We start from the raw sequence: 57,013 nt of genomic DNA on the forward strand, positions 1-57,013 counted from the left end.
TGTTTGTTCTAGGTATTGGCTTTTATGGTTGAGAACTTCAAAGAAGATGAAGAAGGTTAAAGAAGAATGGAAGAATTTTGAATATTTCAATATTTAGAGGGATGAAAAAAATATTTTATCCATTATTTAAAGATAATTATTTTTATTTGAAGGTAGCAAAAAGATCAGTTTTTACATAAAATTTCAAAATTCATATATATATATATATATATATATATATATATATATATATATATATATATATATATATATATATATATATATTTCCTATCTGTACGGTTGATCCACTCTGATGATCTCTGGTATTAGAGCCTGATGGGGAGTAGGAATATAATCGGTAAGGAAATATGTATACTGATTTCATGGATATAGAAGTATGAACAGTAAATGTTTTGTACAGTATCTTTAATCTAAATAGTATGTGTTTGAACAGTATTCTTGGAAGTACAACAGTCTGATATTTTAGTTGAATGATACTATAACATTAAGTCCTGTGCATGAGGAAGGGTAGTAAGGCTAAGGTGTATTGTTGAAATAAAATATTAAGACATAATATATTGGTGGCTATGGGAGTAAGGTTCAAACTATATCGAAAAAAACAATTAATTTTTTTTATTTTTTCTAGATCCAGGAAATTTGGTAGCATACACCCTTATGGAAATCTTCCTATGAAACCAAATGAAGGAAAAGATACTGGAGGATGAATTTTATCATGTCTCGTCTCTTGCGTTCATTTTCCCGAATCTCTTTTCGTTCTAGTTCTTCATCTTCATCCTCAACTTCAGACCCAAGAAACTTAAATTTTCTTACTGAGCAAGACAATCAGACCCACAAGGTCACCCTTAAACATAATCTCTTCGATGAAGAAGTACGCTTCGAAGAGATAAACCAAAATATGGATGACTGGAGTATTCCAGAAATCCCTCAAGATACATTATATGTTCATGAGACAATTAAAAACAAACACAATTTTGATTACATAATAAAGACTGTAGAAAATAATATTCCTCTAGGACAAGACATAGGGGAAGAATTCCATTTTTTTTTATCAAAAAACTCAATCATTGAACATAGCAGAAAATACAAATACCTACACATAGGATGTGTCTAGGTGGCAATCAAACCATTAATTGACATGGGCATAGACATCACAGTCTTGATGTGCCTTAGACATTAGGAACAACAAATTTTAAGATTCTTTAATAGGAACAATAGAAACTAGCCTAGGACAAGGACAAGTCTATTTCAACTGTTATCCATACAAAACAGTGAGTTTGATGGATCGAAACATCCTTGACAATCCGTGAAGTTCCGAGACATGCCGGAAGCCAAAAGAAAGCATTGTAGCACAATCCGTGAAGTTCTGTGACATGCCGGAAATTAAAAGGAAGTGTTAGTGCGCAATCCGTAAAGTTCCGTAACGTTCCAGAAGGCAAAAAAGGGATGATTACGTAATCCGTAAGGTTCCATAACATTACGGAAAGAAAACAAGTATCGTTATGAAATTCGTAAGTTTCCTAATATCCTTTAGTAAAAATAGGGGTTCAAATAGCAACCAGACCCACTTGGGCCTTCCAGGATGTTCCTCCAGAAGGCAGTTGCTTCTGAAGGAAGCGACCTAGCTCGCCTGGGCGAGCTGGGTGGCAAGCATCTCCTTCCTTTTTCCTATAAATAGGGGAAGGAGGGAAGAACAAAAATGTTCAACCCTCCTGGTATCTGAGATTCACTTAAAATTAGTGACAAAAATTGTTTCCGTGAAGAAAATCCAATGCCGAGGCGTTTCCGTAACGTTTCCGTGGGTGATTTCGCGAAGATTTTCAACCGTTCTTCGTCGTTCGTCATTCGTTCTTCGTCGTTCTTCGGTCTTCAACTAGTAAGTTCCCGAAATCGAACTTTTCAATTCATTCTATGTACCCTTAGTGGTCCTCATTTGTTTTGCATGCTTTTATTTTTATTTTATTTACTTTCTGTACCCCCTTTTGACGTGCTTCAGTCATTTATTTAAGTCATTTTCTCGCCTAATCAAAAATAAAATAGATTTCCACCGATCATTCATATTGTAACATCCTTTAATTTCTGTTAAAATGAATTCCGACCGTTCGGTCATGCCGTAACCACGTTTAAAACCAAAAAGAGGCAAAATAATAATATAATAATAAAAAAATATCTTTTAGTAAAATAAATCAAAAAAATAATCGGACGTTTTTCTTTGGATTTTCCTTTCTTAATCGAATTGAATAATAACCAAAGTGAAACTAAGGCTAAAATCAATTCATAAACCAAACTTTTTGTCATCGCCTAAAAAAGCCATTTTTAAAGGTCCAACGCCTTGAAATGGTCTTTTCCACCTTTATTGTTTAAACATAGATTTCTAAAAAAGCCTAAAATCAACACGTAACTTTATTACCTCTTTCAAAATAAAGAGATCATTAATGGTCCAATACCTTAATATTTTCGATTCTTTTCAAAAGAATCGAAAGATTGTTTAATGGTCCAACGCCTTAAATGACCTTCCATTCAATAAAAACACATTTTGCAAAAAAGGGGATAAAAACAACTTAACCAAACACTTTGTTCTCAAAGAACTACGTAGGTCTGATTTCCTTATCACAATTAAGGAATACGTAGGAGCAAGGGAAACACCCTCATCGACCGCAAAAAGATAAAAATATAAAAAGTACAAAAAGAAATAAAGACGTAAAAGGGAACATAAAAATTGAAGTCATGTTTGCACATTTAATTAAAGGTTGTCGTCCCTTGTGACGGACGTGTGGGGTGCTAATACCTTCCCCGTGCGTAAATACAACTCCCGAACCTTTCACTTAAAGTTCGTAGGCCACGTCTTTTCCGGTTTTTCTGACGTTTTCCTCAAATAAACGTTGGTGGAGACTCCACGCGTATTCCTTTCTTGGAAGACGCACCCGTGAATCACACGTCACCCTCTCGCCGAAGGGTAGGTTGCGACAGTTGGCGACTCCACTGGGGACTGTTTTTAGAGAGTTAGGCCATTTAATCTTGTGCAATGTTTTATCATGACTTCCTCCTTTGTTGGTTTCCCTTTATTTTTCTTATGCTCTTGTGTATATAACTCTTTGATGCTTTTAGTGTGTTTTAAAATGTATGCATGAGGTAAATATTTATTCATTTGATGCACACAAACACCGACACTATTTGCACACACGGTGATTTGAAAAAGGGCCCTATACCCGGGTTCATGGGAACATAAGGAGTGGAGGTGAATCTGTGATCATGCTAGGTCTCTGACTTGCTTGATTACAGTGAACCCTCATCTAGAGTTTTTCTCTTTGATAACATATTGTTGTTAGTAGTCCCTACTGCTGCAATATGTTCTTCGAAGGGGATGATACCTCTAGAGACCATCAAGAGAGATATGACCACCTTGGGGATTATCACTAAAAGCCCTTTTAGCTCTCTCCCATATAGGTCCCTTGAATAGGGGCACGGAGCGGACACGCTGCGTGCCATTTTTCACACTACCATGCATAAGTGTCATGTACCCTTTGGCTTATATTTTGTGAATATTGTCATACTATGTACATTCCCGTGTTGCGTCTTTCGCATATGCATCACGCATAGGTTCTGTCTTGATCCCCTCTCTTTGGCAAACCAACGGAGGGTCTGTGCCACCTTCTTAAATACATACGTCGGACACTTTGCTACCCCAAGACGTTGTATCTAAGAAGGAGACAATTTCCTGGGCTCCCGTATTCATAAATTGCATCTGCTTCATATGCATTTCTTCATGCATTCATCCGTTCCACCCATGATAGATGTCGGAATTTTGATTCGCACCGATTTTTGTTCACTTTAGTAAAACATGGGATCAAGTCAAATGCCTTCACTTAAAAAGAGGTTCTATCAAGTCAAGGTCAAGAGCCTGGAGACCACCAGTCTAAAAGAGTTAGGGCAGTTAATGGGTCAGCTCTAGCGGCAAGCTTTTCGCAAAGCTTACAGTAAAATCTGGGACCTAGCCATGGTAGAAGTCTCCATAGAGGCCATTGCCTCCCTCGCCCAGTATTATGATCAGCCGTTGAGGTGCTTCACCTTTGGGGACTTCTAGCTATCACCTATGGTAGAAGAATTTGAAGAGATCCTAGGATGCCCTCTAGGGGGAAGGAAACCATACCTCTTCTTAGGGTTCTATCCCTCATTAGCTAGAATTTCCAAGATAGTCCAAATCTCGGCGCAGGAATTAGACCACAAAAAGCAAGTCGAAAATGGGGTGGTTGGAATACCGAGAAAATATTTGGAGGCAAAAGCAAGAATCTTGGTAGGTAAAGGCGAGTGGGCCCCGTTCATAGATATTCTCGCACTGTTGATCTTCGGAGGAGTCCTCTTTCCAAATGTGGATGAGTTGGTGGACCTAGCAGCGATCGACGCTTTTCTCGCCTATCATAACCACAAGGAAAGCCCGGTTGTCGCTATGCTAGCCGACCTATATGACACCTTCGACCGAAGATGTGAGAAGAGCAGTACGAGGATTGTTTGCTGTACTCCAGCTCTTTATGTATGGCTGGTTTCGCACCTTTTTTGCCAAGAGGTAAGGCATGCTTGCCCGCTAGAAAGTCACCGCTCTTGCACAGAGAAAGGAGGGACAAATTGGGGCCAACTCTTAGCAAGCAAAGAAGGAGCGTCTGTCAACTGGTTCCCTCGATGGAAAGAAGGAAGAACCGGAGTTCTTATTTTGTGCAGAGGATTTCCAAATGTTCCCTTGATGGGGACGAGGGGTTGCATCAGTTACAATCCCGTTCTTGCTATAAGACAACTTGGCTACCCTATGAGAAGGGCGCCACTAGAGGATGAGCTCGCGTCTGTTATTTCGCGAGGTTTCAATAGGACCAACATGGAGACACTTCAGAAAGTCCGCAAGGCATGGGAGGTGTTGCAAAAGAAGGACAAGGAACTCAGGGGCAGTAACAATGGGCCCATCGGTGGCTACCGTAAGTGGTTAAAAGCCCACGTGCAAGGTTTGGTTTGGCTTCCAAGTTTGAGAACCGCTAAAAGAGAGGAAGTTGAGGCACCGAAGGAAGACAAAGAGGTGCAGGCCCTTAGGGCGGAACTCGAGCAAGCCCAAACAGCCAAAGAAAGGTTCAAATTAGTAGCTTTGAAAATCCGAAAGGAGAATGCCAAACTGAGAGATATAAATGTGGCTACCACCAAAGCCTTGGAACGAGAAACCAAGAGGCCTCGTAGGGAAGAACATGGCCGGAACAAGTTCCGAGGGGCTCTGTGGGGCAGTAACAGCGAGCTTAAGCTCTGGAGAGAGGAAAGGGACCAATCACGAGTAGACAGTTTGATCTTGAAAGAAAAGTTGAAGGCTTGCTCGAGGTCCAAGAGAAGTTTGTCTCAGCGGTTATGCGAGACAGAGACCAACATGTTAGCTATCATTACCAAGTACCAAGAAGAACTAAATCTAGCCACGGCCCACGAGCATAGAGTGGCGGACGATTATGCCCAAGTGTTCATCGACTCGCTAGATCAAGAGGCAACGATATGGATGGACCGATTTGCTCTTACCTTGAACGGGAGTCAAGAGCTTCCCTGATTGCTAGCCAAGGCCAAGGCAATGGCGGACACCTACTCCGTCCCCGAGGAGATCCACGGACTTCTCGGCTATTCTCAACATATGATAGAATTAATGGCCCATATAATTAGAAACCGCTAGGAAACTTCTTTTGTCACTCAGATCTTGACTAGTTATAACCTTTTGAATAAAATGAGTTTATCCCATGTTTTTGCTCCCAAGTCAGTACGAACCAAATTACTCCTGCATTTTATCTCTAGCATGCATTCATTATTTTTTACCTACTCCTCACGTTTGGTTTTTTTTAGGAAAAAACACCATAACTAAACGCGCCCCAAGGCATCCCTATCGCACCAGATCCAAATCTAGAACGATGGGTGATCAAGAGGAGACACAGGAACAGATGAAAGCCGACGTGTCGGCTCTAAAAGAACAAATGGCTTCCATGATGGAGGCCATGTTAGGAATGAGGCAACTCATGGAGAAAAACATGGCCACCACTGCCGCTGTTAGTTCGGCTACCGAAGCAGACCCAACTCTCCTAGCTACCGCGCACCATCCTCTCCCAAATGCGGTAGGACGAGGAAGGAGCACACTTAGGCACAACAGCAACCCCCATTTGGGATACAACCGGGTGGCTTACCCTTATGGATTGCCACCTAATTACACGCCGCCAGTCATGCAGGATGACGCGGGTCATGTCTCTCCCCCCATCCTTGAAGGGGAGCCTCCTCGACAGCCTGACGAGGTCCAAGAAGATCATCAGGAGTATGCCCAAGGGGATGTCGAGTTCTACCCCCCGATCCCCGTCGAGGGGCCGGCACCCAACACTTTGCTTCAGCCCAACCTCACAGCACAGCCAATATTCTTGTCCACAGAAGGACCACCCCCGACGGCCGAAGAAAGAAGGAAACTCGATCTCCTCGAAGAGAGATTGAGGGTCGTTGAAGGCATTGGTGACTATCCGTTCGCGGACATGACGGATCTTTGCTTGGTACCGGATGTCGTCATCCCCCCAAAATTCAAAGTGCCTGATTTTGACAAGTATAAAGGGACGACTTGTCCTAAGGGGGAGAGAAAATGGGTATTTTAGAAATCAAGATATTATATTTTCAAAACTTTAAAATTAAGCATAAATTCAAAAAGAAAGGGGGAGAAAGAATGAGTGAATGAAAGAACAAAACTTGTATGTATTCTCTTGATTTCAAGATTGTCATCATCATAAAGGGGGAGATTGTAGAAGCAATGCCTTACAAGATTATTTTGATGATGCAAAAGAATCAAGAGTTAAGCAAGATCCAAAGAATCAGGAGTCAAAAAGCTTCAACAATCAAGTTTCATGATTCAAGATTCAAGAACAATCAAGTTTCAAGAATCAAGATTCAAGAACAATCAAGATCAAGATTCACGACTCAAGATTCAAGAATCAAGAGAAGACTTAATCATGATAAGTACTAAAAAACGTTTTTCAAAACATTAAGTAGCACAAGAATTTTTCACAAAATCTTTTGCCAAAGAGTTTTACTCTCTTGTAATCGATTACCAGAAGGTAGTAATCAATTACCAGTAGCCAACATTATTTTCAAAACTGATTTACAAAGTTGTAATCAATTACCATAATCATGTAATCGATTACCAATGTTTTAAAACGTTAGATTTCAAATTTCAAGAGTCACAACTAGTGATAAAACATTTTCAAATCATTTTAAACTTCTGTAATCGATTACACAATACTTGTAATTGATTACCCGAGTTTCTAAACGTTTTGATTTTCAAATTTAAACATGAAGAGTCACATCTGTTGATGTGTAATCGATTACACCTTGATGGTAATCGATTACCAGTGACTGATTTCGAAAAATAAATTTCCATAAGTCACAATTCTTAAAGTGACTTGTTTCTGAAGATTTTTTCAAAAGTCACAACTTTTTAAGTGACTAGTTTTCAAAAGAGTCACAATTTTTAAAAGGTGACTAGTTTTAAAGAAATTGCCAAGAGTCACAAACTTTAACTTGAGTCATCAAATGATTATAAATATGTGACCATGGCAAAATTTTCCATAACGTGTTTTACAGAACTTTTTGATTCATTTCACTTCATCTTTCTAAAAGTTTTTGTTCAATACTTTCTCTTTTAAGAAAAGTTCATTGACCAAAAACTTGTGCTATTCTTCTTCTTCATTCCTTCTCCCTCTTGCCAAAAGAATCGAAGGACTAACCGCCTGAGTTATTTTGTGTCTCCCTTCTCCCTCTTGCAAGAGAATTCAAAGGACTAACCGCCTAAGAATTCTTTTGATTCTTCCCTTCCCCTTAAACAAAAGATTTCAAAGGACTAACCACCTGAGATATCTTTTGTTTTCCCTTACAAAGATTCAAAGGACTAACCGCCTGAGAATTCTTTGTCCTAACACATTGGAGGGTACATCCTTTGTGGCATAAGTAAAGGGTACATCTACTTGAGTTGTTATACTGAGAACAAGAGAGGGTACATCTCTTGTGGATCAGTTCAAGTGGAGCGTACATCCACTTGGTTGTTCAAAGAAAACAAGGGAGGGTACATCCCTTGTGGATCTTTGCTTGTAAAGGATTTTACAAGGTTATTGGAAATATCAAGAACCGGTGGTTGCTTGGGGACTGGATGTAGGCACGGGTTGTGGCCGAACCAGTATAAATCTTGTGTTTGTCTTCTTCTTCCCTACACTCTTTATCTTTCCACTGTGTACTTTTTATTTACACTTTACTTTTGTCTAAGTTATTGTTTCAATTCTTTACTTTCTCATAACTTAGTAGTAAAGCCTAATTGAATCTAGTAACATTAAGAAAGATAAATTTTAATTAGTTAAGGCAGATTAATAATTAATTCAACCCCCCCTTCTTAATTTTTTCGAGGCCACTTGATTCAACGTGTTTGTGTGTGTGTGTGTATGTCTCAGTCACCAACTTGACCATCATAGGTATAACATAGTGAAATGACTTGCATCTGCACTTCTCTATTTGCATCAGGAATGGGATGAACAAGTCATTCACAGGAACATAACCTCTTCAGCAATGACTCTTGAACCTGACATATCCTCAAGACTAGGTAGTTTTGTTGTGGCTGAGTTTTTGTCAAGGAATGAGCATGGTAATCATGTAATCAGCAATAGGAGCAACTTAAGGCTATGGATTTAAGGTTGTGGTGCCCAAGACTAGGTAGTTTTGGTGTAGTGGTGCTTGAGAGTCTAAGTGGACTTAAGGATGTGGATTTTAGGCAACCTGAGGTGCTATTGGTAAACAAGGTTCATCAATTTGAGGTGAGAAAAAGGCCACTTGAGGCATTAGCAGATATGGGACTAAATGGATAGTACAATTTGAAGGAGTTAATGACATTGGTAAGCTTAGGAGCTGCATGCTCTCGTTCTGACCCAAAATTAAGACCAACCACTAGACACATAGTAAGTATTCTTGGTGCGAAGTTATGGACATTTATTGATAATGCAGGTGGGTTTAGTCAAATTGAAGAAAAAAGGGTAGTACTGGGCAGAGTATAATGAAAGATTAGTTTTATATCAATACAACACATTTGAGATTGGGATGGAAAATGCATACATGTGTCTTTCTCAGAATTGTACAACGAAATTATAGTGATTGATTATGGGATGGTAGCACATGCATGGTTAGACCAAAATCAGTATGTGGCAGATTTCAAACTGTTCATATGAAATAAACATGTTTAGGGGTGAGTACTATATATAATAAGTGAGCTTGTTTCCACTTTAGAACTTTTTGGAATCGGGAATTTGAATTTTGGATCATCTATATTAACGGGTGCATGTTGAAAAGATAGATTAAATAATTATAATATAATAATTTATATTAATGATTGATGTTTTTTAATAATTTCATACATGATAGTAAGCATTCTTGATGGCAACGACAAATTAATCAAGGGAGAGAACATGGAAAGTAGGGAAGATGGGAGAGAAACAAATACTTGCTCTTTGTCACTAGTTAAGACAATTCAAGGTCTAGGAATACAATGAAAAGTTGCACAGACACCAATGAAACATGGAGCTAATCAAGTTGCTCTTTCAAGGTTAGGAGTGAAGCAGCACAAAATTTAGACCCTGTATAAAGTACAATCTACAAAATCTCACCACCCCCCGCTAAGCAAATCCCGAATTTAATTTCCCACTGCTATAATACCATTCAAATCTTATCGTTGTTGATGATGAAGGCATGGTAGACACACCACATGATTAATACGCCAACTATAAAAATTGAGTTTTAAGCCTGGGATCCTTGCTTTCAACCAATTCCATGAAGCCAATTTTATTTGATCAATTGAATGGTCCAAGTGAGGCAGCATACTGTTAAAAATTATATCATTCTTGTTCTAGCACACATAGTTGAGTTTTTTTTTTAAACTAAGTTGGCATGATGGTGTAAACTTAGTATTGGGGGGTGGGGGTGTTATATTTATCTTCTTTCAACAATAATTGACAGCAACAATATGCAACAACAAACCATTTTGGAAAAACCAAAAACACAGCATGTAGAATAACCAATCAAGGCAGAACGAAGAAGGCAGAATAAGCAAGCAAAAACACACCAAAAACACTCTAAAGTAAGGGTGTGGTGGCACTAACCTTCTAGAAGTAGTTTGTCTCCGGTAGCAATTTGTTTTCAAATTTGTTTCTTTCCTCCAAGGCACTACCTGCCAAAAGCTGTTAAGAATAGTAGATAAGTAACTTGTAGTTCAAAAATAATAATTGAGTTGCAGACTAAAATTTAGGGGAACAGAAAATGTTCAAAATGGGAATGGAAAGTTCCAATTTGGATCACCTCACCCACTGGGTAAGTTTGTGCTATCACAGTAATGAATATGAGTGACCAAAATTTGGGGTTTTCAAGTGGCTACCGCCAATGAGGTTGTTAAGGTTTGCCACGGGTGAGAGGGTTTTTTTATTTTTTAATTGGAAGCGGAAATTGTGAATGTGAATATAACAATCACAGTTTAGGGTGTCTGACATGCAATAGGAGGGACAGATTCCAGAAAGACCAATGCCAAAACTAAAAAAATTGAAGCTAATCTCTGTAGAATTGCAGTTCTTGTGACATTGATAAGCAGCAAAATTGAAAATGTGATGTATGTCAAAACAGTTCTGACACGCCTTGGAGCACAACATATTTATTCAGGTGAGTGTACACATAAATTTGGATTGTTATCTTATATGAAGTGCTAGTTAACCTTTGTGATCACTCTTCTTTTCTCTAGCAGAAAATCAAATCACAGAAGGCAATAATCAAAAGATGAAGAGGAATATAGGTGATTAAATGTTTCAATGATTGTGCTTCCAAATATGCATATTGTGGTGTGATCCTCTCTTTTGATCATCATTGCTTTTATGTGGAATAAGGTATATGGATTGTGACTGGAGCAATCATAGGGGTTATATTGATAATACTTATCACTGCATGCTTCATGTCTCGAACATACTTCAGATCAGCCCCACCAAAAAAAAAAAAATCCTAACTCCAGAATTATTTTAAACTCATGCTAGATAGTATCATAGACTAAGGTTATTATGCTTATGTATCATGAACTATTTTTTTTTTTACAGTAACATTTGGAGACATGTTAACGAAAATTGCATGTCCCAGAGTTCCTATTACGGAATTGTATGTGGCCACTAACCATCTGAATGAAATGAATATCATTGGGAAAGGAACTTCAGGTGAGATTCTTTTTTCTCACCTTGTTGAAAAGCTGGTGGTGACAAAAAATTATTTAACCTAATCATGAATGAGTCTGAACATAATCGCAAAATACAATAAGACATGATGGCAACAATACAGTAGAAGTAAAAATTGCAACAATAGTCCTAATAGGCACGCACATGTATCCAAAACAATACTATGTCTTGCACTTTTAAAATTTCACTTAATACTGTCCAGGATTACCTCCCCTGAAAGCTCAAGGTCTAAGGAGTTAAAGTGTTAAGCAAGAAAACTACTTGATCATGGAGACGCTTATATGATATTATGATGTTAGGTTGTTAGTTGATATGTTATTATTGCTCTATCTAACACATAACTCTACCTTGTGCCGAAATTCAATAAGGAGGCAACAAGGAAACTACTTGATCATAAAGGCCCTGATATAATACTTGGAATGAACTCTCCTCCTCAGTTAAAGATCTATTAGGGAAAATTGGTGATTGGTTTTATAACTAACAAAACTCTGATTGAAATTATGATCGAAATCCATTGTTAGCACAACTAATGTATTGCCTCCTTTCTATACAAAAGGGTACAAAAATGGCTTACACTATGTTCCTATTTATTTTGAGCAGAACAAATTATGGGGAGAAAAAAAAACTATTTCTATTAAGACAAATTTCACTCTACACCCCTTAAGATTTAGCAATATTACCCTCAATACGCTATTTTTTTTCTTAATCTTACACATATTTTCCTTAATTTATATGATAGCATGTACCCTTCCTATTAATGTAAACCTCTGAATCTCTTATGGTACTACATGAATTAAAAGACATTGGAATAACGTCAAAAAGGGATTCATAAAACTAACACTTAAGGGCATTATTATTATTATTATTATTATTATTATTATTATTATTACTACTATTATTATTTTATTTGAGTAAATTACACTGGCATTCATCGAAATTTCATCAAGTTTTGCTGATATATCTCCTTTTTTTACCTTTATACTAACTCTTAATTTTTTGAAACCTCGCACACCCACATTGTCGTCGGTTGAAGCCACAGAACCCCCTACACTACCGCAAAACCCACATTGTCCTCGCTGGAACCCACAGAACCCCCTACAGTGCCGAAAAACCCATATTGTCATCGCTAGAACCCCACAGAACCCACATTGTCCTGGGTCGAAGAAAACCCTACATACACTGTTGCTACTAGGGTGCTGAAACACTCGTCGCTGCTCAAAGGTCAAATCTTTCTCCGCAAGGTACGTAGGTCAAATTTGTTTATGCTAAGTTTCCTTGTGAGTGGTTTGACCCGAATTGAGAGTGGCATCGGATAATAAACAAAAGGTTTTTGTTTGCGATTCTACAGGCTCCGCTGACGTGCATGTGTTGCTGGGTTCTCTTGATCAAGGTAACACTAACTTGTATACTTCATTTGACCTATTTTATTTTTTCTGGGTAGTAATAAGTAATGTTGCATGATTTTTAGTAACGTGTTATTCTGTTTGCACTATAACAGAGAATGAACCATGATTTCTATAGATGGATCCACAGGGGTCTTGAAATTGTCTGCAATTGCTTTAACATTTTACTGTCCAACAGAGGGGGCTTGACTGTTGTTGTTTGAACATATTTTTTGTTTCTTGAGCAAGTAATGCTTAAGTATAGATAAAGCTCCCTCCAATTCTTAGAAGACACCTCTACCTTGCAAGTATTTTGTTAAATAATGTTATTGAAGTAAATTTTTTATTAGATTTAATTAAATAAATGTTTAGTATTTTGTTCTTTCCTATTAGTCTGTCGATAGGTAACTGGAATAAAAGAAAAGCTAGGTGTCTGTTGATGGTGTTGTTATCTTTGTAGGTACATTCCTTTTGTGAAGCCTTTGTTCTATTAGTTTATGTTTTTGAACATTTGAATTTAATATAAAACTGGATTTATCCTAGGCATTTATTAGGGCATATTTATTTGGCTGCTTAGGGTTACGTTCACCAAGAGTTAGGCATTTTCAGCCATGATAAACTGTTAATCTTAGCAGTTTTTTATTGCCTACAAATCATGATCTTTTACTTTCATCATTCACAAGATCACAACTCATGTTGGATGTAATAGAAGTTTGAGTTATACCGTGATGATTTACTTGTGATTTCTTTATCCTAATTTCTCATTTTCATGTATAGGTTATCTAGGTCAACAGAGAACTAGAGGTGAAGAAGTGGTCAAATTTGGTCGTCCAATAAGTAACTGTTTTTTAATTGAATTTTGATGCTTTGTTTACAGCATGGCCATTTAAGCTACATGCAATTATATTGTTAATGACTCTTGACTCCATCATCAACTAGATTGCATGTTTACCCATTGTGCATTTTCTTGGGTACTATATAGGAGAGAGATATTGGTGGTTAGTTTAAATAACTAGATGAAAGGGTTGTAAAAATAATTTTAATAAAAGGAAAAAAGGAAAGAATCTAGAAAATTGTAGTCCTACTGAAATTAAGGAAACTCAGATGAGCATAAAGAGAATGATAAATTACTAGAATGCATGAGGAAGTGTTGGAGATAGATATATTTTTTAACAGATTGTACCATCTTCCTCTCTACATATTGGTATTAAGGGATTTATTAATTGAAACAAATGGTTTTTTTATTTATTTATACTTTTCAAGCATTTAGAAGAAAAAATGTAAGATTAGGAGATGTCTTTGAGCTGATTTTGGTTCAAAAGAGAGAAGAGAGTGAGTTGGTTATAGAAGAGAGTGAATTGGTTATTCTTCCATGCTTAATTTGTTGGTTTTCTAATAGTAATCTTTCTGGTTCTCTTATTTGGTTTCCATCTAGCTGTGAATCAGTTATCATCTTGGAATATTAAATATTAGTAGTTCTTAAATTTTTAGTGTAAGTTTTTTTTTTTATCAGCAAAGATAAATAATATATATTGAAAGAAGTACCAGAGGTACTTATAATACAAAGAAGATCCATATTAAATGGTTCCACAATCAGACATTGATATTCTAAGGGGGAACCAAGCTATGGATACAAAATGCATATGAATTTACAAGTATAAATCTCATAACTATGCAATCCCCTGCTGATACATAAAACTTTTTGGTAGATTACGTGACCAGTGATTGAAATGCACTGTCAAATCCTTCTCAAAACCCCTAAGCCAAGACCATAGAAGGAATATGGCTTCTTTAAACATGTTATTAGCATCAAAATTCGCATTAGAGAAGACTATACTATTCCTAAGTTTCCAAATGGACCAGGTTAAAGCTAGCCACCAACAATGCCATCTATTATTTCTTACACCAGCAGGTTGAACACCCAAATGATGATGGAAGTGTTGTTGTGGGCTTAATGGAAAAGCACCCTTAACTTGTAGCCATGACATGGTTTCCCACCATATGGGTTGAACTTTGCTGCAGTGAAAGAAAAGATGGGATGCATCCTCTTGTTGGGTTCTGCAGAGAGGACAAAGTGAATCTGTGAGTTGAATCTGTCTTCTCTGCAAGTTTTTTCTTGTCGGCAGCCTATCTCTTAATAATCTCCATGCAAACACCAGAAACCTAGCTGGAACCTTTATCCTCCAAAGCTTCTCAAAACATTCCTCCTGACTGCTATCTGTTGCTTCTTCTCCTATCAAATCATAGGCACTGCGAGTTGAATATTGTCCCTCTGGATCTGCAGACCACTCCCAAGTATCTGAAACCTGTTGCTATATTTTAATTTCTGCAATATCTCTGAGAAAGTTAGCCGCTGAGGTGATCTCATTGTCAAACAAGGCTCTTCTCCAAGCAAAGTTCCACTCCCGCCCCATGTCTTGATACATTCCCATGGATCTAATGAGTTGATGCTGCTGCAATGAGATTGAATAAAGTCTAGGGTACTTCTCTGCTAATGAATCCTCCTCTCCGGTCCATTTATCCTCCCAAAATTTGATGTGGTCACCACTCCCCACCTTCCACTTCAATCCTTTTTGAATAAGTTGTCCACTATTTGTGCTAAAAAGAACCTTCTGTAAATCCCTCCACCAAATACATTTATGACCCACCCTATCCACTTCAGCCAAGCCTCGTCAACCTCCATATTTTGAATCCAACACCTTTGCCCACAACTCTCCTTTATGGTGCATTAAATTCCACTCCCATTTCCCAAGTAATGTCGTATTGAAACTTTTAATGTCCTTCAAACCCAAACCGCCCTTCTCTTTTGGCAAGCACACTGATTTCCAGCTGACCCATGCAATTTTATTTTGATTGGGTCCTCCCCCCCAAAGGAATCTTCGTTGTAAACGCACCAGCTTGTCTTCCACTGATTTAGGCACCCTGAAAAAGGATAACAAATAAATAGGAATCGAAGTTAGCACGGATTGAATGAGTGTCACTCTCCCCCCAAAGGATATATTTCTCTGTTTCCACTTAGCTAGCTTTGTCTCGCATTTGTGGATGATAGGATCCCACATAGTACATCTCCTTGGGTTTGCTCCAATGGGTATTCCCAGGTAATTGAAAAGAAGAACCAGCAACTGGCAATTCAAGTAGGTGGCTGCCTGCTGCTTCCAAAGGTCAGTTTGACCAAAAGCTCCAAAAGTGCTCTTGGCAAAATTAATTTTAAGGCCAGATGCAAGTTCAAAGGACCTTAGGACAACCTTAATTGTTTTGACATTCTCCATGTCCGCTTCCCCCAAAAAGATAGTATCATCTGCAAACTGTAAAAGACTGATTTCCACTTTAATGGATCCCACTTGATATGCCTTGTACATATTCTCCTCCTTAGCTTTTCTCATCAGACCATTCAGCCCTCCTTAGCTTTTAGTGTAAGTAAAATATAATTATGAGATTTTCAATTAAGTTGCCTATTACCATGCTACTTTTTTTTTTGGAAGGAAAAAATATGTATATTATTAATAAACAGAACAGTACCAGAGGTACTGAAAATAACAGATACAAGACACAAAAGTGCCACCTTCCAAAAAGCAAACAAAACCCAACAAAACCCACCACAAGGACCCCAATACATATAACCAGAAATTTAACCAAAGGCCATCATAAGATTGGTAACCAAATTTAACCAGAAATTTAACCACAAGGACTCCATGAATAAACCTTGAAAAGCATTTACCCTCCTTCTATGATTAATCAATCTGTGAAAATAAGCTGAATTTGTATCCCCTTCTCTTATCCACTTCACTCTAGATTTTTGCCTCATCATGGATTCATAAGCTATAGCTGTTGTCCACAGCTGTTCCTGCAAAGATTTCTTAAGCTCCATTTCAGCTTGAGATATGTTTGAACCATTTACTCCAGCCTCCAAAGCATTCAGATCCTTCTTTAAATTCTGGATTTTAGTAGCTGTAATACCACCATTTTGTGTGCTCCCCATAGAACCAAAGAATCATTTCTTGCAGTTCTCACACTGGAATGTGCAAAGAAGCACAGACAAAATATGGGAAGCACTATGGATAGCACTGTCTATGACCATTTGGAAGCACAGAAACAGCATGGTCTTCAATAACCAGCTCTTCATTCCCGAAAAAGTCATGGACGAGACATTATTCCATACTTGGTCTTGGCTAAGGTGTATGGAGAAGGATTTTAATACCCACTTTAATCACTGGTTGTCTAATTTGAGGTAGGAATTTTCTTAGGGGGGGCTAACATATCCTATCATTGTATTCAGTCTTATTTGGACAGTGTTTCTCACTGCCTATGCTATATGTTGTACACTTCAGTACATCTAGTACTGACCCTTAATTATAATATAAACTATCTTTTGCTGTGCAAAAAAAAAAATACCACCATTTTGTAAACTCCACTGCCTTATGTGATTTTTGATGAACTTTAATTTCTGCTTGAGAACAAAACCACCCCAACCACTAAGATGATAGTTACTCCAGTTGTGAACCACCATATTCTGAAAGCTTTTGTCCTTCAGCCACCAATCCATTATCTTGAAAGGTTTAGGTCCCCAACCATTGGTTCTAGACCTCAATGAACTCCCTTTTAGTTTCTTGTATGCAGAGAACAACAATATTATTGGCCATGGTTAGCTTTCTAATTGTTGACCTCTTGACTCCATTGCCCAGCCCTCTAGAATTGAGTGACAAGATATTCATGGGTCATTCTGCTCCGTTCCCATCACTGCTGCTGATTGAGGGAAAATGCTACTGTTAATAACATCATACTTCATCTTGTCCTTACAGGTGTTTTTATCAGCATAAGACACACCCAAATCTCTAGCAATCTCCCTATGAAGATCCTCCTCATTCTCAAAATAACTATTATTGAAGCTATTATTAGTGGCAGGGCTTTGTGAGGGACAGTCTTATACGAAGTAGAAGGAATTCTAGAATCTGCTATCGGGCTTGCAGCTCCTCTGGTCCTTATACGAAGTCACTGAGGTACTTGGGCCTGTGTGTGTTGCGTTTTGGTCTGTTATTGCCTCTACTATTTGTAGTCATGATTTCCTCTTGGTTGGAATTATTGTCTGATGTTGTTATCTGTGTGATATCTAGTACTGCTGTTAGTGTGTAGCTATGATCTGTAAGGTTTTTTTTTTATCGGCAAAAATATATAAATATTTCATTATGTAAATAATGATGAAGTACCTGAGGTACTTTTTTTTATTTTCTTTTTTGCAAAAAACAAAGAGGGGAACGAGCAACAATTTGAAGGTTGTACATTCAGGAACTAAAGAATTCAAAATAGCTAGTAATAAGAGGGATTTGTTTTTGGGATTTTCTGAGCACCAAGAGCAGCTACGCAAGAAGCTTGCACTTGAGGAGGGAAGGATATTTGCAGCTAATGAACAACTTTATTAACTATTTGTCCTTCAAATTTTACTGTTTCTTTTTGCTAATATGTAAATATAAATAGTATAAGGCTATGGCGTAAAAACATGGTCTACATTTACTTCTAAGATTGTTAGGGGTAAAAAAGACCATGTCCATAAGCCATAGCCTTATACTATTTATATTTACATATTAGCAAAAAGAAACAGTAAAATCTAAAGGACAAATAGTTAAGAAAGTTGTTCATTGGCTGCAAATATCCTTCCCTCCTCAAATGCAAGCTTCTTGCGTAGCCGCTCTTGGTGCTCAGAAAATCCCAAAAAGAAATCCCTCTTATTACTAGCTATTTTGAATTTTTTAGTTCCTGAATGTACAACCTTCAAATTGTTGCTCGTTCCCCTCTTTGTTTTCTGCAAAAAAGAAAATCAATATCAAAGAAAACATGGAGAGAATTGTCATGGTTATTATTACTCGAACCAGAAGGAATAACATCTAAATAAGTCATTTTATTCTTAGAATGTGAAAACTCTGCATATTTAGGGAGAACATGGGGTATGGAGGCACGTAAGCATATGAATACCACAAGTCGTTTTCTCCAATTCAAGGGCTTGATTAATTGCTCTAGGAAAAAAGCATACATCTGGTATATTGTTTGGTTTGCAGCTGTTTGGAGCATTTGGCAGAACAAAAATTTTGGTTTACGTTGGGTTGACCATGTTCACTGGTTAACCTATTGTCACTTATACTCTTATTTATGCTTGAAGATAACACCTATCAGTAGATCCTCATATTAGTCCTTGAGATAGTAAGTATTAATAATTGTTTTAGTTTCTGACTTTTTAAATACTCTTTTAGTTTGATACCTAATATTCATTAAGTACTCGAACTCGAAGGCTCAGGTCATTTGAATTCTCAAATTTTCCCCAAGTGATTTGTTTTGAGTTTTGACTTTGAGTTGTTGCATTGCGTGTTGGAGAGTCCCAGTCCCAGTCTCAGGATTATTTTAGAGATGGAAACAAAATGTTAACTGCCACTTTTGGGCAGTCTCAACTACTCAAAGTATTAATTTTGATCTTCTTCTTCAAACTACAATTTTAAAGCGCAAATAGACTGAGCAACAGTTTCCCGAGAGAGAGAGAGAACAAATAATAAGATCACTTGATCGGCTCCATTAAGAAAACAAGACAAAACAGGTCCACTTCTTCGTCCTCTCTGTTAGTGTCAATGATGCCAACACCTTTTAGGTTCCACTGCAGCGGACACTGACAGATGGTGGTCATCTTGCCCAAGGAACACCTAGTTGTCTGGTTTTGTTCATTGCATAGCAGGCCAGACAACTACCTTAAGGGGATTATTAATAGATTAGTGTTCTTTTCAATACATTTGCATAGTAATACCTCAACGTACAACACCAATTTTTAATTGTTACTCATATGGAACAATGCTATCAAGGGTCTTGATGATGCTCCACAACCTAAATCAAAGGCTTCTGCTAGGTGGATTGTCGTCAAGGTACATCATTTACATAAAACTTCCACTTATATATATTTCTTTATGTGTCTGTACACTAGTTGTTTAATTAATATCCAAATTTCATTATGTATTTAGTGTAATAGACAAAAATGAAGTACTGAGTGCGGCTACTATGTGATGCACTGGATGTCCACCATCATTTTAGGAACTTTTAGGAATAATTGGGAAGCGGTAAGTTTATTTCAAACAAAATCGATTTATTTATAATTTGTATTACATTATTAACTTATTATGATTTATTTCATCATGCAGTATTTTAACGATCCTAGACCATTGGAGCCAGAGAGATTAAAAGCATTGCGGATCCAGTGGGCATAGTTTTATCTCCGAGTTAGAGATCAGGCCTAGGATTTAGGGACATTATCTTTAGCTTTAGTTTACTTTGGTTTAACATTTTTTACATTTTCTATGTAACATGAACATTGAATTCATTTGATGATTGTTCTTTATGATAAATCAATTATTTGATGTTTATTATCATTAAAACTGCTTGAAAGCAGAATAAAATGTTTATTTGTTGTGAATTGGGCCTGAAATTGCATTTGACAGGTACAATTTTGGGTTAACTATAAAAACAGAAAGTATATATAAAAAAATACTTGAAAACAACATCGGTTATTAACAAAAACCGATGTTAATATCATAAACAACATCGGTTATTTACAAAAACCGATGTCGATATGAACCTTAAAATCGATTGTAATAGAAAACCGATGTTAACGTTTGTATATTAACATCGGTTTTACTGGAAAACCGATGTCAACGTTCATCATGCGTACACTTTTTTTGTTGTTGTTCATTGTGTTTAACATCGGGTATTTACAGAAACGATGTTGCCATATATATGTTAACATTGATTCTCCAAAACCGATGTTAACATTGATACATTCAACATCGGCACTTTCAACATCAGTTTTAGAACCGATGTAAAATGTTCTAAATAACCGATGTTGAAAGTGTATTTTCTAATAGTGGAAGAAGAAAAAGAAGTTGTACCTAGGTAACGTGGCTATGTTTCACGGCCGCGAAGAAGCTGTACAAAGAAGCTAAAGAACCTATACTCACGGTCGAAAAGAAGAAGAAGCGAAGAAGAAGAAGAAGAAAAAGCAAAGAATAGAGCGCGAGGAAAGTGTAGGACTTGGGTTCTTAAATTTAAAAATATAAGTCCAACATCGGTTTTCAATAAAAAAAACGATGTTAACATCGGTTTTCTGACAAAAACTGATGTTAACATATCATATGTTAACATCGGTTAATTAAAAACTGATGTTAATTAATAGACGTTAGCATCGGTTTTCCAAAAAACCGATGTTATCGTATGATATTTTAACATCGGTTTTCCAAAAAATGATGTTAACGTCTATTAATTAACATCGGTTTTTAGAAAAACCGATGTTAAGGAATATACATTATTTACAAATATGCCACCGCGTTTAGATTAACATCGGTTTTGTCCAAAATCGATGTTAAATCTGCTTTTTTTGGTAGTGATTTTTTTTGTAAAAATATAAAGTGTATTAAAAAAAATTCCTAATAACAATATCGATTATTTAAAAAAACTGGTGTTAATATACACAAACAATATCGATTTTTCTAAAAAATAGATGTTTAAGTATAAGTAAATATTGGTTTTTCAAAAAATCGATGTTGTTTGTGTATATTAAAATCGGTTCTGTTTAAAAACCGATGTTAATATCCAAAATGTTAACATTGGCTTCTGTTAAAAATCGATGTTAACTTATACGTTAACAATAGTTTTTGTTAAACACCGATGTTAACATCGGTTTTCTACCAAAACTGATGTTAACGTATAAGTTAACATCAGTTTTTGACTGAAATCGATGTTAATCTATAAGTTAACATCAGTTTTGTATAAAAACCGATGTGAACTGTCAACTGATGTTAATATATAAGTTAACATTTTTTTTGTGTAATTCTTATTATATAACATTAGTTATTTGAATAACCGATGTTGTCAATTTTACGTTAACATCGGTTTTGAAAAACCGATGCTATGTTAACGATAATACTTTCAACATCGGTTAAAAACCGATGTAGAATATTATAAATAACCGATGTAAAAAGTATATTTTCTAAAAGTGCGCCCATAAAAAAATTACTTTTAACACCTCCCGTAAGCCTGATCCTAAATGGTACCATCACAATGAGCTTGAATTACGTACCAGATGATCCTTTTTTTACACATACTGATCATGAAAAAAATAGTAGCCCAAACTAATCAACAAATCCAACAGCAGCCCAAACCTGTAACTAGGACACATGCACCTCAATTAAACATTCACACGTATACGGACAGGTGAAAAAAAAATAGTGTAGCTAACGTTGCAAGTAGAGCCAAACATTATTTAAGCCTTTCTAACTATACTCTCTTTCATAAGTCTTATCATTCTACTTCTATTCTATTTCTCTTTAACAAAATCACCTTTATTTCTACCATATTTCTTACCTATTTATTTTCTTTTCTCTTCTCACCTATTCTCTTCTCTTCCCTCCTCACAACCAAACAACCCTTCAAAATTTACAAATCATACCCTTAAAATAATTGGGTCTGGAAGTTTCCCACACCCCAATTTGGCAAAGAAAGAAATAAAAAATACATGGAGAAAATTTCAAAAGATAATAATTTTAATAGAACAAAGGGGCCTTGCATTAGTGTTGTTGAACTGCACATGCCCAAGCAATGGTGCCTTTTGTTTTGCTGGTTGAATTGCATAATAAAGATCAAGTTAGATCCAAATTCACGTATTTCTTCAACTACTTCGTGAGAACGACAAGGAACGTGTGAATAGTGCTTCTCCTCCACTTCACTATCATATCTACCCCACCAAATGTTTTGAATCGCACCCCCTCATGAATTGGAACCTCAAGCACAAACAACCCTAAACACACCACCACCACAAGATCCTTGTCCTTTATATGATGTTGCCACCCACAACCACTACGAGGTCAAAATCATGTTGCCGCTACCTCCGATGACTTCTTCTTCGATGTTGTATCTATGTCTCCCGCAGTTCGAGACTGGATGTTGATTTGGTGAGAAGAAAGTGGATTTGGTTTGGATCCGACAGGAAGGAGGCAGTTATATGATGGAGTATGTGGACAGAGAAGGTCTGAGAAATGAACACACCCTCAACCCTAATCTGTCAATGTTGTTTGGCAGGGACAAATTTGGTTTATCATAAAATTATATTTTAGTTATTTTTAAATAACTTAATTGAACTAGGATGTTGTTTGAGACAAGGGGTTAAAAGTAATGTTCTAAAAAAGAGAAGTGTCAGTTGTAATAAGCACAAACTTCAAGGTAGGTCAAGACAATTAACTCTATTTTTTTTATAAGAAAGTTCTTATTTCATATATTTGATGCAATTATTACACATTTACAACTCAAAATAAAAATCATTAATTAATTTTAAATAACTATATACCAATTAATTCATGTGATGGGTGGTAGGCTTCGTATTTATATCAATTTGGAGTTTGCAGGGTCTAATTCCATTTTTGAGGACTCATGATAATGTAAAAAGGTAAACAAAGGAAAATAATTTAAAACACAGGAAAAGCAACCATGCACAGCATCGATTATATCATATGGTACATTGATATTTGATACATGGTACATGGTCCTCGCAATTAGGAGCTGCATAGAACTCACTTGCTTGAACCTTATTACTACCACAAGCATATATTACAACATGCTTCGATAAAATTAACACAGCAGAATACAAGGCCATAGGCATGGCATTTATTGTAATACGTTTTTTTTTTATTAGCTATAGAAATGTCTAAGCTGCTAGGATTCGACCAAAAGGCACTCAAATAGTTTCAATAAATGGTCTTCCTCTTTTCTCCATAGATTTCCTTTTAAGGCGCAGCTCTTTCTCTTCGTACAAAATATTAGCCAGCCTTCACAAATTAAAACACAGTCCTCTTCAAGATCTTGCCTAAAAGATTTATATCCATGCCAGCTTAAAATTAATAATTGAGAGAGGTTGAGTGCAAATACCTGTCAAGAGCCTCGGCATACGTACCATCGTTTGTTTCTTCAAGATCAAAAGTATCCACATTTATCCTTTTAACATTTTCTTGCAACATTTTTTTCCCTGCCTCTTCAAGATTGTCCATGTTTTCTTTTGAAGCATCAGTAGGATCGTCCACGGAAGGATCCAGATCATATTCCTATATCATTACAGAATTCATCAATTATTGTAATTAAAATAAATAATCAAAAACCATTGAATCCTACTAATTAAAGGATAATTATTCAACCTTAATCATGATTTGCTAATTAATTAATTTCTTCAAAATAGTGTCATAGTGTTATCTCTACCAAGCAAGACAATCTTGATTAAAATATGAAAGCATTGTCAGAAAAACTTTAATTCAAGCACTACTATAGCGTGTTTGATTCCACATCTTAAATGTATTTTTTCTTGGCTAATGAGAAACTAATACATACAGTTTCTACACATGATTTCTTATTTTTCAACAGATTTTTACTTCTCAACATGAGTATATGTTGAATGAAGTATTGTTTAGCATAAATATATCCATAAAAAAAATCCTTTCACGTTTAGTTTATTGTGTTGGAAATTAATTCCTCCATAATTAAGGTTGTTTCCCGACATATTGGAATGTGTGCAATGAATTTTAAATGAACAAATTAATTAACAAACACACACTCTACCTGAATTCGAAGATAGCTATTAGCAGGTTGTAGGTCTCAGAATTTTGTGCGTGCCAAGGTAATATGTAGTCATGTCTGTAGAACCACGACCAACAAGTTCCAGTGATGGTTGTATCCTTTGCAAATCTATCCATCCATTAGTCTGGTTAACGGCATACTTCGACTCATTAACTTTTGTTGCTCCGGTCCCGAAAGACAATAGCTGGATTTTGGTATACTTGTTGTGTTGTGTCACTTCACTTACTGCAACTTGCGTCTGATGCATGAAATTAAAAAATTGTTCTGGTCAAACTTCATATATAGATTTTGGTGTACTTGTTGTGTGATTATTAACTTTAATTAATGTTTTATGGAGAATATTAACCAGTATCTTAAAGACACTTTTTAATTAAGAAACTTAATGTAGAGAACTTTCTATTTTGAGACAGAAAATTGAGTTGCCTAAATGTTTTTTTACTCTTCTATAATTTTTATATTAAATATTTTCTTCTTTTAACTCCTTAATTAATGTGATAAAAAATTGATTAGTAAAGCTCATGCATTATTATTATTATTATTATTCTACTTTAATAAAGAGAGACAATTAACGGTGCCTAATACAGTACAACACTAAAAGTCATTTTGAAAATTAATTATCCAACAGTAATTATTTACCGGATTACCAGCGGCCGCTCCACCATCAACCATATTGAACTCAACATCATCATTCTTGAAATAGTAGGCCGGTAGTTGAGGGACTGCAGCTGAAGTCGGTAGGCATATATCTGACATCTTGGCATTTAAGTGGGGAACTTAGCTGCATCACCAAAGTTAATTAATTGCAAAAAACAATGTTTCGTACTCTAAAATATAAAAGTTATATATATATATATATATGTAAGTGTGACTGGGTGTATGCATGTGTGTTGACCTTATAGTTTGAGAATATAACTGGCTTTTGTTTCTTCATGTCGAAAGTTGGGATTACAACATTTGTCATGATCAATGTTTCATTTAGTCGTGTTTCGTTCAATAGTTTACGAATGAGGCCTTGTAAGAACTCCCCATCAAATTTTGGACCAATATAAATTCGAGGAATCGAAATTGGACCAAAATTAAATAGACCGTTTATCAGAAAAGGACCAATCTGAATTTAATTTTATCAATCTCAATTGGACCAGTATTAAAGTTGCATGCTGTTTCATCATGACAGCACAAAAATGTCAATGAGGTATATACAAAAGCAAAATCCAATATATTATTATCATAGATATGTTCTTATATTCATGTTCCCGTACCCAGTAGCATTGAATATACCAGGTCATTTTCCTTGTAGAACTCTACGATTTCTGTGGGAGTAAATCAAGGACGATTAGGGTTATTTGGGCTTGGGCTATAAGTCCACGGGAATTGCTAGGGGCACCCAGCAACATTGCTGGTGCACCCAACAATTTTTTAAAAACTCGAAAATGTCCCTGATATTTATGCTTGTGCTTGTGCTCTGCTTTGGTATGATATTTGTCAACATTGCTGGTTGTGCTTGTGCTCTGCTTTGGTATGATATTTGTCAACTAAGGTACGTAGCTGCTTTTCTGTGGTTGATTGTTTATTTTTGGTAGTAGAATGGTGCAAGCGTTTCAGATTCGACCCAAGAAATTTTCTTTCGGCGAAGACATTACAACTACGGAAGAAAAAAATTTCTTCCGTGGAGTCTCGCGGAAGACGTCTTCCGCGAGATTCCACGGAAGAAGGTTTCTTCCGCAGTTCTTCTTCCGTGGAATCTCGCGGAAGACGTCTTCCACGAGACTCCACGGAAGAAGGTTTCTTCCGTTGTTTAAATTACACCTGCAGAAGAATGCTTCTTCCGTGGAGTCTCGCGGAAGACGTCTTCCGCGAGACTCCCCGAAAGAACTGCGGAAGACTGTTTTTTCCGTGAGTGCTCACGGAACATGTCTTCCGCGAGACTCCACGGAAGAAGCTTTCTTCCGCTGTTGACATTACAACTGCGGAAGACAGCTTCTTCCGTGGAGACTCACGGAAGACATTTTCCGCGAGCACTCACAGAAGAAACTGTCTTCCGCAGTTGTAATTTCAAAAGTGGAAGAAAGCTTCTTCCGTGGAGTAATTCATTTTATGAATTTTATAGTTTTAATATTATTTTGAATGTTATTTTGGTTAATTCTATTTGTAATTTATGTGAAACATAAAAATATATTTGTTGGTTGAAGTGTTGATTTTTTTTGCCTAAGTTGAAGTATTTTTTGATTAAATGAGCTTTGTAGGTTATAATTTTGAAATTATGTAATTAAAAGTTTAATTTGGTTATGTATATGTAGATTAAATATTTGTGTGAGGTTGTCAAATGTTGAATTAGTTTGATATTCATAGTTTGTAAATTTTTTTGGGTTGCTGTATTGTTCAAATTGTTTAGTTGAATGTTGAATTAGGTGATAGTTATAGTTTGAATTAAGATGAATGAAGATCAATGGACATATTACAGTGCGATGTCCACAGAAGTTGATATGGATTTTCGAGATGAAGAAGATTGTGGTGTGAATGAAGCACATGTTGATTGTTCAGATGCTTTTAATACTTCTCAGGTAATCATGTTGATCAGTTTTAATTGTTTGGTCTAATGTATGATTTGTGTAAAAATTAATATGTCGTGGTTGTGTCCTAGGTCTTTGCAACCCGAGAAGATGTTTTGAAGTGGGCTCGAACGGTTGCCCATGAAAATGATTTTGTTGCAGTAATTATGAGGTCTGATACATATACTGGTAGCAGAGGAAGAACTTCATTTGTGTTAATTGGGTGTGAAAGGAGCGGTAAGTACAAGTGTAGGAAGAAAGAATTTGTTAGAAGAGACACAAGCACTAGAAAATGTGGTTGACCCTTTAAGATTCATGGAAAACCAGTGCATGGAGGTGAAGGTTGGGCGGTGAAGCTGATATGTGGGATTCACTACCATGAATTGGCGAAGACCTTAGTTGGACATCCATATGCTGGGAGATTGACAGATGGTGAGAAGAATATCATTGCTGATATGACGAAGTCGAATGTGAAACCAAGAAACATCCTGCTAACATTAAAGGAGCACAACAACAGCAGTTGCACCACAATCAAACAAATCTACATTGCAAGAAGTGCATATCGTTCTTCAATCAAAGAAGATGACATTGAAATGCAACACCTAATGAGGCTCCTTGAACGTGACCAATACATTCATTGACATAGATTGAAGGATGAAGATGTGGTGTGTGATTTGTTTTGGTGTCACCCAGATGCAGTTAAGTTATGTAACGCATGTCATCTTGTTTTTTTTAATTGACAATACCTACAAAACAAATAGGTACAGGCTCCCATTGCTTGACATTGTGGGGGTGACACCAACCGGGATGACTTTCTCTGCTGGGTTTGCATATTTGGAGGGTGAGCGCGTGAACAATCTTGTATAGGCATTGGAACGATTTCGAGGTCTTTTTTTAAGAAACGATCGCCTTCCTGTTGTTATTGTCACAGACAAAGACCTAGCCTTGATGAATGCTGTGAAAGTTGTGTTTCCGGAGTGTACGAATTTGTTGTGCAGGTTTCACATAGACAAGAATGTGAAGGAAAAGTGTAAATCGCTAATTGGTCAGAAGAATGCCTGGGACTACGTAATGGATAGCTGGGGTAACCTGGTAGATTGTCCTTCGGAACAGGAATTCCCTGAGCACCTTCAAAGGTTTCAAGTAGCGTGTTCCCCGTGGCCAATGTTCATTGACTACGTATGTGAGACATGGATTGTCCCACACAAGGAGAAATTTATCTTGGCTTGGACGAATAAGGTGATGCACCTAGGCAATACAACAACAAATAGGTATTTAAATGTTTTATTATTTTAGTCAAGTTTCTTTTAATGATTGTTTGGAACATTATTGTTATTAATTTGTCTTCTCTGTTGTGTGTTTTAAATGTAGGGTTGAATCTGCTCATTGGTCTTTGAAAAGGATATTACAGAATAGCGTTGGAGACCTCTATAGTTTTTGGGATGCAATGAACAACATGATGACGCTGCAGCACACTGAAATTAGAGCATCATTCAAAACAAGTACGCATGTCGTTGGTCATGTTTTTAAGAAAACCTTATACAAGAGGCTTCTAGGAATGGTGTCAAGGTATGCTTTAAATGAAATTTCGGTTGAGTTTGAGCGTGTACGTCATTTGAAAGGCAACCTGTCTTCTTGTGGGTGTGTCTTGAGAACCACACTAGGTCTTCCTTGTGCATGCGAGCTACAAAGATATGATGGTGGCAGCATCCCACTGGATGCAGTCCATATGTACTGGAGGAGACTTAATTTTTCAGACCAGGGGCTATGTGAGGCCAAAGTGAGCATCAAGGAAGAGATTGACAGAATACATAAAAGATTCGAGGAACTTGATGTTTGCGAGAAAGTTACTTTCAAGAGTAAACTCTGAGAATTCACGTTTCCCGATGAGACCTCTATGTGCCCTCCTCCAACAAAGGTTAAGACGAAAGGTGCCCCGAAAAAGGTAATGAAAAGAAGCGAAAGATCGACAAAGCGTGATTCATCTTATTGGGAGTATGTTGATGCTTATCATTCAGTTCAAAATAGCAACACCTCAGTCAGACCCTGTGCATCATCTTTTGAACCACCGAAGCCAGCAAGGATGATCCCCATGTTGGATCAATTTCCGCCATTTATGCATGGTTTCATTGAGGATGTTGTTGATGTGAAAGCAGATGATAATTGTGGATATCGGTCAGTTTCCGCTTTGTTAGGTATGGGAGAAGAGTGTTGGGCCATGATGCATAACGAATTGATTAAAGAACTTGGCAAATGGTCGCAAGACTACATAAAGATCTTTGGTGGCACGGAGAGATATGAACAGTTGAGGTTGTCCCTACACGTGGATGGGTTATCCAAGGTATGTGTTTTATGCTTTTTATTTACATAAGTAATGTTTACATGAGTGACACGTGTATTTGTTATGTGATTTAGGTTAGTATGGACAAATGGATGGATATAACGGATATGGGATATATAATTGCGTCAAGATATAATGTAATCCTTGTATCGTTGTCACGACAACACTGCGCACCGAATAATATGCGTTGGTCATGTGTTTGGCAGTCATTTTGTTCAGGTCCATTGAAAATTCGTTTACTCAAATAATTTCAATTATTGAATGACTTGATTTGTTTGTTTAAGTTATTATTGTAATTTCACTTACAACAGGTTTATCTGAAAGATCGTTTTCCCTTACCGCCTATGGCATTGTTGTGGTCAAGCAATGCGTGTCCGGAGGCAAAACAACGGCCAACTGCATATGTAGGTAGAATGTAGCAATACTTAAGTCTAATGACAATTAATACAATGCATGTAGACCTAAGCGGACACTAAACTTGTAATATTTATGTATCTATATGTACATTGGATTTATGTTCATGTAATTAATGAATTGTTCCGTGAACAAGTGTTATTGTGTCAAATTGTTATATTTGTGTTGAACTGAATGCTAGTTATATGTTTTTAATAGGCCGAAAACCAACTTTTTTTATTTCTGGTGCCTCCGTTTGAGGTGCGATTCGATGGAACGGGGTGCTGCTTTTATTTTTTTTTTGGTTCCTTGACATGCAAACATGCCAAATAGCGGCCCTGGATAGTCTCAAGCGGCTCCCACATAATTTTAAGAAAAGCCCGAACAGGGGTACTTAGGTAATTAAAACATGCCAAATAACATGCCAATTTTTTTTATTCTTTACTGTACGTATACATATATATATATGGTTAAAATATATAATTTCATAATAGTTATAAATTTTAACATTTAAATTACAAATTAAATTTTAATAACAAAGCAAATTTGACAAAAATTTGGATAAATTAATTTTACTTCACTTTCGAAATGGTTTTTCATCAATTTTTCTTCTAAAAAAACCAGATGTACTGAAAACAAAAAAATAGACATGTTTTGGTTATTTCTTTAAAGTTTCTTAGTGACCATAACATTGTATTACTTTAGCATATTTTTTCCAACATGACAATAAGTTTATTTTCAACATGACAATTTTTTTTCTTTTCCTAATATTATCTCCTTGTTAAATTATTTTATCTTCTTTATTTTATATATTCAAATACCATTATAAATGTGACTCATGTGTGTGGTTTATATTTAAATTTCAAACCATATACTTATAGAGAGACAAACATAAATCATAAATGATGTAAGTAAATGTGTTTTATGACATACATAAACAAATACAAAAATTAATAATTTAAGTACAATAAAAATATAAATCCTAATCTATGCGGCGTCTCTGGCACGGCCTAAGACTTTCATCTGCGGCATCACCTCTAGCTCTCCTTGGACAATGAGTCATGATCTCATGTAAGTTAGTGCCCTCAGTGACCATCCGGAGGTTGATGACCCGCTCCAAATCCTCAACAATCGCTCCTAAATCCTGAGCCATCCCCTGACATCCTTCGCAGTGAACCTGTCACAATCAAAATAACAAAGTCAGTATCACATTTTAAAAAAAATTTAAATTATGAAAAACTACAGAAGTTATGCTTACCACTTAATGCGTAGGGAGATCGGTCGCGACTGAAACCTCGGGGATGGGTGGCTCGACAAACTCCTCATGATGAGGGGGAGGCGAATGTCTCAGCGCAGTAGTCTCCTCGGTTCACGTGATGAATGGGTGCGATATCCGAAAAAACCACTCTATGTAGTCTGGCGCCACATGTCCAGGAACTACACAGAGCTCCCCTGAAGGCACCAAATGGTCTGAAAGATGCAGCTACCGGTCATCTATATCATCACCCGTCAAAGAATCACAAACCGACGGCGGAGGGACCGTCTGAAGGTAGCCAAACTGTCGAAGAACCCACTCAGGTCGAACGTACACCATAATCTGACCCCATCTGAGCTGGCCGGTGTACGACGATATCAAGTCAAAGGCCCTGACTCCCCGATGCTCACCATAGGGCATCTAGCACACGTCAGTCACAGTCAGGGCATCCAAACGTCTCCGATACGAGGCTCCCTTGATCCCCGTCATATGAGCCTTACCTGTAAGCCACCTGCAGGCCCGTGGGCTCCCCTCATCATAAGCATCATGAACGACGGATGTATGCATTGTAGGAAAGTGCTCGTATATCCAGCACTACAAACACATAGTCAACATCAATAAAAAAAAAAGAGATTGAATGCTACTTCAATTTAAATTATCAGTGATAATACGTACTTGGAGAAGTGTAATATAACCGCCCAGCTGCCGTGTAGAGGCCTGCGACGCGACATTCAGATGGTCATACATGTGGACTAATGCAGCCGCTCCCCAGGCGAATCCCCCTGCCTGGGCCAAGTCCCTGAAAGCCTTCAGGTGCACGACATGTACATGGGTTGAACTCTTGTTGGCGAAAAGAGTACAACCCACCAAGTGGAGCAGATACGTGCGGGCTGCTACAACCCATCGTCTGGCCCTGCACTGGCTCTCATACAAGTCCCGAAGCCACCCCAACCGGACATGAGGCTCACTAGCCTGTCGGGTCTCAAATGTAGCCTCCTCATGACTGACCTCAAGAAGCTCCGTCAGTAGACCAATCGAGTCTGAAGTAACAAGCGGCTCGAACGTATGTAGCGCGCCAGTGATGGGAAGGTGTAAGAGTGACACCACGTCATCCAACGTGATCGTCAACTCGCCTACTAGCAGGTGGAACATGCTAGTCTCGCGATGCCACCTCTCGAAAAAGGCGGATATAAGTCCAGGATCAGTGGTGATAACAAAACACCTGATCAGTGGACTCAATCCGGTGCCAACAATCAACCCTTCGATCTCAAGCGCTGATCTCCCAATTTTATCTACTTTTCTACCGTGGGAGACCAACTTCAGATCAGGTCGCTCCTAAATTGAATAACAATTTATAATAACGTGTATATAAAAAACAATCCAACTACAAATAATTTTTATGTAATTAGTCAACATTAAAAACTACGTACCTATCCACTCCAGATGTTGTGTGCGACATGCTCAGCAAAATCGGTCAAAATCGATGGGTCGCGTGGTCCACCGGGGAATCCCTCATCTGCAGCAGGTGACCCCAAGCTCCCATCAGTAGCCACTTCCTCTGTCTGAACAGCATCGGCGGCGCCTGTCATCTCTGGGGTGGCATTAGACACATGAGGAACATCCTCATGCAACTGAGGCACATACTCAGGTCTCTCAGTGACGTCCTCATGCAAACGAACCCGTTGCCTACGTGCTGAAGCAGTAGGCTTGCGACGCCGAGGAACATCAGCCTCATGCGCATCCTCACTAATGCCTCTGTAGAAGCAAAGCTTCATGGTGAATGTGATTCAAAGGTGTTTTGATGATAATAATGATGACAACAAAAGATGATGACAAAGGTGATGAACAAAAAGCTCAAAGATCAAATAACAACTCAAGTGAATCAAATAACATCTCAAGTGAATCAAGAACAAGTCAAGAGTTCAAGAAAAGAATCAAGAAGAATTCAAGACTCAAGAAGAAAGCCTAGAATCAAGAATCAAGATTCAAGGTTCAAAGATCTCAAGAATCAAGATCAAGATTCAAGACTCAAGATTCAAGAATAAAGAAAAGACTCAATCAATATAAGTATTAAAAAGTTTTTCAAAACTTTGAATAGCACATGAGTTTTTGACAAAACCTTTTACCAAAGAGTTTTTACTCTCTGGTAATCGATTACCATATTGTTGTAATCGATTACCAGTAGCAAAATGAGTTTGAAAAAGTTTTCAAACTGAATTTACAACGTTCCAATTATTTTCAAAAAGCTGTAATCGATTACAATGTTTTGGTAATCGATTACCAATGCCCTTGAACGTTGAAATTCAAATTCAAAAGTGAAGAGTCACATCCTTTCACTTAAAAGCTTTGTGTAATCGATTACATTAATTTGGTAATCGATTACCAGTGACTGTTTCTGAAAAAATCAAAAGATGTAACTCTTCAAAACATTTTTGACTTTTTCAAACTGGTTTTAAGTTTTTCTAAAAGTTATAACTCTTCTAAATGGTCTTCTTGACCAGACATGAAGAGTCTATAAAAGCAAGGCTTTGTTTTGCATTTTAATTAATTCATTCTTTCAATCTTGAATATTTTTCCAATCAATCTCTTACAATCCTTTACAAGCCTTGAATCTCTTTGAACTTCTTCTTCTTTTTTGTACCAAAAGCTTTCTGAAGTTTTCTGGTTTTCCAAACCTTGAAAACTTGTGCTATTCATCTTTTCATTCTCTTCTCCCTTTGCCAAAAGAATTCGCCAAGGACTAACCGCCTGAATTCTTTTTGTGTCTCTCTTCTCCCTTTTCCAAAAGAACAAAGGACTAACCGCCTGAATTCTTTGGTGTCTCCCTTCTCCCTTCTCAAAGAATTCAAAACGACACAGTCTGAGAATTCTTTTGATTCTTCCCATTCCCTAATACAAAAGTGTTCAAAGGACTAACCGCCTGAGAATTCTTTTGTATCCCCATTCACAAAGTATCAAAGGTTTAACAGCCTGAGATCTTTGTCTCAACACATTGGAGGGTACATCCTTTGTGGTACAAGTAGAGGGTACATCTACTTGGGTTTGACTAAGAACAAGAGAGGGTACATCTCTTGTGGATCAGTTCTAGTGAAGGGTACATCCACTAGGTTCAAAGAGAACAACGGAGGGTACATCCCTTGTGGATCTATGCTTGTAAAAGGATTTTTACAAGGTTGAAAGAAATCTCAAGGACCGTAGGTCGCTTGGGGACTGGATGTAGGCACGGGTTGTTGCCGAACCAGTATAAAAACTCTTGTGTGTTTGTTTCCTTCTTCCCTACTCTTTTACTTTCCGCTGTGCATTTAATTTCCGCTTTTACTTTCTGTTAAGTTTCTCTTCTACTCCTCATTCTCTTAACAATTTAGTAAAAGCCTTAAAAGAGTAATTTTTAATTAGTAAAGGTTTAGGAATAATTAATTCAACCCCCACTTCTTAATTATTCTGAGGCCACTTGATCCAACAGCCTCTACATCTACCAGCTCCTAACGCACGACCTAAACCTCGTGTTCTAACCATGATCTGAAATCATGAAGAACATTTATTTTTTTTCGGTCAAATTAAATATTCAAATAATTGGTAACAAAGCTTTGTCATTACAAATTTGTTCAAACACATGTTTTGTATGTTTTTTACTAATTTGTTCAAATTAAGTTTTCAAACCTCTATTTGCATGTAAGGTTGAAAATTTTGTAGGGCCTTTTGTTAACAAGGATATATCTTCATATCTAACTCTAATGCCACTGTGTCCAAATGTATCATTTCACGACTAATACAATTTAGTTTATGTTGTTTCACTCAATTGGATGGGTAAGGTGCGTGTAATCAATTGGATGGGCATGTTTGTGATTCACCGGTTTATACTTATCTCATATGGTATTAGCTTTGAATTCTCATGCTCAAAACAATGCTTAGATTGTGTAGGTATCATATTAGACAAATTTGTTTTCAATATCAATAGAATTCCCATTAAGTATTTAAGACATCTTATTTTAGAAATCAATTTATCTTTGTTTCACCTCGTTAATCCACTTTAAGATAAATGATACTTTTAATTGTGATTTAATGATCAAGTCAAAGATCAAACTCCATATCTTAATTAAAAAGATTCAACTATCAAATCACTTATGTTAATAACTTTTAATTCTCATTACATTATGTTGTCACGCGTGAATTGATGTCAGTATTATTTAACCAAAGTACACATATGCACATTTACCTGATATATGTGGGGGGATTAGAGTATAGAATGTCACTAACAAAAATTTAGAATCAAGTACCGAAATATAATTAATGGCGTGTCTCCATTTGAGGAGTTCTTCTTCCCCTAACCCTCAGTTTTTTAGACTGAAATTTATGTTTTGAACTTCCAATCATACATATAATAAGCACATTGTTTCAGTCTATAGTATATGCCCTTGTATGAGGTTTAAGCTTTGTACAAAAGGTACATATCTTTAACATTCACAGCTGTAAAATTTTAGGTTTAGTGGAGTCTTTATAATTTTGTCCACAAATGTTTGGAAAGGCAACAACAGGGACACAGTCATTTAGACATCCTAACAATTCAATTTAGACATCCTAATGCATATATAAATGACACCAAATATAATTTCAATTTACATACAAACGCAATTTTTAATAGCAACTAAATAGCACAAACTACCTAATAATATGAACAAAATCAGGTATAATCTAAAAAAAACAAAATACACAACAAAACATGATCCGCGAAAGAACTTCCGCATGATCTTCCGCGAGAAGAAAATGTACCCTGTGGAAGAAGCTTCTGCAGGTTCTTCCGCGACAACAAAAAATGTAGCCTGCGGAAGAAGGTTCTGCAGGATCTTCTGCGGGATCCCGCGGAAGACAACGTTCTTCCACTGGATCACGCGGAAGATCCTACAGAACCTTCTTCCGTTGGATCACGCGGAAGATCCTGCAGAAGCTTCTTCCGCAGGAATCCGCGGAAGAACCTTCCACACTTCTTCCGCAGGACCCTGCGGAAGAACACCTTCTTCCGCTACAGTTCCCAGAATCAACTTTCATACGCGCGGAAGAACCTTCGTCTTCAACCTCCACCACCACAGGTCACTAATGTTGTCTATCCTAAGGTTCCTACGGCCATTTACGCCATTCAAACAGATACGAGGAGGTTAGAAGACTAACCTTGATGGCGGAGGACACAAACAACAACTTCAATGGAGGATGTCAACTTCAGAAAGGAACAACAGCTTCAAATGAAGGGAACCAAATTTCAAATGGAGAAGGAAATGAGGGCGCGAAGGAAGAAGGGAATATCGGGGAAGAAGAAGCACGAATGGAGATTGCTGGGTGCACGGGGAAGAAACAGGCGCGGAAGCAAGGGGAAGAAGAAAGGTATCACGAAAGAAGAAGCTTTTTTTTAATTACGTTACTTTTATTTTTTAAACGAAGGGTATTTTGGGTACTTCATTGAATTGCTGGGTGCACCAGCAATTTTGCTGGGTGCACCTAGCAACACCCTAAGTCCACCAGTACTAGTCTGTGCTATCATGTCAAAATATTGAGCCATATTTGCAATTGAATCCTTGGCATGAGAATCAACCAATTTGAAATGTAGAGAAGTTGAGTTTGACATTTTCTTCCAGTACTAAAAAATAGACTTTTAATATTGATTTTTTGGGACTTTCAACATCGTTATGAACCATTGTTAAAATTACTATCGTTAAAAGTATCAATTTTAACATCGATTATAAAAACTGATGTTGAAATCCACCATCCTTCTTTTCAAAACCGATGTCATATAATAAGAAATATACAAAAAATACAAAAATATTGATTTTTGTCAAAACCAATATTAAAATACACTTTACAACATCGATTTGGTGAAAATTGATATTGTAATGTGCATTAGGGGTTTGATTTGATCTTCTTACTCCATAGCTTCATTAACACTACTCATCTCTACAATAAAAAAAGGGATACAATAAGAAATAAGCAAAATAAAACATTGAATAAAACCTATATATGTATGAACAAGCACATGACCAGTAAGGAAAAAAAAGGAAAAACTTTGATTAAATAGAGAGAGACAAAATAGAAAGTTCATGGTCACTTTCTCTGTATTTTATCAACCAAACAAAAAGAATTTTATTTATACCCATAATTTATGACAAATCCAGAATTTTACATTATGAAATGGGAAAAGTAAAACATAGAAAAGTGAAAGAAATCCAAAATTTTATATATTCTAGAGATTTAATATACCCATAATTTATATACTCTAGCAATGTCCAAAGATAGGAAACAACTTTATATCCTAACACTATATTTGGATTTTATTATTCAGTTTTTTATTTCAAAAATAATATTGGGATCTTATTAAAAATTTAAATCAAAAGATAAAACAAACAAACAAAAAGTAATACAAGCAATATACTCTTGTTTAACATTTTTATTATTATTGGCTAATTTTGATGTGAATTCTATAACAAAATTTCAGTGATGGGATTTACATAAAATTCACTCAATGATTAAAGATTTATCAAAAGTCTTTCTAGCATTCCACAATTGTCAAAGAGTTTACAGACTCCATTTTGACATCTCAAATCCATGAGTTAAACGTAAACTTTTCCTTAAAAAATGGTCCATGTGAAACGTGAGTCACACTCTCTCCACTTTGAGGAAACAGGAAAAATACAATATAAAATTCAGTATCTTGTTTCATAGAAGAAAAGAATTCTTATTATTAGTAACATATATTATATATATTCACTTGCGCAAACACGGACGCGTATCAATATCTTGTTTCACAGTTTGTTACATATATTATATATATTCTCCAAGCAACAGAAAAATAAAATTAGAAAAGAGAAACAGCAGAGCTAACTGTGCGCGACGACAGAGGTCTGGCATGGTCTTCGCGCGGCAACAATGTGAAGCAACGGAGGCATTTGGTTCGCTTGCGGGAAATGTGAAGGAGAAGAAGAAGGTGCATGAGAATGAGAACTGAGATGGATTGTATTTAGTAGGCGTTTTTCTTAATTTTTTTTAATAAATAATAAAAATAGGTGATGTGTCAACATCCGGATGATGGGTCGCATCCAATTGCACGTCTCCAGCGACCCAACTGTGTCCGATGCACCTGACTTTGCATCGCTCACAAGTAGAGTGCACGTCCATGTCCAACACGATTCTGACCTGAAATACGCCCTTGCGTGGCCGCAGCCGTGTTGGATGCTTCTTAGTTTGTACGTGCTCACCTCATTATTTGTATGCATGCATAAAAGACTTAAGATTAGGTAGATTAGGATCTCATGTGCATGGTTTGTGGTTTGGCACGAAACAATTTTTTTGATAAGCCACTTTGAATTTACCATTCAAATTTTATCCTTCTAAAGTGCATTATTGCCTTCGTTTTCTATTAATAAATCTTCATTTTATATATTTGTGTCATTAGGCTGTGTAAATTTTATCCTTCTAAAGTGTGTGAATTTCAATCTAGGGGTGTGAATTTTGAAACATCATTTGCAGCAGCTTTTAAGTCTAAAACATCCTTTTGGTTGTGAAGAAGACTAAATGTTACTGCTGCGTATTTCCACAGGTTTCCAACACTCATGCTTCAGTTTTCTCCAAACCAACCTCATCATCTTCACCGATCCTTCTTGACCAGGTTTCCTTCACCTTACTTTGTCTGACTCAATTTTTAATCACAAACAACCCTTGAATCATCGATTTCGTTGTTGTCACTAGTCTCTCAAAGGATTTTCCGGAATTGAGATACACACAGTAGATGTTGGCCCTACAACCTGCAAATATTAGCGGTGGCGGCAACTAGAATGACGTGGTGCCTGAGCATAATTTCTAGAAGCTTTCGAGTGCTTTCTCAGGTACTCTTTGTTGTACCTCTCCTGGCCTCTATTATTTTTTTTATGAATTTTATTTTTCGTAAAATGTGAGTAGCTTCCTTGTTTTGGGTTGTGTTTTTTATTTGTCTTGCTGGTTTTGAATAAGCTTCTTGAGTGAAGTATAAAATTAAAATTCAAATAAAACGAACAAGCTTTAGTCTATGTGCTTGTCTAATGAGAGGGACCTCTGGTTTGGTGTTTTTGGTATGGAAGTGCTTGTTATATGTGTGCAATATTTGGTCTATGGATGATACATTAATACTAGCTAGTGTGTTAAGTGCTGGTAGTAGTTACTCAAAAGTTAAAAACAATATAAAGAATTATCCGGTGAAAATGTTATGGAGAATTTAGTCTAATAAAAGTTGCTGCAGGGAACATTTGGAAAAATTTTAGATGATAAGTTGTTGCAGGTATGTAACTATGAATTTTTGTTTCAGTACGCACATAATTAATTGGGCACTTGTGGCCAGCAAATTATGGCTTATTACTTCGTTATCAAGAATGAAAAAAAATATTATATTATACTTTATTTTTGGGTGAGAAAGAAATTGCTAGTTATTATACCTTCACTAACTAATTGCATTTGCTAATTCACTTGACTTCTATAAGCACAAAGTTAGTGCGCATGACAATGCTTAAAATGTGATTATTTCAGAGGTTTTCAGCTTCTTACTTGGAGGGATTAGTGGAAATTTAGTTGCCGTTAGGTGTAAATCCATTTTTTCTTTTTGGCATGTGGATATTTCTGTGATTCTTGATTTAAACTAGTGTTATGTAAGCAATGTCCATAGGTATGATCCTGCTCAGATACATTTCTGGGATTGGAGAAATATAAAGCAAATTGCATGCCTGGAGGAGTCTCATGTGCATGATGTCCCTTAGGTTTGCGTTGTTCAACTAGCTTGAGTTATATACTATTAATTCAAAGTTTCCAAGATATCTAGCTGTCCAAAGCTTCTTAATTAATACATAATATTTTAAATTTTTTAAGTTCTAGTTTTATGAAATATGCTATAAAATCAATGATTTTCTTTAAGACATCTTTTCTTGTGACAGGTCAATTGCAAACAATTCATTGAGTGGATATGTTCCTTCTACCATTTGGCAGGATAGGAATTTAAAAGGAGCTGAGGAACTTATCTTGTAAGACATGAGATGATAATTACACAATTTTTCTCACTCAATTTGCATTTGGGAGCATGCATGTGTCCTTTATCTCCTATATTTTTCATTTGCGTAATAAATGAATATAGCATTTGCAAACTGTTTTAAGATTAGTCACTTGTACTTATATACTGCTTATTATTGTTCCAGTGATTTCCCCCTCTGCAAGTTCATGGATATGCAATCGGGCACTGGCTGGAATAGTCTTAGGTGCAATTGCACGTGTAGTTACATTATCTGCAATTGTTTCCATTCTTAAATTGAGAATACTGCCAATATATGCTCAATTTTTCTGTGGCAATGGAGCCTCCTGTTAGCAAAATTATACTTTCAAGTTTAATTTCTTAAAATTCAATATACAAGAAATTACACTACAAGATCTTAGATAACATATTTCTCACTATTATAATATTTCGTAATTTTTACAAGAGATTTAGAGAAGATACCCGAATCCATAATGCACTTTAGAATTTTCTGGTTGACATTTCTCCCTTCTCTGACTTCCTTTCCTTGGTCTCTAAGATGGTGTAGAAATTCAAGTGAAAATTGAAAATGAAAACTTGATGGAAAGAGAGAGAAGTTATTCCTTTTTAAATCAAAAGTTTTGTATAACTCCCTTTTCAAATTCATTTTTTTTAATGTCAAAATTACCCTTAATGAAGTGAGAAGAGTGGAAATTAATTTTAATAAAACTAAAATAACCCCCAATGACTTTAATACATTTCACTACTACAAAAAGCACATTCAACATTGGTAGATTAACATCGGTTTTTCAAAAATTGATGTTAAGGTATGATATGTTAACATCGATTTTTCACAGAAAACTGATGTTGGACTTATATTTTAAATTATCATAACCCAAGCCATACTACTTTCCTTGTGCTTTGTTCTTCGCTTGTTCGTCTTCTTCTTCGCTTCTTCTTCTTCACAACCATGAGTACATCTTCTTCAGCTTCTTTGTATAGCTTCTTCGCGACCGTGACACGTAGCTACGTTACCTAGGTACAACTTCTTCTTCTTCTTCTTTGTAACCGCAATGACCTTAGTCTTTGTTGTCTTCTTCTTCTTTGTTTCTTTGTTTGGGGAACTTGTGCTCAGTGCAAGGATGTTTGTTTGTGTATGTTGCAAGGAGTTGGTTTGTGGAAGTCGTGCTCGCTGAAAGGATTAGGTTTTTGCTCGCAAGGTGTCATTTTGAGTGAGGTAAACTATTTCATGTCTAAGCTTCATTTTGTCTAACCTACAAGGTTTGTGTTGTTTTGGTTAACCCTAGGTACATTTCATGGTGACCTGATCGAGGTACGAGGAAAGCTTCAAGTCTCTGCGCCATTGTTTTAGATCTCACTGCCATTGTCACTGTTTGGGTTCGAGGTAAGCTTGGTCCCTGTGCCTTTGTACACCTTCAAGTTGTTTGGACTTAATCTCTAGTTGCCTTTTTGTTTTCAATGTATTTGGTTCAAGAGCTGTTGCAATTTTGATCCATTCTGATTTGTAATAAGCCTGAGCTCTTGATTGCATTTCTAGAGCATACTTACATTCAGTTTTGTGATCACGCATGTAGCGTGCCATTCCTTCATAGTTTATTTTGCCTATTTTATAGTTCAAAGATTGAGACTTTAAAGTGTTAAAGAGATTAAGGACATGTTACAGTTAGTAGGGTTTCTTAATTTGCTTAATTCATTACATTCTCGATCATTTCTTGTATCGCTATCAACCAGTCTTTTCCTTTTCTATATTTAGTTTTTATACTGCAAGAACTCCTTTCAAATAATTTTAAAGGTTTCGTTTTAGTGAGTATAGAGTAAACAGGAAGCTAACTCTTCATTTTCAATACCTATTCTCAAGAAGTTCAGCAGTGCAGTCCTAATTAACAAGCTTTGAATATCTAGAACCTATTCTAGTATACATGTTCCATTTTGCCTATATATGTAGTCTCCAGTTATGCAGAAAAGGTTATTTATCTCATAGTTTAATGTGACCAAGCTAAGAAGTGATAACAGAATAAGACTTAATTTAAAATTAAGTATTAGTCACATGTTACGTTCAATAGTGCAACCTTATCATTCCCTCACTAACATAGTACCAACCTTACCTACCAGTCACCACTAAGTGTTATAAACTTAGAATTATGTAGAAAAATGGTATCTAGTGCCTTGATTCTGTACCATACGTTGATTACAGAAAGATACACTAAGTCCCTGTGGCTTTTGCTTACACTTACTACTATCTAACCATGCCATACTCATCCTAAATGACACCATATGTGGCCTTATAGTTCTATCTGTTTTAAGACCCACCATTATGAAGAAAACAAGTGATAACACCACTAGCTGAGAAAAATACACATCCTTGGTTGTAACAACCAAGGATCCAAACCAAGCACACACACACGTCACAACCAACAAATACTTGAAACCCATGTTCTCAACTCATCTGGTAATTCAACATGTTAAAGACATTTTCAATAGAAACAATGTAGAATAAGCTACTTAATAATCATAAACAACCAATAAATATTTATCTACTCTCTATATCTTTAGTTCTATAAATGAAGTCACCAATCTAATAGTCTGATATGTAATATTAATAGAGATAAACTTGAAAAAGAAAAAATGATAGTTGATAGCAATGATTCTTAAAGTAAGGGTATTGAGAATGAGTTACGTTATAGTGCAGTGCAGGCATGGAACTACAACACATAGGTGTAACATGCCATTCATATATAACTGTAACCATGATAGGGTTCCTTGTTATCGAAAATTTAATTTATTTGTTATCATTAGACACATGAGATGGTGAAACTAGCATTTAGGCATGTTGTCTTATTTCCAATCATATATGGTTGTATGATATTAATTTCATGCTAGCATTTCAGGTTAGAAATGGTATTATTTAAAATTATTGGTTTTGTGGGTGTTCAGTATGATTTGACAAGTCGTAGGTCTTGAATAATGTGAATCTGTTCTTTGCTCAATTATATTTGACATACAATATTGTTTTGTACATGTTTAAGCTAATGGAAAATAAGTTGGTAATCACTTCTCTTTTAGTCATTGATAAGGATTATCAAGATCAGTGTTGTTTGAAGGGATTACATATGTGGATTGAGTAGTTACCCTTTGATAAGGATTAAACCATCCCTGGTTTTGTTGGAGTGCGTGTGTTCTGATCTAAAATTAAGTAGTACACTTTTGATTTGTGTTGGTGCTTAGGTATGATGTGATTGATTGGGTTAGTGAAAATTGATTGGGCAGGGTCTGAGCAGAAAGTTGGTCCATATATTGTCTGCCTTGCTTTTTCTGGTTTCTTGGGCAATTTTCAAGTATCCCATTTCTTCAATATTTGAATCTTTGATACTAGTTTAGGTGTGTGAACTGCAATGCATTGATTGTTGGTGTTGCTGCAATCTTTGATACTAGTTCGGTCCATATATTGTCTGTTAAAATCTGCTTTTTTGTCCTCCCACACCACCTCTATAAGCAGCTCCTGTTTAGTGCTTTACTACCAAAATCCACCTCCAAAGCTCTCTCTATCTCTCTCTTTCTCTCTCTCTCTCTCCTTCATCTTCTACTTCCTTCTATTACTCTAATTCTACTCTTTTTTAACCAAATCATCTTTTTTTCTTTTCTTTTAACCAACCATGTCTACAACATAAGATTTGCTCTATCTTGTTGTTCTTCTTCATCTCCAATTAAGTTTAATTAAAGAGAAGAAAGCTAGCTAGCTACAAGGTTTGTTTGTAGTTGTCTTCATTTATTATGAATATGATCTTCTCACTGAGACATAGAGACATTTAGTTTGTTTCTCTCTCTATCTCTTTTGAAGAGATAGATAAAAATTAGAAAATACCTAGAGTGGGATAAAGAGAAAAGGACTATGAAAAATACATAAAAGAAATGAAACTTGTGCAAATGAAATCACATTATCAACGTAGATTAAAAAATTTACCGTCCATTTTCTTTCCTCAAAGTTGTAGATGTTGGAACCTTTGACACAGTTCCCCTTGAAGGAACCTGCCCAGGAAATTAAAAGGAAAACATTTATTAATCAATTTGATTTTGTGCAGTTTAAGAATAACCATTTATACTGTATAAAAAAAACATTTGTCAACATTGAACAGTTGTCCATGAAGATTTTCCAATTAATTACCTGCTTCTTTATCAAAGATTTGTCTTCAACATAAGTTTTTGGCTGGTTGAAACTGTTCTGGAATGTCTTAAATGCTCGTTTGACTATGTCCTTATCCCCATGTTCTCCATAATTAAAGATATCCTCATGGTACTTTGAGGAGCTGGATCAGGATTACTTGGAGGCAAGGTCAAAGACATGTGCAAAGGTTTGTTAGCAAAATTTCTACTCTCCCCACTAGAAGTAATTTTCCTCCTAGTCAAAGATGGAGAGCTTCCCTTTCTAGTTGAAGAAGTAGGTGCCACTGTTTTGGTAGGAGTTTTTGATGCAGGCTTTGAACTTTTTGGTGCTGAAATTGGGGATGCCTTAGAAGTAGGTAGCATTGATTTCTTCTTAGTCTTGGCTGCATTGCTACCCTTACTCACAAACTTAACCTGTCCAAAATAGATGATGAGAAATTAAAAACCAGGCTACCAAATACCCAACCTTTAAGAAAGAACATAAATTTGATGGATATATGAATTAAAGAAAACCTTAGATTCCTTTGGATGATTCAATTTCACATCTTTTACTTCAACTTCTGAAGCCTTTCCTGTCTCCTTGTACACAACATGTGAAATTTCCTTCACATCTTTAATAGAGCATGACAGATTTGCAAGGAACAAATAATAATAGTAATGAAAAAAGAAATCAATTTCTAATTTGAAACAACCTTATGAAAAATGGGGTTTACCTTCTTATCTTCAAACATTGTTGCATCCACAAGAAATTCACCCAAAAGTAAATTAGTACTTAGCCATAGCCCCAAAGACACATGGAAGCTATGCACAATGTGGTCTGTAAAGAAGCAATTGGGGAATAATCATTCCTAGATATCTCACTGAAAAGACCAGGAGTAAAATGCTCACAATGGGATAAAAAGAAAGAGTCTTGAAAATAATTATGCAGCAAATGATGAGTAAGGGGATAGCAGGGACATGTGCATGTGGATTTTGGAGTGAGAAAATATCAGAATATGAGAATACTTTTTTTTTTCTTCTTTTCCTTTACATCAATTTCTACTTCACTTTTCTACAGTAACGACACCCTTTGTCTACTTGTGGTACTTGAGGAAACTTCTAAGATGAAAAATTCAATCATAAACAATCTAATATCCCCCAAAAGCAAGAACTAGATCACAACTATGATTACATTCCTAAAGAAGATTTAACTTTTAATGGCAATAAGTACCAGCCTCTAATTCAATCATATATGGCAATTCTTTGATCCCCAGCTACACAATATCCAGTTAAAGGAACAAGATTGGGGTGCTTGATTCTACCAAGAAATTCTAGGTCTCTTGCAGCCTCTTCATCTGTCAATGTAGAACCAGCATCCAAAACCAAATGTGGAATTAGAGGCTGTTTATTTCCAACTGTAATAGATTGAAAAATATCATCCTGTTTCTGTTGCTTTTCTTTAATTTCTTTGATCTCAGTAACCAAAGCTATATACAAAGGTATACTAAGCATAAGAAAACATATGCAACAACTTCTTTTATCGATATAACTTTGGAAACAAATGTTGTCATTTGAAATAATCAACAAAAAATACCTACGTGTACAAGTGTATATTCTGCCAATATAAACTGTCATTGTTTTTCTTCATCAACAACTCAGTATAAATTTCAGTTATTGCTGTTTGATTTACAGTTTTTAGTCATTGATTGATGAGTTTGATTTACATGGTTGTTTCAGGAGCTCGGGTTATAATCCAATCTAAACTATATTGAGACAAAACAAGTAGCAGCTCTTAAAATATTTTTGTTTCAGAGGTTAGACACCTACCGAAAATTGCTAGTTTTTATCTTTTGTTTGAATGAAACATGATGATGGTATATATTTATGTAGGTATATGTGATATATTTATGTAGAATATTTTTTTTTTTTTGCATGTATTGCCTAGGATTATTTGCTATCAACATGGCAAAAGTTTTGACACTAGTTAAAGACAATAGGTTTGGTCTGTTCTGTATTGTTGCCCTCAAAGCTTCACCCAATTACTTAGATTACATTACTATCAAATAACACTTATAGCTATTCAATATTCATCCTTTTTGGAAACTACACATTCACTTGTATGAGTTATTAAGAGAGATTCCTCCAGCATGAAAATATCATCACCATTAAATTTTGAATGAAGCCCTTCATGTCCATTAAATTCCTTGAGTCGTACCAATGCCTCAATTAGAATCTCAGCCTCTTGATCCAAAGAAAAATCTCCTCTTTTTTAGATGGCATGACTATCCATGATGCATGGCCAGATGTTACGCTGCATTCACTTCTATCATTGCAGAAGCTATTTTTTTGTCTACCTAATTAACTAACTACCTTTCTCACTGACAAACTAACTCTAACAGTCATCTAACAATTGATCCCATCCTCTCGCAACCTACACTCATGTTCTGCAGTTGTGGCACAACACCCATTCTACCTGTTTCAGCCACCATGCAAGGCACAAAGTTTAATGGTCTGCTGGCACAACACCCATCCTCTCACAATCTTGGTTAGTGTATGTGAGATCCAGAGTTTAGTCACCTTTGTTGGCACATCCTCCTCCACTCAAGAGCTCAGGTCTGTTGGTTTTGAAAGCAGTGGGTTGGCTGGTGTACTCACAACCTTATCCTTCTTGGCTATCACATATTCCATCCACCTCTGTCAGACCACCTTCTCACTACCAGTGGGAGGGATTTCTCTTTTACTACCCACACTTGAATCCCATACTTCTAATGTGGGACTAGTCTCATACCTTGTTGGATCCTAACATCTAATCTTGGTTAGCATCTTGTTTTTGCTTGTATTATTATAACTTTATAAGCATAAAGCATGTCAATTATATCACTAATTTGTTCCTCCAGATTTTGGTTAGGGTAAATGGAAGCATCATATGCTGCTTTTATTCTATGGATAATTAGATAATGGATAATGCCATTGAAGTGAAATGGTTCCAATTAAATCAAGATACATAGTAAGGGACAAAGGATTCCATGAAGAGATAACTAGATAGCATTTGCTGCTCAAACATTGCAAGACATAGTAAAAATATTGTAAGACATAGTAAAAATATTTGATAATATAGATGCTCATCTAATCTTCCATATAGATGCACATAGTCAAGCCAGCCCTTTCCAACCCCTCTACTAAAAAGCATCCACTCCCCACCACCTCCTCCTAAGAATCCCTACAAGTACCCATCTCCCCCATCTTCAGTGTACCCTCACCCTCACCCCCATCCTCATCCATACCCACACCCTCCCTATGTCTACCACTCACCACCACCCCCACCTAAGAAAAAACCATACTATTACCACTCTCCACCACCACCTCCTCCAAAAAAGGCTCAAACCAACTAATAATATCAAGTTATTTACTAGCAACATAAAGAGATAAAGACATGTCTGTTAGGAGCTATTCCCAACACAACCAGACTTGTCCTTACAAATCAGCCCTCCAAACGCCAATCCCACACCAAGTTGGAGAAGAAGCACAAAATAAGACATGGATTTGGGGTTTTGGAAGAGAGGGTTCGACTCAACAAACTCCATTGAATCAACAATTTCCAAACAAGACTGCTGCTTCAAGACCATCCCTCTCTAATCCAAAAGCCTCAGATAACAATGAATCACATATAAAATGAATCTATCATACCTCTAACATATTCACAAAAGAAGACAGATACCCAACTACAATAATAAAGCATAAGCACCCCCCAAACCCAGAATTCCAAATTAGTTACATTAAGAATTGTTGATGTCGATATTTGTCTGTAATCAAAATTTACATTTTGTATGTTCTTGTATGTCATGAATGTAATATGCTATACAAACAATTGTTGATGTCAATATTTGTCTATAATCAAAATTTAGATTTTGTATGTTCTTGTACGTCATCAATGTAATTTGCTATATAAACAACTGTTGTTCATGCTGAGTGAACCTTAGATTCCCGTTTGAGACTAAATGCAATGATTCATGCAGACAGTTTGCATTAGTTATTGTATTTAGTCTTGAATTATCCATTTGGATAGTTTGGGGAGACTGATATTTTTATGTTAGATTCATTTGTTAAGGTTATTATTATTTTGACTAATTTGATGAAATTTCAGTACAATGTGTTGGATCAATTGACCTCAGAATAATTAAGAAGGGGGGTTGAATTAATTATGAATGTACCTTGACTAATTAAAAATTTATCCCTCTTAATGTTACTAGATTCAATTGGACTTTACTACTAAGTTATGAGAAAGTAAAGAACAGAAACAATAACTTAGACAAAAGTAAAGCGGAAATAAAAACTGCACAGTGGAAAAGTAAAGAGTGTAGGGAAGAAGAAAACAAATACTGAAGAAGCAAAGCTTCATGGTGAATCAAAGGTGTTTCGATGATAACAATAATGATAACAAAAGATGATGGCAAAGGTGATGACAAAAAGTGAATCAAAGATTAATCAAAGAACAACTCAAGTGAATCAAAGATCAATCAAAGAACAACTCAAGTGAATCAAGAACAATTCAAGAGTTCAAGATAAGAATCAAGAAGAATTCAAGACTCAAGAAGAAAGTTTAGAGTCAAGAATCAAGATTCAAGGTTCAAGATCTCAAGAATCAAGATCAAGATTCATGAATCAAGAGAAGGCTTAATCAAGATAAGTATGAAAAGTTTTTCTCAAAAATTGAGTAGCACATGATTTTTCTCAAAACATGTTTACCAAAGAGTTTTTACTCTCTAGTAATCGATTACCAGTAGCAAAATTGTTTTGAAAAAGTTTTCAAATTGAATTTACAACGTTGTAATTAATTTCAAAAAGTTGTAATCGATTACAATGTTTTGGTAATCGATTACCAGTCCCTTTGAATGTTAAAATTCAAATTCAAATGTGAAGAGTCACATCCTTTCACATAAAAGCCTTGTGTAATCGATTACACTGATTTGGTAATCGATTACCAGTGACTGTTTCTGAATAAATCAAAAGATGTAACTCTTCAAAAAGGTTTTGACTTTTTCAAATTGGTTTTAAGTTTTTCTAAAAGTTGTAACTCTTCTAAATGGTCCTCTTGGCCAGACATGAAGAGTCTATAAAAGCAAGGCTTTGTTTTGCATTTCAACAATCTTGAATACTTTTCAATCAATCTCTTACAATCCTTTACAAGCCTTGAATCTCTTTGAACTTCTTCTTCTTCTTTGTACCAAAAGCTTTCTAAAGTTTTCTAGTTTTCTAAACCTTGAAAACTTGTGCTATTCATCTTTTCAGTCTCTTCTCCCTTTGCCAAAAAGAATTCGCCAAGGACTAACCGCCTGAATTCTTTTTGTGTCTCTCTTCTCCCTTTTCGAAAAGAACAAAGAACTAACCGCCTGAATTCTTTTGTGTCTCCCTCCTCCCTTGTCAAAGAATTCAAAACGACACAGTCTGAGAATTCTTTTGATTCTTTCCATTCCCTAATACAAAAGTGTTTAAAGGACTAACCGCCTGAGAATTCTTTTGTATTCCCATTCACAAAGTATCAAAGGTTTAACAGCCTGAGATCTTTGTCTTAACACATTGGAGGGTACATCCTTTGTGATACAAGTAGAGAGTACATCTACTTGGGTTTGACTGAGAACAAGAGAGGGTACATCTCTTGTGGATCAGTTCTAGTGGAGGGTACATCCACTAGGGTTTCGAAGAGAACAAGGGAGGGTACATCTCTTGTGGATCTTTGCTTGTAAAAGGATTTTTACAAGGTTGAAAGAAATCTCAAGGACTGCAGGTCGCTTAGGGATTGAATGTAGGCACGGGTTGTTGCCGAACCAATATAAAAACTCTTGTGTGTTTGTTTCCTTCTTCCCTACTTTTTTACTTTCCGCTGTGCATTTAATTTCCGCTTTTACTTTCTGTTAAGTTTCTCTTTTACTCCATATTCTCTTAACAACATAAGTAAAAGCCTTAGAAGAGTAATTTTTAATTAGTAAAGGTTTAGGAATAATTAATTCAACCCCCCATTCTTAATTATTCTGAGGCCACTTGATCCTACAAGTGGTATCAGAGCAGGTATCTTGTAGAAAGTCTAACCATTTCAAGATTAATGGCCTCTCTAGATTCTTTGTCTTTCAAAAGAATTTTCAAGAACAGGTTATTCCAAGATTATGATGAAGACCAAGTCATCTTTTGTCTCATGAAAAAATCTGATGAGAATAACAAAGAAGATTCTATAAGGAAGAAATGGTACATAGACAGTGGATGTTCCAAGCACATGATGTGTGATGTATCCAAATTCACAACTATTTCCCCCAAGAAAAGTGGACATGTTACATACGGAGACAACAACAAGGGCAAAATTATTGGAGTCGATAAAATAGGTACGAGTTCTTCTACTCCTAATGAAAATGTGTTGCTTGTAGAAGGTTTGAAGCATAGTTTATTAAGTGTTAGTCAATTATGTGATAGAGGATATAAAGTATCTTTTGATTCTGAAAAATGTGTTATTAAGCATGAGCATGACAAAGATATTGAACATATAGGTTTTAGAGAAAATAATGTTTACATGATTGATCTAAAACAAAAATCTGAAAAATGATAGATGCTTTTTAAGTAAAGATTGTGAACCATGGTTATGGCATAAAAGAATTGCTCATATTAACATGGATCATCTAAATAGACTAATTTCAAAAGATCTAGTTATTGGTTTGCCTAAATTAAAATTTGAAAAGATAAGTTATGTGATGCATGCCAAAAAGGTAAACAAACAAAAGTATCTTTTAAATCTAAAAATATTGTTTCCACCACTCAACCATTGCAATTGTTACACATGGATTTGTTTGGACCATCTAGGGTCATGAGTTTTGGTGGAAGTTACTATGCATTAGTAATTGTTGATGACTATTCTAGGTATACTTGGACTTTATTTCTTACTCATAAAAATGATGCATTTCATGCATTTAGAAGACTTGCCAAAGTTATTCAAAACAAAAAGAATCTCAAAATTATCTCCATCAGAATTGATCATGGAGGTGAATTTGAAAACAATGATTTTGAAATATTTTGTGATGAATATGGCATAGAACACAATTTTTCTGCACCTAGGACACCCCAACACAATGGAGTAGTAGAAAGGAAAAATAGAGCCCTAGAAGAAATTGCTAGAACTCTTTTAAATGACACACCTCTTCCAAAATACTTTTGGGTAGAAGTAGTCAACCCCGCATGTTATATTATGAACAGAGCCTTAATCAAACCCATTCTTAAGAAAACCCCATATGAACCTTTTAACAATAGAAAACCAAACATTGCACATTTACATGTTTTTGGATGTAAATGTTTTGTTCTAAACAATGGTAAAGAAAGCCTAGGAAAGTTTGATGCCAAGGAAGATGAGGGTATCTTCCTTGGATATTCCTTACATAGTAAAGCATTTAGAATATACAACAAAAGAACCATGACAATTGAGGAATCAATACATGTTACTTTTGATGAAACTAATATTACCTCCCCGAGAAAGGAGTTTCTTGATGATATTGCAGATACTTTGGAAGATACACAAAATGAAGAAAGAAATATGAAAAGAAAAAGAGATGATGAAGACAAGGATGATCAAGATGACACAGCACAAGAAAATGATAATCTTCCCAAAGAATGGAAAACTTCAAGAAATCATCCTCTTGACAACATCATCGGTGATATCTCAAAAGGGGTAACAACTAGACACTCTCTTAAAGATTTATGCAATAATATGGCATTTGTTTCATTAATAGAACCTAAAAATTTTAAGGAAGCTATTATAGATGATCATTGGATAGTAGCTATGCAAGAAGAATTAAATCAATTTGAAAGAAATGATGTATGGGAATTAGTAGAAAAACATTCAGATTATCCAATCATAGGAACTAAGTGGGTATTTAGAAATAAATTGGATTAAAATGGTATAGTAATTAGGAATAAAGCTAGACTAGTAGCAAAAGGATATAACCAAGAAGAAGGTATAGACTATGAAGAAACTTTTGCACCTGTAGCTAGATTAGAAGCTATTAGGATGTTATTAGCATATGCATCTATTATGAATTTTAAACTATATCAAATGGATGTCAAAAGTGCTTTCTTAAATGGTCTAATTCAGGAGGAGGTATATGTGGAACAACCTCCTGGGTTTGAAGACTCACAAAAACTAGACCATGTCTATAGGTTGAAGAAGGCACTTTATGGCTTAAAACATGCACCTAGGGCTTGGTATGAAAGATTAAGTAAATTCCTATTAGAAAAGAATTTTACTAGAGGAAAGGTAGATACCACCTTATTCATAAAAAAGAAGGATAATGATATCTTGTTAGTACAAATTTATGTTAATGATATAATTTTTGGATCTACTAATGAATTTTTGTGCAAGGAGTTTTCAATTGATATGCAAAGTGAGTTTGAAATGTCCATGATGGGTGAGTTAAATTACTTTCTTGGACTACAAATCAAACAAACAAATGATGGGATCTTTGTCAATCAAGCAAAGTATTGCAAAGAACTCATTTAGAGATTTGGAATGGAAAACTCAAACCACTTGGCTACTCCAATGAATACAAGTTGTTATCTTGACAAAGATGAATCCGGTCAACCTGTTGATCCAAAGCAATACAGAGGTATGATTGGATCTCTACTTTACTTATCTGTAAGTAGGCCAGATATTATGTTTAGTGTATGCATGTGTGCAAGATTTCAATCAGATCCAAAGTTTTCACATTTAATGGCAGTAAAAAGAATCATAAGATATCTATTAGGAACAGTTAGTTTAGGATTATGGTACCCTAGGAATTCTTTATGCAACCTAGTAGGATACTCAGATTAAGATTTTGCTGGATCAAAAACAGATAGGAAAAGTACTAGTGGTACATGTCAATTCATAGGGTCTACACTTGTTTCTTGGAAAAGCAAGAAACAAAATAGTGTAGCATTATCCACAGCAAAAGCAAAATATATTTCTGCTAGTAGTTGTTGCGCACAGATTTTGTGGATGAAGCAACAACTATCTGACTATGGAATAGTATTAGATCACATTCCCATAAAATGTGACAACACAAGTGCCATAAACATATCTAAAAATCCAGTTCTTCACTCTAGAACCAAGCATAGAGAAATTAGGCATCATTTTATTAGAGATCATGTTTTAAAAGGTGATGTTGTTTTAGAGTTTGTAGATACTAAAAATCAACTTGTAGACATCTTTACAAAACCACTAAGTAAAGATACCTTCTATAACATTAGAGGAGAATTAGGACTAATAGATGTTAGTGACTTATCAAAATAAATCTCTATATTATTATGGTATTTGAACAATTTACTATTTCCTTATTTGCATGGTATGTTTGGACCAATATTATGTATGTTATTTGACTATGTGGAGTTTATAATTAATCTATTCATGGTTGTTGCTTCATGGTTTTCATGGTTCTTGCTTCATGATTTGGTTGATATTTTTTCATGAACATTGTATGGATGTTTAAGTTATATTTGTATACCTTAAGTTTGATACGCACTTTGGCTTTTTGTTGATGCCAAAGGGGGAGAGAAATGGGATTAAATCAAGAATTCACATGAGTAATCAACTTATTTTTAAGATAAGCATAAATTCAAAAACAAAGGGGGAGAATTTATGTGAGTGATCGACAAGGAAAAAGTGTGTGTGTGTGTTTCTTGATTTCAGAAGTTTCATCATCAAAAAGGGGGAGATTGTATAAGCAAAGCTCCGTGGTGAATCAAAGGTGATTCAAAGGTGTTTTGATGATAACAATAATGATAACAAAAGATGATGACAAAGGTGATGAAAAAAAGTGAATCAAAGATCAATCAAAGAACAACTCAAGTGAATCAAGAACATTTCAAGAGTTCAAGATAAGAATCAAGAAGAATTCAAGACTCAAGAAGAAAGTTTAGAGTCAAGAATCAAGATTCAAGGTTCAAGATCTCAAGAATCAAGATCAAGATTCAAGACTCAAGATTCAAGAAACTTATCCTCATCTTGTTACCCTTTTCCTTCAACGCTTCAGTCATAGCATCCTTTGGTTATATTAAGGAGCATGATGGCTCTTGGATAAAGAAGGGTGCTAGAAATGTTGGTGAAGAAGGACATGAGGGAGAAGATTCATCTCTTCTTTCAAAGATTTTGGAAAAGTTTGATGGTCTTCAAACCTTTGTTGGTGAGAGGTTTGACACTTTGGAATTGCAAGTGGATATGCGCTTCAATGAAATGGAGTCCAGAATGACAAAGGTTGAAGAAGATGTATCTTACATTCGTTCAAGCTTCGATCTTCCACCACCACCGCCACCATCATCTTAGATTTCTATTTTAATATTATTAGTACTTTGATTTTCAGCCTTGTATTTTGGCTATATTATTATGGTATTTGAACAATTTATTATTTCCTTATTTGCATGGTATAGTTGAACAAGTATGTTATTTGGCTATGTGAATTTTATATTTAATCTATTTATGATTGTTGCTTCATGGTTCTTACTTCATGATTTGGTTGATGGTTTTTCATAAATGTTGTTTGAATGTTTAGTTATATTTGCATACTTAAATTTTGATGCGCACTTTGGCTTTTTGTTGATGCCAAAGGGGGAGAGAAATGGGATCAAATCAAGAACTCACATGAGTAATCAATTTAATTTTAAGATAAGCACAAATTCAAAAACAAAGGGGGAGAATTTATGTGAGTGATCGACTAGGAAAAAGTGTGTGTGTGTGTTTCTTGATTTCAGAAGTTGTCATCATCAAAAAGAGGGAGATTGTAGAAGCAAAGCTTCATGGTAAATCAAAGGTGATTCAAAGGTGTTTTGATGATAACAATGATGATAACAAAAGATGATGAGAAAGGTGATGACAAAAATCTCAAAGATCAATCAAAGAACAATTCAAGTGAATCAAGAACAATTCAAGAGTTCAAGATAAGAATCAAGAAGAATTCAAGACTTAAGAAGAAAGTTTATAGTCAAGAATCAAGATTCAAGGTTCAAGATCTCAAGAATCAAGATCAAGATTCAAGACTCAAGATTCAAGAATCAAGAGAAGGCTTAATCAAGATAAGTATGAAAAGTTTTTCTCAAAAATTGAGTAGCACATGATTTTTCTCAAAACATGTTTACCAAAGAGTTTTTACTCTTTGGTAATCGATTACCAGATTGTTGTAATCGATTACCAGTAGAAAAATTGTTTTGAAAAAGTTTTCAAATTGAAATTACAACGTTCCAATTAATTTCAAAAAGCTGTAATCGATTACGATGTTTTGGTAATCGATTACCAGTGCCTTTGAACGTTGAAATTCAAATTCAAATGTGAAGAGTCACATCCTTTCACTTAAAAGCTTTGTGTAATCGATTACACTGATTTGGTAATGGATTACCAGTGATTGTTTCTGAATAAAATTAAAAGATGTAACACTTCAAATAGTTTTTGACTTTTTCAAATTGGTTTTTAAGTTTTTCTAAAAGTCATAACTCTTCTAATGGTTGTCTTGACCAGACATGAAGAGTCTATAAAAGCAAGGCTTTGTTTTGCATTTCAACAATCTTGAATACTTTTCAATCAATCTCTTACAATCTTTTACAAGCCTTGAATCTCTTTGAACTTCTTCTTCTTCTTTGTACCAAAAGCTTTCTGAAGTTTTCTGGTTTTTCTAAACCTTGAAAACTTGTGCTATTCATCTTTTCATTCTCTTCTCCCTTTGCCAAAAAGAATTCGCCAAAGACTAACCGCCTGAATTCTTTTTGTGTCTCTCTTCTCCCTTTTCCAAAAGAACAATGGACTAACCGCCTGAATTCTTTTGTGTCTCCCTTCTCCCTTGTCAAAGAATTCAAAACGACACAGTCTGAGAATTCTTTTGATTCTTCCATTTCCCTAATACAAAAGTGTTCAAAGGACTAACCGCCTGAGAATTCTTTTGTATCCCTATTCACAAAGTATCAAAGTTTTAACCGCCTGAGATCTTTGTCTTAACACATTGGAGGGTACATCCTTTGTGGTACAAGTAGAGGGTACATCTACTTGGGTTTGACTAAGAACAAGAGAGGGTACATCTCTTGTGGATCAGTTCTAGTGGAGGGTACATCCACTAGGGTTTCGAAGAGAACAAGGGAGGGTACATCCCTTGTGGATCTTTGCTTGTAAAAGGATTTTTACAAGATTGAAAGAAATCTCAAGGACCGCAGGTCGCTTAGGGACTGGATGTAGGTAGGGTTTGTTGCCGAACCAGTATAAAAACTCTTGTGTGTTTATTTCCTTCTTCCCTACTCTTTTACTTTTCGTTGTGCATTTTAATCTCCGTTTTTACTTTCTGTTAAGTTTCTCTTCTACTCCTTATTCTCTTAACAACTTAGTAAAAGCCCTAGAAGAGTAACTTTTTAATTAGTAAAGGTTTAGGAATAATTAATTCTACCCCCCCCCCTTCTTAATTATTCTGAGGCCACTCGATCCAACATCATTCTCATTATTTGGCCCTTTTCCCATGTATTTTTTTGTTTCCTCCTTCTCATTTTTCATCCAGTAAGTCCTATTACAGTTTTTGACACCATTATCACCAATAGTATTACTTATAGTAGGATGCCTCTCTTTTTGCTTTTTCTCCTTCCTATTTCTTTTCAGCAACCTACTCAGTGATGATTGCTTCATGTTTGATTGTCTTTTTTTTAGAACCACTTTTGGGCTTGTTTGCTCCTATAGGACCTCTTGAAACATCCTCTCCCTCAGTTCTGACCTTTCATCTTACTTATCACACCATGGTCACTATTAGTCTCCAAAGAATGTGAGCACTGCTTTCATCCTCCCCTTGGATTGGAGCCTCTACCATCTCTTGGTCATCATTTATTATTTGATCCTCCACCAAACTTTTGTTATTTTCCTTGGGCTTGTTAGCTAAAGAGCCACCAGAATCATATAAATAAGTCTCACTGCCCCTACATCCATGGCCCAAAATATGCATAAAAGGTGTATGCAATTATTTTC

At 35.9% G+C, this 57,013-nt stretch overlaps 4 protein-coding genes and 1 pseudogene across 4 annotated transcripts; 2 read left to right on the plus strand and 3 right to left on the minus strand.

The window, feature by feature from the left end:
* Positions 1-23,366: 23,366 nt before the first annotated feature.
* On the minus strand, positions 23,367-25,057 carry LOC114420367 (patatin-like protein 1). The gene is made up of 4 exons (XM_028386279.1): positions 24,949-25,057; positions 24,287-24,321; positions 23,606-23,778; positions 23,367-23,505 (listed from the first exon to the last, which is right to left on the minus strand). The coding sequence occupies exons 1-4, from the start codon at positions 25,055-25,057 to the stop codon at positions 23,415-23,417; spliced, it is 408 nt and encodes a 135-aa protein (XP_028242080.1). The 3' UTR covers positions 23,367-23,414.
* Positions 25,058-26,769: 1,712 nt separating this feature from the next.
* Positions 26,770-28,723, plus strand: LOC114420368. The gene is made up of 6 exons (XM_028386280.1): positions 26,770-26,865; positions 26,946-27,042; positions 27,181-27,316; positions 27,615-27,694; positions 27,785-27,989; positions 28,225-28,723. Exons 1-6 carry the CDS (start codon positions 26,770-26,772, stop codon positions 28,721-28,723), a joined length of 1,113 nt encoding a protein of 370 aa, XP_028242081.1.
* A 78-nt stretch (positions 28,724-28,801) lies between these two features.
* Positions 28,802-29,613, plus strand: LOC114420369. The gene is made up of 3 exons (XM_028386282.1): positions 28,802-29,194; positions 29,269-29,331; positions 29,506-29,613. Exons 1-3 carry the CDS (start codon positions 28,802-28,804, stop codon positions 29,611-29,613), a joined length of 564 nt encoding a protein of 187 aa, XP_028242083.1.
* A 1,649-nt stretch (positions 29,614-31,262) lies between these two features.
* LOC114420370 (protein MAIN-LIKE 2-like) lies at positions 31,263-32,617 on the minus strand. The gene is made up of 3 exons (XM_028386283.1): positions 32,300-32,617; positions 31,518-32,177; positions 31,263-31,436 (listed from the first exon to the last, which is right to left on the minus strand). Exons 1-3 carry the CDS (start codon positions 32,615-32,617, stop codon positions 31,263-31,265), a joined length of 1,152 nt encoding a protein of 383 aa, XP_028242084.1.
* An 11,136-nt stretch (positions 32,618-43,753) lies between these two features.
* Positions 43,754-44,646, minus strand: LOC114419344 (annotated as a pseudogene).
* Positions 44,647-57,013: the final 12,367 nt, after the last annotated feature.

This window comes from Glycine soja, chromosome 7 (genome assembly GCF_004193775.1).
Source record: "Glycine soja cultivar W05 chromosome 7, ASM419377v2, whole genome shotgun sequence".
NCBI classification, from domain to species: domain Eukaryota; kingdom Viridiplantae; phylum Streptophyta; class Magnoliopsida; order Fabales; family Fabaceae; genus Glycine; species Glycine soja.

Coding starts and splice junctions, on each gene's coding strand:
- LOC114420367 (XM_028386279.1), bottom strand. CDS start 25,057: ATGTCAGATATATGCCTACCGACTTCAGCTGCAGTCCCTCAACTACCG. Junction 23,779..24,286: donor ATAGCTATCTTCGAATTCAG/GTAGAGTGTGTG, acceptor GTAATGATATAG/GAATATGATCTGGATCCTTC. Junction 23,506..23,605: donor TATGCCGAGGCTCTTGACAG/GTATTTGCACTC, acceptor TAATTTGTGAAG/GCTGGCTAATATTTTGTACG.
- LOC114420368 (XM_028386280.1), top strand. CDS start 26,770: ATGTCCACAGAAGTTGATATGGATTTTCGAGATGAAGAAGATTGTGGT. Junction 26,866..26,945: donor ATGCTTTTAATACTTCTCAG/GTAATCATGTTG, acceptor GTTGTGTCCTAG/GTCTTTGCAACCCGAGAAGA. Junction 27,695..27,784: donor TGGGTTTGCATATTTGGAGG/GTGAGCGCGTGA, acceptor TTATTGTCACAG/ACAAAGACCTAGCCTTGATG.
- LOC114420369 (XM_028386282.1), top strand. CDS start 28,802: ATGAAAAGAAGCGAAAGATCGACAAAGCGTGATTCATCTTATTGGGAG. Junction 29,195..29,268: donor ACGTGGATGGGTTATCCAAG/GTATGTGTTTTA, acceptor TATGTGATTTAG/GTTAGTATGGACAAATGGAT. Junction 29,332..29,505: donor TAATTGCGTCAAGATATAAT/GTAATCCTTGTA, acceptor CACTTACAACAG/GTTTATCTGAAAGATCGTTT.
- LOC114420370 (XM_028386283.1), bottom strand. CDS start 32,617: ATGAAGCTTTGCTTCTACAGAGGCATTAGTGAGGATGCGCATGAGGCT. Junction 32,178..32,299: donor TGACCGATTTTGCTGAGCAT/GTCGCACACAAC, acceptor TATTCAATTTAG/GAGCGACCTGATCTGAAGTT. Junction 31,437..31,517: donor GTTATATTACACTTCTCCAA/GTACGTATTATC, acceptor ATGTGTTTGTAG/TGCTGGATATACGAGCACTT.